We start from the raw sequence: 72,089 nt of genomic DNA on the forward strand, positions 1-72,089 counted from the left end.
AAAGGTGCTCGAGAAAGTGCATTGACTAACAAGGAGATTACACCGAAATAAATGCATTTCTTACGCAAAAGTACATTCCTTCAACGACGTGGTGTAGATTTCTCAATTCGCAGTCAAACTTCGTCATATATATATATATATATATATATATATATATATATATATAGAGAGAGAGAGAGAGAGAGAGAGAGAGAGAGAGAGAGAGAAATAACGAGTCAACGAGCGGACGCAGGACAAGAGACTAGACGCCACGAAATAGACTATATGCATTTTATTTTGCTTCTTTCTTTTGGTTCTGAGGTTTGGGCCGGCACTAGTGCAGTTAGAACTACGTATTTCTGTTGATCGTTCTGGTTTAACGTACTGTAACTTATTGCGTATTATTGTTTATCGTGTAGAATAGAGAATTAACTTTACATTAAAAAGTCAAGTACATGTTGCTACATCTCTGTTCTTAAAAGGAACATCCACCCATATTCATCAGTAAAGAATGCTTTTTTAAGTTGTCTGATGGGTGACTCAGTCACTGTCTTTCGTGTGTTATTATTTATAATTTGTTTTATCTTATATATGTATTACATTATTTTACCATCGGTTATAGCTATAACTTCATTATTTCATTTTATGATCAATCGATAGTGAAGAAACACAATAAAAATTAACGGGAATAAGACCGGAATAGATCATTTTAATGAAGATGTATTTATGCACTAAGATGACAAAAGTCAAGGAGTAGCGAGATCCACATATACAGACAGTGGTAGTACCGGTACACGAGTTAAAAAATGGCAGTGCATTGTAGTAGTAGTAGTAGTAGTAGTAGAGGGGTTTTGGGGGCGCACGACAGCAAGGTCTTCAGCGCCCGATCAGTAACATAGTGAGACGGGTGTCAAGAAAAAAAACCTCAGAACATTGACATAAAACGGAACATAAAACACGGGGAACAATCATTGAAAAAATGTGCTCACCCACACCGAAGCGAGCGATGAAGCAGGGCGTCAGCAGTAAAACATGGACAACACAGGAAGAAAATGGTAGAGGGAGCTAAAACAATGTAACAGATGGAAGTGGCTGGCTGACCGCAAGGAAAAAAGGGAGGAGTCAGCCACTCTGCAACACACTAAAACCTCCAGCCTAAAAGTTTAGGCCAGAGTCCAGACACATCACAAAACTTAAAAACCCTAGACACACACGCCTCATCGTTAGCTAAAAGTGCATTGGCGGTGCTGCCATTTGTACTCAGGTGATTCGTGTGAAAAAGTTTCCGACGCGATAATCGCCGCACGACGGAAATTAACAGACTTTGAACGCAAATTGGTAGTTCGAGCTAGTGGCATGGGACATTCCATTTCGGAGATCCACAGTGTCAAGATTGTACCGAGGATACCAAATTTCAGGCATTACCTCTCACCACGGACAACGCAGTGGATGACGGCCTCAATTAACGATCGAAAAGGTGCAGCGTTTGCGTAGAATTGTCAGTGCTAACAGACAAGCAACACTGCGAAAATAAGCCCAGAAATCAATGTGGGATGTACGACGAAAGTATGCGTTAAGACAGCGCGGCGAAATGGTCTATGGCAGCAGATGACCGACAAGCGTGCCTTTGCTAACAGCACGACATCGCCTTCAGAGCCTCTCCTGGGCTCGCGACCATATCGCTTGGACCCTAGGCTACTGGAAAACCGCGGCCTGGCTAGGCGAGTTCCGGCTTCAGTTGGTAAGAGCTCATGGTAGGTTTCGAGTGTGGCACAGACCCCAAGAAGGCACAGACCCATATTGTCAAAAACGTACTGTGCAAGCTGGTAGTGGTGGCTTCATAATAGTGTGGGCTGTGGACATAGAATGGACTGAGTCCTCTGGTCCAACTGAACGGATCAAGGAAAGGAAATAATTATGTTCCGATACTTGGAGACTATTTGCAGCCATTCATGGATTTCATGTTCCCAAACAACGATGGAATTTTTCAGATGACAGCGCACTACGTCACCTGGCCACAAAACTGTTTGCGATTGGTTTGAAGAACATTTTGGACAATTCGAGTGAATGATCTGTCATCCACATTTCCCGACATGAATCCAATCGGATATTTATCTGACATGATCGAGAGGTCAGTTCGTATCCAGAGTTACGCAAAGGCAATATTTTCGCATTTATGGACGGCTATAAAGGTAGCATGACTCAATATTTGTGCGGGGGACCCCACCGACTTGTTGTGTCCGTGCCACGTCGAGTGGCTGCACCATGCTAGGCAAAAGGAGGTCCGTCGTGATGTTAGGAGGTATCGCACGACTTTTTTCACCTCAGAATATATTACTTCAGTGAAAACACTTAGTCAGAAACCGAATAAATAAAAGGTAGAAGGGATATAAACTGTTATTGGTTGAGTTAAATATCAACAGAAATCAGAAGCTATTGAAACTAGTTACAATTTACTTCCACTACACATTTCTGAGGAGTAAACTTCAATAATTGGTAAATGTTAGTTATTTATTAAGACATGAATGTATGGTATGTACGACTTTTCGATAAACTGTGGCACTGCCATTCAGTGTTCGCAAGCACATGTAACACATGTAACATCACCTACACTTAACGTACACAGCAAAGCTCAACATCGAGCAGGTGGCGCAGTGGTTAGCACGCTGGACTCCTCTTCGGGAGAACGATTGTTCAAACCCGCGTCAGGCCATCCTGATTTAGGTTTACTGTGATTACCCTAAATCGCTCCAGGCTAATGCCGAGATGGTTCCTTTGAAAGGGCACCGCCGACATCTTTCCCCATCCTTCCCTAATCAGACGGGACCGATGACCTCGCTATTTAGTTACCTCCCCCGGAATCAACCAACCAACCAACCAAAGTTCAACCCAAAATATTCACATATAAAGTTAACGAGCTAAACAGTTAAAGCTCCATCTGCTGGCCTAGCCGGTCCATTCAGTGCCGACCGGACGCCATGTCATCCTCTGCAAGTAGCGTTATTCGCATGCGACATAGAGGAGCATGACGTAAACACAGAACTCTACCGGCTATTGTCAGCTCCCGAGACCTCGGAACCGTTACTTCCAAGTCAAGACGCACTTCAGCTGGTCTCATGAGGCTCAGTGCAGCCCTCTACAGTCCCTTCACCAAGGAAAAATTCCTGGTAACGCCGAGAATCGAGCCCAGGTAACCTTAATGAGTCCAGTCAGACAGTCAAGGATGTTTTCGAATATAAAAACCTCTCGAGGTCACTGTATATAAAGAGTATGTGAACTAAAAGGGTCAGGAAAAGACACGTGTGGCCACTAAAAGAGTGTGACGCAGTTAACTGAAATGGCGAACACACAACGTGTACATGCCTCAAAACATTACGTAACTCCACCTGATGATGGTCGTCTAGCCCTCCAAAAAGAGAAGCTGAAATAAAAATAAACTGCGATATGTTTCAGCGACTTGTCGTTTAGATTGGTATTTCCTGCACGCAGTGAATTTAAGGTCACACACTTCGAACATATGCAGATTGTGCAAAACCTTTTTTTAATCGTACGTAACTGACAGTCGCACCTTAAAACGAACATTTTAATTCTGCAGTTTACTAAATGAAATCTGGTGTCATCCGGGAAGCCATAACGTATTAGTATTTGATACGAATAAACCTTCTGAATGCAGTCGAGTTGATATTGCTGTGAAGACACGTAAATTCCAGTGCTTTCAGTCCCTGCCCGTACCATCGTAATTTTGTAACCATCAGAATTCGCGAGCAGTCAAAATCAAGGTTCTCCAAATGGTTCAAATGGCTCTAAGCACTATGGGACTCAACATCTGATGTCATCAGTCCCTTAAACTTAGAATTACTTTAACTAACCTAAGGATAGCAGACACATCCATGCCCGAGACAGGATTCGAACCTGCGACCGCAGCAGCAGCGTGGTTCCGGACTGAAGCGCCTAGAAGCGCTCGGTCACAGAGGCCGACCCAAGGTTCTTCTCCACGGATGTACAACGGAACTCTCTCAATTGCTGCTACTTATAAAATAAACACGATCTGTTACAGAATTCCTCACTGACTCGTGAACTTTTAGCGCCGTAGTTACATAATTAATACATGACACGACTTTGTAGCTACTCTCTGAGTCTTTGTAGCCTCTGCAGATGTGAAACTTCCTGGCAGATTAAAACTGTGTGCCGGACTGAGACTCGAATTCGGGACCTTTGCCTTTCGCGGGGCAGTGCTCTACCAACTGAGCTACCCAAGCACGACTCAGGCCCCATCCCCACAGCTTTGATTCTGTCACCAGTACCTCGTCTCCTACCTTCCAAACTCTACAGAAGCTCTCCTGCGAACCTTGCAGAACTAGCACTCCTGAAAGAAAGGATATTGCGGAGACATGGTTTAGCCACAGCCTGGGGGATGTTTCCAGGATGAGATTTTCACTCTGCAGCGGAGTGTGCGCTGATATGAAACTTCCTGACATATTGGTAGAGCACTTGCCCACGAAAGACAAATGTCCCGAGTTCGAGTCTCGGTCCGGCACACAGTTTTAATCTCCCAGGAAGTTTCATATCAGCGCACACTCCGCTGCAGAGTGAAAATCTCATTCTCTGAAGATGTGTTTAGCATTACGAGACGAAACGTTAGGCAACGATACATGTTTCGGGCTGCGGCCTAAAGCACATGTAAGAAAAATCACTAAGGATGGCTTATTTGAGCAGTTGACGTCGCTTTTGGTGCAGCCCAAGTGGGTAGCGGTGTGAGTGTCGGGAGCGCAGAGACGGCGGCGGGCGTCTGTCACGGGAGAGGCCAGGATGCAGGCCGGCTGTAAGCGGAGCCGGCAGGCGCAGTCGCGTTGCGCCCCGCGAGCGCGCACGCAGCGTGTCGCCGACACCCGCGCGTTTCCTGCCGACTCTTGACTTGGCGCTACACTCAACCCCGCTGCCAGCCGTTGTGTCGGTAACCACAACAAGCACCAGCACGCGCCAAGTGAATGCGACTGATATAATGGCACTTCGTTTAAGAAACAATCTTAGTGGACGAAATACTAATTACCCTCTGAAAAGAGCACGGAGGTAGCTCTGGAGCCTCGTAGGTGGTATAAAACTAGTACCGTGCGGTTACGTAGCCTCTGAAATACACTGAAGCGCCAAAGAAGCTGGTATAGGCACGCGTATTCAAATACAGAGATACGTAAACACGCCGCTACGGTCGGTAACGCCTATACAGGGTGGTCCATTGACAGTGATTGGGCCAAATATCTCACGAAATAACGAAAGAACTACAAAGAACGAAACTCGTCTAGCTTGAAGGGGGAAACCAGATGGCGCAATGGTTGGCCCGCTAGATGACGCTGCCATAGGTCAAACGGATATCAACTGCGTTTTTTTATATAGGAACCCCCATTTTTTATTACATATTCGTGTAGTACGAATGTTTTAGTTGGACCACTTTTTTCGCTTCCTGATAGATGGCGCTGTAATAGTCACAAACGTATAAGTACGTGGTATTACGTAACATTCCGCCAGTGCGCACGGTATTTTCTTCGTGATACATTACCCGTGTTAAAATGGACCGTTTACCAATTGCGGAAAGGGTCGATATCGTGTTGACATATGGTTATTGTGATCAAAATGCCCAATGGGCGTGTGCCATGTATGCTGCTCTGTATCCTGGACGACATCAATCAAGTGTCCAGACCGTTCGCCGGATAGTTACGTTATTTAAGGAAACAGGAAGTGTTCAGCCACATGTGAAACGTCAGCCACGACCTGCAACAAATGATGGTGCCCAAGTAGGTGTTATAGCTGCTGTCGCGGCTAATCCGCACATCAGTAACAGACAAATTGCGCGAGAATCTGGAATCTCAAAAACATCGGTGCTGAGGATGCTACGTCAACATCGATTGCGCCCGTACCACATTTCTACGCACCAGGAATTGCATGGCGACGACTTTGAACGTCGTGTACAGTTCTGCCACTGGGCACAAGAGAAATTACGGGATGATGACAAATTTTTTGCACGCGTTCTATTTAGCTACGAAGCGCCATTCACCAACAGCGGTAACGTAAACCGTTATAATATGCACTATTGGGCAACGGAAAATCCACGATGGCTGCGACAAGTGGAACATCAGTGACCTTGGCTGGTTAATGTATGGTGCGGCATTATGGGAGGAAGGATAATTGGCCCCCATTTTATCGATAGCAGTCTAAATGGTGCAATCGATGCTGATTTCCTACGTAATGTTCTACCGATGTTACTACAAGATGTTTCACTGAATGACAGAATTGCGATGTACTTCCAACATGATGGATGTCCGGCACATAGCTCGCGTGCGGTTGAAGAGGTATTGAATAGCATATTTCTTTACGTACTACACGAACATGTAAAAAAAAATGAGGGTTCTTATTTTAAAAAATGTAGTTGATATCCGTGTGACCTATGGCAGCGCCATCTAGCGGGCCAACCATAGTGTCATCTGGCTTCCCCCTTCAAGCTAGGCAAGTTTCGTTCTTTGTAGTTTTTTCGTTCGACGTTTATTTCGAGAGATATTTGGCCCGGTCACGATCATTGTACCACCCTGTATAAGACAAGTGTCTTGAGCAGTTGTTAGATCGGTTACTGTTGCTACAATGACAGATTATCAAGATTAAAGTGAGTTTGAACGTGGTGTTATAGTCGGCACACGAGAGATGGGACACAGCAGCTCTGAGGTAATGATAAAGTGGGGATTTTCCCGTACGACCAATTCACGAGTGTACCGTGAATATCAGGAATCCGGTAAAACATTAAATCTCCGACGTCACTGCGACCGGAAAAAGATTCTGCAAGAACTGGACTAACGACGACTGAAGAGAATCGTTCAACGTGACAGAAGTGCAACCCTTCCGCAAATTGCTGCAGATTTGAATGCTGGGCCGTCAACAAGTGTTTGCGTGCTAATCGTTCAACGGAACATCATCGATATGGAATTTCGGAGCCGAAGGCCCACTCTTGAAGACTGCACGACACAAATCTTTACGCGTCAACACCGACACTGGACTGTTGATTTGAAACATATTGCCTGGTCGGATGAGTGTCGTTTAAAATTATATTCAGCGGATGAACGTGTACGGGTATGGAGACAACCTCGTGAACCCATGGTCCATGCATGTCAGCAGAGGACTGTTCAAGCTTGTAGAGGCTCTGTAACGGTATGGGGCGAGTGCAGGTGGAGTAACATGGGACCCCTGACACGTCTAGATACGACTCTGTCGGGTGACACGTTGTAAGCATTCTGTCTGATCACCTGCATCCATTTATGTCCAGTGTGCATTCCCACGCACTTGGGCAATTCCAGCAGGACTATTCGACACCTCACACGTCCAGAATAGTTACCGAGTGGCTCTAGGAATACTCTCCTGAATTTAAACACTTCCGCTCGCCACCAAACATCTCAGACACGAACATTATTGAGCATATCTAGGATGCTTTGCAACGTGCTGTTCAGAAGAGATCTCCAGCCCCTCGTACTCTTACAGATTTATGGACAGCCCTGCAAGATTCATGGCATTAATTGCGTCCAGCATTACTTCAGACATTACTCGAGTCCATGCTACATCGTGTTGGTGCACTTCTGTGTGCACGCGGGAGCCCTACACGATAATAGGCAAGTCTATCAGTTTCTTCGACTCCTCGGTGTGAGTCGTGGCAGTAAAGTGGTGTGCATGGGCCAGTCGGTTGCATAGATTCAGCTCAATAAGATTTGAAGACTTGACATAAAGGCAGAAATGAGAAACCGTGATTGGACGTGGTCGTGACCACGCTGCGAATGAAGTCTCTCTATTTGTGATGTATCAGAGCCGACTATATGCCTAAAACGAATGCTGTACCACTCGCAGCCACATAAGACCGCCTAAAATCAATGGTCGTATGAAGATCCGTTAACATCGCTAAGGGAACTGCATGCAATTTCGATTGTGGAAAATCGAAAAAGGCCACTGCTCACAACAGCACATAAAGCAAACAGTTACTCCTACATGTTAACGATGTGTATGTTACAAAGACTTCCAACATCTCAACTGCCTTGTTCTAAGGACAGCACGAACACACGCCTGGTTTGACGAACAATAAGGCATTTTATCGTAGAGCAAACGTCCCGCTAAATCAGTCTATCTTAATTCCCCGCAAAATGTCTGAGACTATTTGGAACAGCGGGTGAGTCGTGGCAAACGACACCCGTGCAAATCGGAAGCCTCCGCCCGAGTAACATCGCAGTAACCTTCTTAACAAGACAACTTCATGGCCTTATAGCAGATACAGTTTTATTAACGAACTACGTCTGCTACCATATGCATCTACACAAAACACTGAAGAGTATCCGTACATATTATAAAAATGCATGTACATGTACATGTATGTACAGTGTGTCTGTATGTTCGGCATGTTCACCAAAACCACTGGATCGGTTTCAACTTAGATTGGTACACATATATTTTTGCTGTCTGGGAAGAATCGCTGTGTCTGTAAGAACCAGCTACGTATAAAAGGAGTTGGGGTGGGGATGAAAAAGCAGTTTACTTTCTTCAAATGGTTCAAATGGCTCTGAGCACTATGGGACTTAACATCTGAGGTCGTCAGTCCCCTAGACTTAGAACTACTTAAACCTAACTAACAGAAGGACATTACACACATCCATGCCCTAGGCAGGATTCGAACCTGCGACCGTAGCAACAGCGCGGTTCCAGACTGAAGCGCCTAGAACCGCTCGGCCACAACGGCCGGCCTACTTTCTTCATCCAGTATTTCAGAATGAGAGCACTTGGTGACTTGTAAAAAATTTGACTCATACATTGACGTGTCAGAGATCATGGGATAGCGATATACTGATATACAGATGGCGATAGTATTGTGTACACAAGGTATAAAAGTGCAGCCCATAGGCAGAGCTGTTATTTGTACTCAGATGAAATGGTTCAAGTGGCTCTGAGCACTATTGGGCTTAACATCTGAGGTCATCAGTCCCCTAGAACTTAGAACTACTTAAATCTAACTAACCTAAGGACATCACACACATTCATGCCCGCGGCAGGATTCGAACCTGCGACCGTAGTGGTCGCGCGGTTCCGGGCTCAAGCACCTAGAACCTCTTGGCCACACCGGCCGGCTTACTCAGATGATTCATGTAAAAAGGTTATCGGCGTGATTATGACCAGACACAGTTTGAACGCGGAATGGTAGTTGGAGATAGGCGCTTGGGACATTCCATTTCCGAAATCGTTAGGGAAATCAATATTCCTCGATCCACAGTGTGAAGAGTGTGCCGAGCATACCAAATTTCATTCATTACCTCTCACCACGGACAACGAAGTGGATAACGGCCTTCACGTAATGACCGAGAGCTGTGTCATTTGCGTAAAATTGTCAGGGTTAAGAGACCAGCAACAATGCGTGAAATAACAACGTAGATCAATGCGGGACGTACGGATAACGTATCCCTTAGGACAATGTGATGAAGTTTGGCGTTAATGGGCTATGGCACCAGACGATCGACGTGAGTGCCATAGCCTGCAGTGCCTCTCTTGGGCTCGTGACGATATCGGTTGGACCCTAGACGACTGGAAAACCGTGTCCTCGTCAGATGAGACCCGCTTTTAGTTGGTAAGAGCTGATGGTCGGGTTCGAGTATGCCGCAGATCCGAGGAAACCATAGACCCAACTGTCAACAAGGCACTGTGCAAGCTCGTGATGGCTCCATAATGGTGTGGGCTGTGTTTACACGGTATGGATGGGGTCCTGTGGTCCAACAGTTCATTTCATTGACTGGAAATGATTATGTTCAGCTAATTGGAGACCATTTACAGCCATTCACGGACTTCATGTTCCCGAACAACGATGTCACCAGGCCACAACTGTTCGCGATTAGTATGAAGAACACTCTTGACAATTAGAGCCCATGATTTGGCCACCCAGATCGCCCAACACGAATTCCATCGAACACTTATGGGACATAATCGACAGGACATATCATGCACAAAATAATGTACCGGAAACACTTTCACAGTTATGGCCGGCTATGAAGGCACCATTTCCCAATATTTCTCCAGGGGACTTCCAACGACTTGCGTCAGTGCCACGTCGAGTTGCTGTACGCTGCTGGGCGAAAGAAGGTTCGTCACGATATTAGGAAATATCGCATGACTTTTGTTACCTCAGTGTAATTTGGAACCTGTGATACGTGAAAAACTACCTCAGCGTGAATGTGTGTGTGAAATCTTATAGGACTTAACTGCTAAGGTCATCAGTCCCTAACCTTACACATTACTTAACCTAAATTATCCCAAGGACAAACACACACACCCACGCTCGAGGGAGGATTCGAACCTCCGCCGGAATCAGCCGTCAGCGTGAATGACATTTCCATTTATTTCTCTTTTAATGCTAAGTCTAGTCACAACACATTTGCCAAAACAGCAGTTACATGTGCCACTGCGTTTATCTACAAGGTTATATCGTTGCACAGCTGATAGCGCAGGAGATAACGACGTCATTAACATCGAGCTCCGTGAAAATGAAAGTGCAGGTCGAAGATCGCTAGAGGCGCAGTTTAAATATGTGTACAAATACGTCTGACATATGTTAAGGGTATGTGGGATATACAGGGTGATTCAAAAAGAATACCACAACTTTAAAAATGTGTATTTAATGAAAGAAACATAATATAACCTTCTGTTGTACATCATTACAAAGAGTATTTAAAAAGGTTTTTTTTCACTCAAAAACAAGTTCAGAGATGTTCAATATGGCCCCCTCCAACACACGAGCAATATCAACCCGATGCTCCAACTCGTTCCACACTCTCTGTAGCATATCAGGTGTAACAGTTTGGATAGCTGCTGTTATTTCTCGTTTCAAATCATCAATGGTGGCTGGGAGAGGTGGCCGAAACACCATATCCTTGACATAGCCCCATAAGAAAAAATCGCAGGGGGTAAGATCAGGGCTTCTTGGAGGCCAGTGATGAAGTGCTCTGTCACGGGCTGCCTGGCGGCCGATCCATCGCCTCGGGTAGTTGACGGTTGACTTTCCCGTTAGTGTGGAAAGTTGCTTCATCACTAAACACAATCTTTGAAACGAAAGATTCATCTGTTTCGATTTGAGCAAGGATAAAATCACAGAACTCGATTCTTTTAATCTTATTAGCTGCAGACAGTGCTTGAACCAATTTCAGACGATAAGGTTTCATAACTAACCTTTTTCGTAGGACTCTCCATACAGTTGATTGTGGAATTTGCAGCTCTCTGCTAGCTCTGCGAGTCGGTTTTCCTGGGCTGCGAACAAATGCTTGCTGGATGCGTGCTACATTTTCATCACTCGTTCTCGGCCGTCCAGAACTTTTCCCTTTGCACAAACACCCATTCTCTGTAAACTGTTTATACCAACGTTTAATACACCACCTGTCAGGAGGTTTAACACCATACTTCGTTCGAAATGCACGCTGAACAACTGTCGTCGATTCACTTCTGCCGTACTCAATAACACAAAAAGCTTTCTGTTGAGCGGTCGCCATCTCAGCATCAACTGACGCTGACGCCTAGTCAACAGCGCCTCAAGCGAACAAATGTACAACTAAATGAAACTTTATAGCTCCCTTAATTCGCCGACAGATAGTGCTTAGCTCTGCCTTTTGTCGTTGCAGAGTTTTAAATCCCTAAAGTTGTGGTATTCTTTTTGAATCACCCTGTATTATACATTTGCGTACGCGATCAAAGCCGCAGGTAAAGCGTTTGTCCTAAATTCCTTGGACGATTTCAACCAAATTTGGTACACGTATTATTTACGATCATCACTTCTAGTGAGTAGAAATCTGTGAATAGTCTGCCATGTGACTACCCACTATAGTTTTGATAACAGGTCTATGATACTCTAGGACCCTAACAATTCAGAATAATAATGTCGCCGATCTTGTGAGTGGGCTGCTTCTGTGTTGGCAGCGCTGTGCTTTGCATAGGATCTCTGACTGCACTTTGTAAGAGACTCTGTGGCTGGTTGGACTCGTTGTTGGAAGTTAATCGCCAGTACTGTTGGGCAGTTGGAGGTGAACAGCCGGCAGTGATGGACGTTAAATGTAAGAAGTTAGCACAGATGGAGGTTAGAGGTCTGAAGTGTTAGAGCAGGCTAACAATCTGTACATGTTCGACTGAATATTATTCATAGTTATATAACTTTGTACTAGATGTCAATGACAATTTATATTCGTGTCTGAACTGGATGTCACATTATTAAGGTAAAAAAATACATTATTTAGTTTGCAACAAAATCTTTCCTTTGTTAACCACATGCCTATTAGTAGTTCGTGGCTTTAGTAGTTCGAATCTTTTATTTAGCTGGCAGTATTGACGCTCGCTGCATTGCAGTAGTTCGCGTAATGAAGATTTTTCTGAGGTAAGTGCTTAATGAAATGTAAAGGTTATTGTTAGGATTTCTTTTTAGTCAGGACCATTCTTTTGAATTAATTATTTGAAGTCAGGTTATCCTTTTTTGAGCAGTCAGATTGCGTTGCGCTAGGATATTGGGGGTCTCAGTCATTCAGCAATTTAAGTACAGACGCACTTATTTAAATAAAGAAGTTTCAATCTTACGACGGCGGTAGAGAGACAATGCGTGTGTCACTCGCACCTCAACGTGCCGGTCTTCCTTGTACACTTTCAAATTTCCTTATTAGTATTACGTAGTAAGAGTCGAACACGCATGAGAGGTATTCCGGGATGGGTTGCACGAATCTTTTGTAAGCACTCTCGTTTCTAGACTGAAACCATTTACCGAGTAGCTAGCAATGAACCGAAGTCTGTCACCCGCCTTACCTACGACTGAGCCCATGTGATTATTCCATTTCATATCCCTGCAAGCTGTTTCACCCAGGTATATGTCTTAGTTGACCCAGTTGTGTCTCATTGATTATTTAGTCATAGGATATTCCTTTTTTTCGTTTTCTGAAGCGCACAATTGTACATTACTGAGCGCTCTTAACAAGTTGCCAGTATTTGCAGCACATTGAAATCTTATCAAGTTCAGACTGAATATTTGTGCATCTTTTTCTCAAATACAACTTCTTTATGGATATATGTATCATTTCCATAAAGCCTGCAGTTACTATTCATATCGTATGCCAGGTCATTAGTTAACATGAAGAGGACGGGTCTTAACACGCTTCTCTGGGGCTCACTTGAAGTTACTTGCCACATCTATCGGTTACTCTCCATTCAAGACATCAGTTGAGTCCTCCTTACCAAGAAATGCTCAATCCGATCAAAAATTTCTTTTCTTATTCCGTATGATCGTATTTTCCAAACAAGCTGAAGATGATAAGATTTAATAACGAAAATACTCGAAAAAATTTGTCTTTGTTTATGTAGTGCGTACCTCATTTTAAGTTGCAAACTGCCAGGGCACACAGAGAGCTTCGGATACGCAATGAACTGAGTAAGAAACTAAGATGCATGCTGAAAAGTAAGTTTTTCATGTGAAAACTGAAAGATTTTTAAATAAAACGTATGTTATTACCATTCTACATCTTTATTCTTCGTGACTACATATTTGCAGCCCTCTACCGCTAGAGGGCTCCGAATTGTAGCTTGTAACATGGCTGTGTGTAATGTAACTTTGTCGATACCTGAGAAATAGCGTGGTGTAATCAAGTTCCGAATTCGAAGAGTTCATTCACACGTGGAGCGCCCTCTCCTTCAGCATAACAATGGTAGACCACTTACGAGCGCTGCGTCATTTGAAACAATTCGACGCTTTGGATTAGCTGTTTTCGAACATATCCCGACTTGGCCCAATCGTATTTTCATCTGTCATCAAAACTTCAAAGAAGAGGTGTTAGCAAAGGTAAGGCTGTGGCTCCCAAAATGGTTAAACATTCTACAGTGACAGTATCGACAAACTGGCCTCTAGCTGGGTGAAATGTGTTCGTCGGCAGGGTGATTACGTTGAGAAATAAATACGTAGACATGAAGAATAAAGATGTAGAATGTTAATGACGAATGTCTCATTTAAGAAACTTTAAGAGTTCTCCATAGGAAATTCGCTTTTCAGCAAGCCCCGCATTTTCGAAGATGAACAGTTTCAGTGTTACACAATTAAACGTACAAAAACGTGAATTTCAATAACCACTTCAATACCGAGCGAGGTGGCTCAGTGGTTAACACTTTGGTCCCGCATTCGGCAGGACGACGATTCGAACCCGCGTCCGGCCATCCTGATTTCGGTTTTCCGTGATTTCCCTAAGACACTTCAGGTAAATACCGGGATGCTTCCTGCGAAAGGGCACGGCCGACTTCCTTCCCATCCTTCCGTCATAAGATGGGACCGATGATCTAGCTGTTTGGTCCCCTCCCCCAAATCAGCCAACCAACTTATCCACGTCTACTGGCTGAAAGAGCGATAGTAATTTTCTGTGCCTGCTTTGGCAAACTACTAACTATTATAATAATGGCCATCGGCAACGTAAGTACGGTATTCACGCGTCACGTTACACATATTGTGCATTTTCTTCCGCTGGTGGGCGGCAGACGCGTTTACTATGTTAACAACAATGTATTAATTACCAAAGTAACAATAAATTACTGTTACTCTTTGACTAATTGACTCGCAAGATTGGAACACGTTGTTGTGAAAGTTCTTTTTTGAAACGAGGAAACGGTATGTTTCATGTCATGGGTTCATGTTCAAATAATTTACTATCTAGTGCCGTATAGTTTCTTTACACATTTCAAGAGTTTATAAAGGGAATTTATAAATATATCCTAACGATAAATTATTTTTAATCCGACATACTGTTTCTGTTAAAGAAAGGAAAATGATATGATATTGTTGGCTGAGAGAATCCATAGGGGTAGGTTCAGCCGTCTGATCGATAAGATTTTCTTCCTCTGCACCCAATGGTCCCTTTCATCGTGATGACAGAGAGCTGTAACTGAAGTGTATCTGTTGAGTGTAGTTGACTATGATGGATGTCACTATAGCATAGTGTCATGTTTGTGTTGTATGGTGATGATCAAGGGAGAGAGTGACACCCGGTGGAAGCACATAGTCGACTCCCTCCAAAGGAGCCGTCGAGGTTAACGTCCTCATTCTAAGGACGGATCAGCATCAACAAGTCACATTTCATCACTCCAAAAGCCACAGTGGGAATGTTTGAAATTTGAACCGGAATATTTACCCAAAGCCTGACGATGAGACTTTTACAAAGAGGATTCGAACTGGCTATCCGCGAGCTGGGCGCCAAGACACAGGCATTGGCAACTACTGCTACTAAATCTGGTTTATGCAGCTCGTAATTCATAATGTTCAAATTCTTCGTTGATGTCACAGTAAGACTGATAACGTTGATATGGTAACTACGCGCTGGAGAATTCTTTGCAAAGTAAAATCACTGAGTCATTATATTCGCAATAAAAAATAAATAAAAAACGTTAATAAATTAGGAATTTCATTATTTTGTTATACGTCATGATATACTGAGCAAACTGTTCTCATATATTCAATAACTTGTCTTTGCGTTATCACACGGGGAAGCAGGTTCCTAATGAGCACAGAACGCATTTAAGTAAAAACAACCTCGTTAGAAAGATTTAAAAATAATTTCTTGCAGAGGGTCGTTAGACTGAAGGACGAAGCCGCTGTAAGAGTAACGAAAATGCGCAACGATTCATTTGAGATCGACGCAGGGATGCTGACTCGCCCTCACTGTGACAGCTGAACGCAGTTCAAGGCCACTCAGCAAGTACGAAACGCAGAAAACGAGCGTCCCGCTGTTCAGATTTAGGTCATACCGCTCGCGGCTTCCTATTGATGTTTGTTAGGATTTCAAGTGAAACATATTCGTACTTGCACTGATAAGGGAACTGATAGGTAAGAAAAATTTATTCCTATTCATTTAAGGAAAAGTTAATTGGTGCTACAGGAGCCTCCAAATTTTTCACGATCCTACCGATAGATTAAAGCTGTGGTTGCACTGAGACTCGAACCCGAAACCCTTAACTTTCCTGGTCAGGCAGATTTAATCTTACAAGAAATTCAAAATAAGCGCACACACTGCTGCAGAGTGAAAATTCATTCTGGAAACAATCTCCTAGGCTGTGGATACGGCCCTTCCATGCAACAACGTTTCTTCCGGGAGTGCTAGTGCCTCAAGGTATGTAGGAGAACGTCTGTAAGTTTGAAAGGCAGGAGAGAGATACTGACGGAAATTAAGCTGTGAATACTGGTCGTAAGTCTAGCTACGATAACCCACTGTGTTGAAAACTTGCCCACGAAAGGCAAATGTTCCACCTTCTAGACCCAGTCTAGCGCATTGTTTTGATCTACTAGGAAGTTTCGATGAAGACACTGACTTCTGAGCAGGAAGGAAAGCGTTCCAGAGCTGGGGCAACTAGTACGTTCTTCTGCACTCCTGTTACGAGCTGTGTGCAGCTTCATTAAGTATTTTTTTCTTTTTAATCGTAGTAGATGTGGTGTCCGGCCCACTCGTCTAATATAGGGTTCCTAGGAAGCTATGTTCTCGGATACCTAGACAACGTTCAAGGAAATCTTATTAATGGAGTTTATTACAGTAGATTGAATTGACAATACTTAAATTTGCGTTTTTCACTAACAGGTGTCGCAAACAACTGGGACATGCAAATAATCAATGTCCTTCGACGTATACAATTTCTATGCAAGGAATTAGATCACTCGTCTTCTAGCGCGGTTCTTCTAGTTCGGCTAGCTGGAGCGGCGCTTATATTCTCTTAGTATATGTGCCACTCCTGTCGTTGTGTCGTCTAAGTCAGCGTTCTATTGGTTGACGTCGTCTCAGAGCTTTCTCTGATGTTACGTTCCAGGCCGACGTGCCGGCGCTTGATGTTACTCCGGAACAGTAGATATCACTGCTGAGTACAAGAAGAAGAGTGGCTGAATGTTGCACTCCCCACACTTCTACCATAAGTGTAAGAATATGTACGAAATGTGTAAAAAAAAGTTTGTAATATACTGCAGGAGCAGACGACATGCTGCTGACGAAAACAACGACGTAACTAGAAACGTTAGCCACCTAAAGATGTGCATGACAGCTCGAAACCAGCTGCGGCATTGAAATAAAGGTTTTTAAAAGTATTTGTGGCTAGCTGCGTTCATCACCTTTGTGTCTGTTGTCACATAAAATTGTTTTACATTCTGATGGTGTATTTACTTTCAGTAAGTGATTGCGAGATAACGTCCTCAAGGATTTATTTTCTGTATCAGTGGCTTTTGGTCGTGCCTTCTTGCTATTTTGAATCTGACCAGAAATTTACTATATTCCTTCTATGACAATGATATGGAGGAGCTTGAACCACGGTAACAGTCAGCCCCATCCGAAAGCGCTCTCGTGATCTGTGAAAATTTTGTGAAACACCCAAGCCTGTCTGAACAGAAATCCCACGCTGGATTAAAAGCTGTTGACCTGTTAGACGGGAAGAGCTTGATGTAATTTCTAGGTGTTTTGCATATCAGTTTAGCCAGATTTGAAGACAATTTCCCGTTTCTTCGTCTGATATATTCTTTTTATATTGGTAGATGGACGCTTTCGTAGTGATGAGGCGCACATAATGGAATGATGACGAGGTTTTAGAGAAGCGTTGCAGTATAACGGCCCTTGGTCTGGAAAGAGACGGAAGGAAATTTCTATTGTAGCATTTATATGAAGGTTTCTTCCGTACAATACGCGGATGAAGTCACGGGAGCACGACTGCTTTCACGCCTCTGCCACAGCTGTTATTTGCTTAATTCTATCACCATCATATGTATGGGGGATGAAGAATATTCAGTTTCCGCGTTGAAAGACAGTTCTTGAAGTTTTATAAATAGATTCTCGCAGGATGTGCGGCTTCTATCTTTGAGCGCCTCAGAGTTAAGGTTCTTCAACATTTCTGTTACACTCCATGTCCAGTCAGACAACCATTTGACTATTGGCTCCTCTCTTCTTTCTATATGTTCAATGACCTCAGTTAGTAGGACCTAATTTGGATTCAATATAGCTGTGTAGTGTTCAGGTAAGTGATGCAAAGGAGTTTTGTGTATAGTCTGTTTTGTAGGATAAGGTGCAGTTTCCAGTATCCTGACAACGTTCGCTTACTGCCATTTATTTTACACATGTGAGTTAGTCTTAAGGTTTTATTTGTTGTTGTCTTCACTCGTAGGATTGGTTTGATGTAGCTTTCCACACTAGTTTGCCTGTGGAAGAATCTTCATCTACTACCGCAACTTATATACATCAGAGAGTACTTAGTATAGTCAATCCTTTCTCTTCCCACCCACACAATTCTTACCTCCTACGCTTCCCTCCATTACCAAAGTTTCCATTTATTGATGCATCACGATGTACCCTATCAATCGATCCCTTCTTTTGCTCAGGTTGTGCCATAAATTTCTTTTCTTCTCAGTTTGACTGAGTATTTCCTCACTAGTTATTCGATTTACCCATGTAATCCTCAGAAATATTCAGTAGCGCCACATTTCAATATCTTCTATTCTCTTCTTTATTGAACTTTTTATCGTTCGCCTTTCGTTCCCCTACAAGACTGCACTCCAGAAAAATACCTTCAGAAAAGACTTCCTAACATTTCAGTTCATATTCGACGTCAACAAATTTCTCTTTTTCAGATACTCATTCCTTGCCATTGCAGTTCTACATATTATAACATCTCTATTTCGGCAATCATTAGTGTGGTGTCAGAATAGCAAAATTCATCTACCGGTTTTAGTGTCTCATTTCCTGATATAATTCCTTCAGCATCGCGTCATTTAAGTTGACTATATTCCATTACTCCAGTTTTACTTTTGATGATATTCATATAATAAACTTTTCTAAAGACGTTATCCATTCAGTTCAACTACTCTTTTAAGCAGTTTGCTGTCCCTGACCGTAAAACCTCAAATGTTTTATTTCTTCTCCCCGAACTTTAATTCCGGTTCGAAATTTCTCCTTCGTTTGCCTCGCAGCTTGAGCAATATAGAGGCTCAGTCACATCAACGATACATGTATTAACAGTTACGGTGATTATTTTCGAAGTAATGAACAGTTTACTGACCTTTTTTTTCCATCTGCCTCGTTTTCATTTGACAGTCTCTTATAACTGCAGTCCGGTTTCTGTTGAAGTTGCAAATAACCATTCGATTCTTGGATTTTAATCCACTACCGTACAGTTACGCTGTTGATGACAGACAGCTGGAGATAACGTCTCCCGTAAAATATCTTTTCGTAACTATCCAGAGCGACATTAAGTGGAATGATCATATAAAAGACATAGTGAGAAAAGCAAACACCAGACTCAGATTCATCGGAAGAATCTTAAGAAACGTAACTCATCCACGACAGAAGTGGCTTATAAGGCGCTTGTTCGCCCGATTCTTGAGTATTGTTCATCTATCTGGGATTCCTATCAGGTACAACTGATAGAAGAGATAGAGACGAACCAACGAAGAGCCAACGAAGAGCGGCGCATTTCGTCACGGGATCGTTTAGCTGGCGAGAGAGCGTTAAGGAGATGCTAAACAAACTCCACCGGCAGACGTTACAAGAGAGGCGTTGTGGATCACGGAGAGGTTTACTATTGAAATTTCGGGACAGCACTTTTCAGGAGGAGTCAGGCAACATATTACTTCCCCCCACATACATCTCGCGTATTGACCACGAGGAGAAAATTCGAGAAATTAGAGCCAATACAGAGGCTTACCGACAATCGTTCTTCCCACGCACCATTCGCGAGTGGAACAGCGTTGAAGGAATCAGATAGTGGTACCTAAAGTACACTCCGCCACATACCGTTAGGTGGCCTGCAGTGTACGAAGTAGATGATGTAGATATTTATTCTTGTTACCTTGAGAATCTCAAAGAGTGTAGTCTAGTCACATTGTCAAGAGCTTTCTCCAAATCTACAGATTCTGAAAACATATGTCTACTTCCCTGTAACCAGAGGGCCAGCACTGCCTTGCGTGCTCTTACATTTCTCTTGAATCTAAACTGATCTTTCCCGACGTCGGCCTCTACCAGTTTTTCGGTTCTTCTGTAAATATTTCATGTCATTATTTTGCATTTGCCGTCTTCGGAATAGGAATTATTGCGTAATTCTTGGGTTCTGATGGCATTTCCCCCGTCTCATATATCTTTCACACTAGGTGGAATAGTTTCTTCATGGCTGACTCTTCCAAGGATCCCAATACCTATGAGGACGTGATTTTGTCTTAGGTCATTCAGTACCCAATGAAAACTTTCTGAGCCGGCCGGTGTGGCCTTGCGGATCTAGCGCTTCAGTTTGGAACCGCGTGACCGCTACGGTCGCAGGTTCGAATCCTGCCTCGGGCATGGATGTGTGTGATGTCCTTAGGTTGGTTAGCTTTAATTAGTTCTAAGTTCCAGGCGACTGATGACCTCAGCAGTTAAGTCGCATAGTGCTCAGAGCCATTTGAACCATTTTTGAAAACTTTCTGACACTATCAAATCACTCATCTCATTTTTATTAACTGCCTTTACCAAGTTAGATATAGTGGGAATTAGTGAAGTTCGGTGGCAGGAGGAACAAGACTTCTGATTAGGTGACTACAGGGTTATAAACACAAAGTCAAATAGGGGTAATGCAGGAGCAGCTTTAATAATGAATAGGAAAATAGGAACGCGGGTAAGCTACTACAAACAGCTTAGTGAACGCATTATTGTGGCCAAGATAGATACGAAGCCCACACCTACTACAGTAGTACAAGTTTATATGCCAACTAGCTCTGCAGATGACGAAGAAATTGAAGAAATGTATGATGAAATAAAAGAAATTATTCAGATAGTGAAGGAAGACGAAAATTTAATAGTCATGGGTGACTGGAATTCGAGTGTAGGAAAAGGGAGAGAAGGAAATGTAGTAGGTGAATATGGATTGGGGCTAAGAAATGAAAGAGGAAGCCGCCTGGTAGAATTTTGCACAGAGCACAACTTAATCATACCTAACACTTGGTTTAAGAATCATGATAGAAGGTTGTATACATGGAAGAACCCTGGAGATACTAAAAGGTATCAGATAGATTATATAATGGTAAGACAGAGATTTAGGAACCAGGTTTTAAATTGTAAGACATTTCCAGGGGCAGATGCGGACTCTGACCACAATCTATTGCTTATGACCTGTAGATTAAAACTGAAGAAACTGCAAAAAGGTGAGAATTTAAGGAGATGGGACCTGGATAAACTGAAAGAACCAGCGGTTGTACAGAGTTTCAGGGAGAGCATAAGGAAACAATTGACAGGAATGGGGGAAAGAAATACAGTAGAAGAAGAATGGGTAGCTTTGAGGGATGAAGTAGTGAAGGCAGCAGAGGATCAAGTAGGTAAATAGACGAGGGGTAGTAGAAATCCTTGGGTAACAGAAGAAATATTGAATTTAATTGATGAAAGGAGAAAATATAAAAATGCAGTAAATGAAGCAGGCAAAAAGGAATACAAACGTCTCAAAAATGAGATCGACAGGAAGTGCAAAATGGCTAAGCAGGGATGGCTAGAGGACAAATGTAAGGATGTAGAGGCTTATCTCACTAGGGGTAAGATAGATACTGCCTACAGGAAAATTAAAGAGGCCTTTGGACACAAGAGAACCACTTGTACGAATATCAAGAGCTCAAATGGCAACCCAGTTCTAAGCAAAGAAGGGAAGGCAGAAAGGTGGAAGGAGTATATAGAGGGTTTATACAAGGGCGATGTACTTGAGGACAATATTATGGAAATGGAAGAGGATGTAGATGAAGATGAAATGGGAGATACGATACTGCGTGAAGAGTTTGACAGAGCACTGAAAGACCTGAGTCGAAACAAGGCCCCCGGAGTAGACAACATTCCATCGGAACTACTGATGGCCTTGGGAGAGCCAGTCCTGACAAAACTCTACCATCTGGTGAGCAAGATGTATGAAACAGGCGAAATACCCTCAGACTTCAAGAAGAATATAATAATTCCAATCCCAAAGAAAGCAGGTGTTGACAGATGTGAGAACTACCGAACAATCAGTTTAATAAGCCACAGCTGCAAAATACTAACACGAATTCTTTACAGACGAATGGAAAAGCTAGTAGAAGCCGACCTCGGGGAAGATCAGTTTGGATTCCGTAGAAATACTGGAACACGTGAGGCAATACTGACCTTACGACTTATCTTAGAAGAAAGATTAAGGATAGGCAAACCTACGTTTCTAACATTTGTAGACTTAGAGAAAGCTTTTGACAATGTTGACTGGAAAACTCTCTTTCAAATTCTAAAGGTGGCAGGGGTAAAATACAGGGAGCGAAAGGCTATTTACAATTTGTACAGAAACCAGATGGCAGTTATAAGAGTCGAGGGACATGAAATGGAAGCAGTGGTTGGGAAGGGAGTAAGACAGGGTTGTAGCCTCTCCCCGGTGTTATTCAATCTGTATATTGAGCAAGCAGTAAAGGAAACAAAAGAAAAATTCGGAGTAGGTATTAAAATCCATGGAGAAGAAATAAAAACTTTGAGGTTCGCCGATGACATTGTAATTCTGTCAGAGACAGCAAAGGACTTGGAAGAGCAGTTGAACGGAATGGATGGTGTCTTGAAGGGAGGATATAAGATGAACATCAACAAAGGCAAAACGAGGATAATGGAATGTAGTCGAATTAAGTCGGGTGATGTTGAGGGTATTAGATTAGGAAATGAGACACTTAAAGTAGTAAAGCAGTTTTGCTATTTGGGGAACAAAATAACTGATGATGGTCGAAGTAGAGAGGATATAAAATGTAGACTGTCAATGGCAAGGAAAGCGTTTCTGAAGAAGAGAAATTTGTTAACATCGAGTATAGATTTAAGTGTGAGGAAGTCATTTCTGAAAGTATTTGTATGGAGTGTAGCCATGTATGGAAGTGAAAGATGGACGGTAAATAGTTTGGACAAGAAGAGAATAGAAGCTTTCGAAATGTGGTGCTACAGAAGAATGCTGAAGATTAGATGGGTAGATCACATAACTAATGAGGAGGTACTGAATAGGATTGGGGAGAAGAGAAGTTTGTGGCACAACTTGACCAGAAGAAGGGATCGGTTGGTAGGACATGTTCTGAGGCATCAAGGGATCACTAATTTAGTATTGGAGGGCAGCGTGGAGGGTAAAAATCGTAGGGGGAGACCAAGAGATGAATACACTAAGCAGATTGAGAAGGATGTAGGTTGCAGTAGGTACTGGGAGATGAAGAAGCTTGCACAGGATAGAATAGCATGGAGAGCTGCATCAAACCAGTCTCAGGACTGAAGACCACAACAACAACACCTTTCTATATCAATGTATTCAATTTCATTTCTCTTGTATATAATTCTATACATTCCTTTCATCTTCCTGCTTTTCGGTCTTTGCTTTGCATTCGTTTGCCATCTGAGCTCTTGATATACGTACAGCAAGTATCTTTCGCCGTCTCTAATTCCTTTCAACAGCTCAATCGCATGCATTTATATTTACTTTTTTGTCAGTTAAATTCAGTTTTCTGGTGTTATCCAAATATTTCTGCTGGTCCTTATCTTTTTGCCTATTCATCCTCTGCTGCCTTGGATATTTCATCCGTCGAAGATACCCATTCGTCTTTTGCTGTATTGCTTTCCCCTTTTCAGGCAATCGCAACTTAATGTTCGCTTTGAAATTCTCAACAAATTTAGATTCCTTCAGTTTATACAGGTTCCCTCTCCTTAACTTTTTTCATCCCTACACTTTCTTCAGTTCTAACCCTCTAAGCGATAAATTAATTTTTTCCATCAGAACAATGAAGTTAGTGTTCGTCTGCATTCTTTAGGAGTAGTAACAAATAAAACTCCTGAATTTGTTATTTATTTCTAAGTCTACCCTGAGATATGGAGTGATGAACATTCATACCAATGAATCAGGAGGAAAAAATTTTACTTGATGGATACATACTAGTGCCAGTGGTATATGCAATAATGAAATTTAGAACAGTACTAAATTCTATCTGGCGTCGTCCTCTTTCGTTTCTTTCTGCCAGTCAATACTTCCATATTATTTTTCAATCTCTCTCCTTTTCCTGCTTCGACTTCCATTCCCACTTCACAATTAGTTTTGAGTCTCCTTTAATTATCTGAATAGTTCCCTTAATTCCTCTTTCATTCCTTTTCCTCAGACCATGTTCTCCCACTACGTTTCGTTTCTTCATTTTCCTACTATCGACCTCTCGTCTATGATCACAATTAAGTTTTCCTCTCCTTTAACTACCTGAATAATTTGTTTTGTTGCTCTTTCATTCTTTTCCCTCAGTCCACATTCTCCTACTATGTTTCATTCTCTTGCTTTTACTACTATCGACCTCTAGTCCCCAATCACAATGAAGTTTTCCTCTTACTTAACTACCTGGACAAATTCTTTTATCTCAACAGACACTGTTTCAATCTCTCCGTCATCTCCGGAACTAGTAGATATACATACACGTACCATTGTTGTTGTTGTTGGCTTCGTGCCTATCATGGCTACGATAATGCTTGTACTACGCTGCTCATACTAGCTTACCCACATTTCTATTTTATTATTTATTATTATTTATTAATTATAATTAGTAATTCTTGATTTTGTATTTATAACCATGTACTCCACTGTTCTTTCTACCGCTGCACTTCAGTAACCCCCACTATCTTTAACTTCAAACTGTCCATTTCCCTTTTCAAAATCTCTGACTTATTTACCAGATTAAGGTATCTAACGTCCCCCTCTTTGCCCAGTGAAAAGCTTGTTTCTGCTGGAGACAAGTATGGGGAACTATTTTATCTTCGAAATATTTTACCCAGAAAGATGCCATCATCATTAGGTCACACAACAGACCTGAAAATAACGGCTGCAGTTTTTCCTTGCTTTCGGCCGTTAGCAATTCGAAGATATCAAGATCATATCGGCTAGTGTAACAAGTCTAGGTCCGTCAATCATCCAGATCACTGCCCCTGCAGCTGCTGAAAAGGCTAGCCACCCTATCTCGGCGAGGTAGTAGTACATGGACCATATAACCTCGGAAAAAAATAAATTGGGTAATTCCTTGTATTTCGTTTGTGTGCATGTTTACAGATACTTGTCTTCAGTCCTGGTGGACACTGAAATCACCGCTTAACGATACCGTTGCAGAAGGAGCCAAAATAAAATGATTCAGCCCATTGATAAATTGGAGGATCGTGCGGTAATTCGTTTCGGCAATTCAGGAAATGTTGCAGCTGTGTCAAGATATTTCAGAAGGCTTGTTTAGTCAACTCTTTGCCCTTCCGAAGGAACTGTGGCTGCGAGGACTACTTGTGGAGCGCGGCTTGTTGCCTTGCGGCAGAACAGGAGGAAGAAAGCAGCGAGGGGGCGCGAGACGGATTGGTGTCCGGAGCGGCCGTCGGCCGTTGACGGGAGCGCAACCTACCTGCGGACACCCCGGAGGCCCCCTGGGGCGCGGGCCAGCGTGTCGCCACCTGCCCGCCCCCAAACCCACACCTTCCCACGCCCCTTTCACCGACGGGCTCGGCGCTCTTTCCGGTCTGCGAGTCCAGGTGGACAAAGAGCGCACACACGCAGTCCTCTTCACAATATAGATGCAAATAGACACATATTTCACGACTGTCGCATCATGGAGGGCAAACGGCGGGAGCCCGGGCGCACAACTTCAGTGCGTACAGCTTTCTAGGCACACTGGAAGTGGGTCTGCGTTGCAAATGCCCAAACATCTCTCCACCTACTACGGCACAAAATGTGTGACGCCCATAAATGAATTTATCTGTGGTTAGTGAGCTGTTTGGAGGGAGTAGATCATTACCAGCCGTTCCTTATGTGCTCCTACACTACACCGAGCGAGGCGGCGCAGTGGCTAGCACACTGGACTCTCATTTTGGACGACGGTTCAATCCCGCGTCCGGCCATCCTGATTTAGGTTTTCCGTGATTTCCCTTAATCACTCCAGGCAAATGCCGGGATGGTTCCTTTAAAAAAGGGCACGGCCGACTTCGTCCCCCATCCTTCCCTTATCCGATGAGACCGATGACCTCTCTGTTTGGTCTCTTCTGCCAAGCAACCCAACCCTACACTGCATACAGTGAACATCTACACTCCCTAGTATATCCGTCATCAATCCGAAGACTGGTTTGAACACCACAGTGCGTTACTAGGTACGGTACTGTTGGAGAGGTATGCCTTTGCCTTTCTCCTATCTTTGAACTGACTCATACAAACACTTATACGTGGACATACCTAGGTGAATCCGGAAACATGTTGTAGCTCGGTATAAGCTGCCTAATTTTGTGTGTCTAATTTTGTGTGACTCACACGAATTCTTCGACTTTTGCCTTTCTCGGCATCTAAAGTACTCAAGTAGTCGGATAATGTCCTTACAGCGAGAATACGAACTCCATAACTGGCAGCGATTTCTCTTGGACATTCCTTGCAACACGCCATTAAGCCATATCATATCAGTGTAACAATATTGAGCTAAAGACTAGTATTATGCTTTTATAATCATTTTTTTAAAAAAAGATTATGATCGTGAACACGTTAACTGATTGAAAGGTGTTTATATACGCATCAAAAAACGTTTTGCATCACCCCGGTTCCCAGAACTCCCGAAAATAGACGTTGACTGTGGATATTGTATCACAGACACAGTCCCTTTGACTATTCAGAGATGTCACTAAGCCTGCCCAAAGACGTAAACAACCATGCATGAGCAGCGCCTACTAGACGGAGGGGATCCGACAGCCGATCAGTTCCAGGCATTCCACCAGGAAGAAGGTATACGGTTCGTGTTGTATGTAGTTCAACCATGCCTAGACGGTAAATGCCGCAGTTCGATCACATCCGTATTATTACTTTGTGCCAGGAAGGGCTCTCAACAAGGGAAGTGTCCAGGCGTCTAGGAGTGAACCAAAGCGATGTTGTTCGGACGTGTAGGAGATACAGAGAGACAGGAACTGTCGATGATATGCCTTCCTCAGGCCGCCAAGGGCTACAACTGCAGTGGATGAGCGCTCCTTACGGATTATGGCTCGGAGGAACCCTGACAGCAACGCCACCACGTTGAATAATGCTCTTCGTGCAGCCACAGGACGTCGTGTTACGACTCAAACTGTGCGAAATAGGCTACATGATGCGCAACTTCACTCCCGACGTCCAAGGCGAGTTCCATCTTTGCAACCACGACAGTATGCATCGCGGTACAGATGGGAACAACAACATGTCGAACAGACCGCTCAGGATAGGCATCACGTTCTCTTCACAGATGATTGTCGCATATGCCTTCAAGCAGACAATCGTTGGAGAAGTGTTTGGAGGCAACTCGGTCCGGGTGAAAGCCTTAGACACATTGTCCAGCGAGTGCAGCAAAGTAGAGGTTCCCTGCCGTTTTGGGGTGGCATTATATGGGGCCGACGTACGCCGCTGGTGGTGATGGAAGGCTCCGTAATGGCAGTACGATACGTTAATGCCATTCTGCGACCAGTAGTGCAACCATACCGGCAGCATATTGGCGAGGCATTCGTCTGGATGGACGACAATTCGCGCCGCCATCTTGCAGATCTTGTCAGTGACTTCCTTCAGGATAACGACATCGCTCGACTATAGTGGCCAGCATGTTCTCCAGACATGAAGGCCGTCGCACATGCCTGGGACAGACTGAAAAGGGCTGTTTATGGACGACGTGACCCACCAACCACTCTGAGGCACCTACGCCGAATCGCTGTTGAGAAGAGGGACCAACAGTGCCTTGATGAACTTGTGGATAGTATGCTACGACGAATACAGGCATGCATCAATGCAAGAGGACGTGCTATACCGGTGTGTACAGCAATCTGGACCACCACCTTTGAAGGTCTCACTGTATGGTTGTACAACATGCAATGTGTGATTTTCATGAGCAATAAAAAGAGCGGAAATGATGTTTATGTTGATCTCTATTCCAATTTTCTGTACAGGTTCCGGAACTCTCGGAACTGAGGTGATGCAAAACTTTTTTTAATGTGTGTGGAAAAGGAAGCATATAATAATAACGATCCTCAGTTATAAGTACTTTTATTCGGGAGACATTTTTAAGCTTTCGATAACATTTAGAATCGGGGACAAAACACAGTTCGATAAGTGCAATATGTGGATTTCAACATTTTGCTCTTGCACAATTTTGTTCTCGTATCTCTCTGGTTTGCTTGTCAACCGACACTGTTTAAGCGAATGTAGAGGTCACACGTAAATTTTAAGGTGAGCGGATTCATAAAGGTTTCTCCAAACCCCAGAGGCTCTTATGCCGGAATATATACTATAGATACGAAGACAGTAACTTGTTCTCGAAAGAACAGTTACTGTTGATGACCGTGCAGCTTTTCCCTGGAATAAATGATGACTAACTGACAACCTCAGCTGCCGACAGGTGTTGTTGATATACCTCGATGTGGACAGCTGAATACGTGTGCCCCGACCGGGACTCGAACCCGGGATCACCTGCTTACATGGCAGACACTCTATCCATCTGAGCCACCGAGGATACAGATGAATAGCGCGACTGCAGGGACTTATCCCTTGCACGCTTCCCGTGAGACTCACATTCCCAACTGTCCACAATTCTACATATGTATTGTACCTTATAGACATTTGCCCACCCACTCATTACTCGCGCACGCTTTGGCGATTCCCGTAAGAGTTTGGGCAACCTGTGCGCATTCGCACAGACGAAGGTGAATGGCTGCTGTCTTCTCCGTGAAGGATAAGTTGCGGATTTCAGGTTGGGGATTAGTGGACTCTTCCTCCATCTTTTATGCGTTGCAGAGTTAGTGTTTGCCTCTCCCATCATATCCTTTCATCTCATCTCTGTTCAGCCTGCCAATGGCGCGAGGGAAGGATGATCGTCAATAAACCTCCGCATGACCTATAATTTCTTTGATTTGGTCATCATCGTCAGTTCGCGAGACGCGTGTGGGAGAAAGTAATATTTTGCCTAAATCCAGTCATGACGTACGTATAATTTCAACAGTAATCCTCTCCGTCATGCAGAACACTTGACTTGTAGTACCTGCTTGTGTTGAGAATCTACGTAAAACTCTAACAGTAGCTTCGAAACTGTGACAAACCGTGCCACCTTCGTAGGATCTTCTATATATCCGCTATTAAATATAATCCTCCTCGTCATGCAGAACGCCTGACTTGTAGTACCTGCTTTTGTTGAGAATCTACGTAAAACTCTTAACAGTAGCTTCGAAACTGTGACAAACCGTGCCACCTTCGTAGGATCTTCTATATATCCGCTGTTAAATATAACCTCGTAACAATCGCAGACTGATGAACAATATTCAAGAATCGATTGAGTAGTTGTTTTGTAAACCTCCAGACGGTTAGTCCTAGGTATTTCGCATTTGTTAATGTTTACAGTGTTTCATCGGCAGTAATGTAACCGGACAGTAATTTATATCTTCTCCTATTTGTGAGATACACGTTAGTGTTACTTACGTTTAAGGCCTACTGTCAGGCGTTGCATTGTCCTTTAATTAACTACTATCTCCGGGCGTTGCAAACTTCCTATAGACAGCAGCATCATGCGCGAATAGCCTTACAAAACTTCCATCGTTATCCACCGGATCATTATTATAGCTTGTTAACAGAAACTTTAGCATGTTATCTAAAATAAAACTTGATGAACGTATGCTTTGTGAAGAGGGAACAAGTACTCGTAGATGCCTAATACCATAACGTGAGACGACGATGACTACATCGACGACGTACTTTACTACTGGTTTCTCTAGAGATGTTATTAATCTTATTACACAGTCGTTGTCAACAACTAGGAGTATCTTGAATTCCGGCTTTCAGTCCTGTAATTCCAAATTGCGGTTCTTGAAATGTCAAATTACTCTTCCATATACTCATCAATGCTGCATTTCTGATAGCTCGTTTATGAAGCTGGCTTTTCAAGTCTACATATGGTCATCTTGATTTAAATTTTCTGTGGTTCCCTAAATCGCTTAAGAAAAATGACGGAATGGGTTCTCTGAAAGGACGCGGCTACTTGCTTTTCCATCCTTGAGAATTTTGGGCTTGTGTTTCGTCGGTCCTAATGACCTCACCCTCGATGGGACGATGATCTCTACTCTTTCTTCGTTTTCATCTTCACAAAAAATTGCGAGAGCTTCATGTTCCCAGTTCTGCAAGTGCGAGACTGTTGTTTAGCAGCTCAGTACTTTGTGTGTCACGCTGCCGGCGTTTCATGTTTTTAACACCTTCAACGACTTCCAGTATACAGTACTGCGAAAGCACTGTTCATTTCTATGTGTCATGGCTCACTTCCCTTTTTCTGTAATGGGTACTGAAAGATATTACACCAGGTTAGGCAAAAGTCTGGATACACCCCTATAAATGTTGAACGGTGTCATTATGGCGTCTGGTATGGGGTGTCCGTAGATGGGGGCGCAACTTAGAGAAACTATGACGACAGGGGCGACCATCTTGAAATCTTCCATCTTTGTTTTGTTTTATTTGTTTCAAATGGGAAGGTGGTCAGGTGGCAGATCATCTTGAACTGCCTCTTTCTCAGGAATACACATGCGAAATCTGTGTTAAGATATGTTTATTTGTGTAGGAGTTATGACCTGTTTAAGTCTGGGACACTTGTCAGATTCGGCGTTACAGCATATGCTTAATATGACCACTGCTCTAGACACACAATCGGAGTCTTTTCTGCCAGTCCTGCTGCACACGTCGCAGGATCTCTGGGTCAACAGTGGCACACGCCTTCTCAATACGCCAGCAAATATGGGCTATATTGTTGATTTTTACCTCAAACACAATTGATTTCAGATGTCCCCACAGATAAAAGAGTTGTAAGGCCAGGAGACCGTGGTGGCGATTCGATAGGACACCTCCTATCTATCCAGTGACTTGCAAACTGGTTGGCCGGCCGTGGTGAACGAGCGGTTCTAGGCGCTACAGTCCGGAACCGCGCGACCGCTACGGTCGCAGGTTCGAATCCTGCCTCGGGCATGGATGTGTGTGATGTCCTTAGGTTAGTTAGGTTTAAGTAGTTCTAAGTTCCAGGGGTCTGATGACCTTAGAAGTTAAGTCCCATAGTGCTCAGAGCCATTTGAACCATTTTTGAAACTGTCTGACTTCAGTAGCATCGTGTGGAGATGCATCGCCTTGTTGGAAGAAGGCTGCGAAATCATGCTGAGGATTCAACAGCACTGAAAGCACATAATCACAGAGCATGTTAAGATACCACCCCTTCAAGGTTCCGTCAATAAACATCGGCTCCACGATTCTTGTGCTCCAAATCCCTCACCAAACCATCACTTTTTCAACACCAGCACCTTTAAATGATCCACCCACGAGGAGTTTGCATCTGACCAGTAATGATGATTCTGTTTGTTGACTTCTCCTCGCACATAAAAATTAGCATTGTCACTTAACAACACCTGTCGTGTGAAGTTTGGATTCCTATTACACTGATTTAGAGCCCATTCTGCAAATTCCAGTCGTCAATCAGGGTCATCCTCCTAGAGATGGTGTTGCAACTGTGACTTGTACAGGTGCAATTGGTGTGTGTGCAAACACGCAGGATTGAACGCTGACTGATAACCTCCATGCAATTACAGACTTCAACAGGTCTAATTCCTACAAAAATTAAGATATCTTAAATAAGATTTCACATGCGTATTCCTGGGAAGGGGCAGTTAAAATGATGTTCAATATGAGCCACTTACCATTTGAAACGCGTAACCCAAATTCAAGATGGCGGACTTCAAGATGGCCGCCTCTGTCACTCCTGTAAGCTGCGCCACCACCTACAGACACCCCATTATGATTCTACATCTACATCTACATGGATACTCTGCAAATCACATTTAAGTGCCTGGCAGAGGGTTCATGGAATCACCTTCACAATTCTCTATTATTCCAATCTCGTATAGCGCGCGAAAAGAATGAACACCTGTATCTTTCCGAGCTAGCTCTTATTTCTCTTATTTTATCGTGGTGATCATTCCTCCCTGTGTAGGTCGGTGTCAACAAAATATTTTCGCATTCGGAGGAGAAAGTTGGTGATTGGAATTTCGTGAGAAGATTCCGTCGCAACGAAAAACGCCTTTCTTTTAATGATTTCCAGACCAAATCCTGTATCATTTCTGTGACACTCTCTCCCATATTTCGCGGTAATACAAAACGTGCTGCCTTTCTTTGAACTTTTTCGGTGTACTCCGTCAGTCCTATCTGGTAAGGATCCCGCACCGCGCAGCAGTATTCTAAAAGCGGACGGACAACCGTAGTGTTGGCGGTATGTTACATTTTCTAAGTGCCCTGCCAATAAAACGCAGTGTTTGGTTATCCTTCCCCACAACATTTTCTATGTGTTTCTTCCAATTTAAGTTGTTCGTAATTGTAATACCTAGGTATTTAAATGAATTTACGGCTTTTAGATGAGACTGATTTATCGTGTAACCGAATTTCAACGAGTTCTTTTTAGCGCTCATGTGGATGGCCTCACACTTTTCGTTATTTAGGGTCAACTGCCACTTTTCGCGCCATTCAGATATTTTTTCTAAATCATTTTGCAGTTTGTTTTGATCGTCTGGTGACTGTATTAGTCGATAAACGACAGCGTCAGCTGCAAACAATCGAAGACGGTTGCTCAGATTGTCTCCCAAATCGTTTATATAAATAAGGAACAGCAAAGGGCCTATAACACTACCTTGGGGAACGCCAGAAATTACTTCTGTTTTACTCGATGACTTCCCGTCAATTACTACGAACTGTGACCTCTCTGAGAGGAAATCGCAAATCCAGTCACATAACTGAGACGATATTCCATAAGCACGCAATTATACTACGAGCCGCTTGTGTGGTACAGTGTCAAAAGCCTGCCGGAAATCCAGGAATATGAAATCGATCTGAAATCCCTTGTCAATAGCACTCAGCACTTCATGTGAATAAAGAGCTAGTTGTGTTTCACAGGAACGATGTTTTCTAAACCCTTGTTGACTGTGTGTCGATAGACCGTTTCATACGAGGTAATTCATAATGTTCGAACACAATATATGTTCTAAAATCCTGCTGCATATAGACGTTAACGATATGGGCCTGTAATTTAGTGGATTACTCCTGCTACCTTTCTTGAATATTGTTGTGACCTGTGCAACATTCCAGTCTTTGGGTACGGATCTTTCATCGAGCGAACGGTTGTATATGATTGTTAAGTATGGAGCTAATGCATCAGCGTACTCGGAAAGGAACCTAATTGGTATACAGTTTGGCCCAGAAGGCTTGCTTGTAGTAAGTGATTTGAGTTGCTTCACTACTCCGACGATATTTACTTCTACGTTACTCATGTTGGCAGCTGTTCTCGATTCGAATTCTGGAATATTTCCTTCATCTTCTTTTGTGAAGGCATTACGGAAGGCTGTGTTTAGTAACTCTGCTTTGGCAACACTGACTTCGATAGTATCTCCGTTGTTATCTCGCAGACAAGGCATTGATTTTTTTTTGCCGCTAACATACTTCACATACGACCAGAATCCCTTTGGATTTTCTGCCAGGTTTCGAGGCAAAGTTTCGTTGCGGAAACTATTATAGGCGTCTCGCATCGAACTCCACGCTAAATTTCCAGCTTTTGTAAAGGATCGCCAATCTCACACAGTCCGTCTTTTACAAGGATGTATCAAGACTTTTGCCTCACGCTGTACAACGCTGATTATTTGGTACTGTTGTTCTTAGTGATAGGAGTATTACTGGAAGAAATTTAGATTAAAAGCGATTAGTTATCAAAATGTTATTAAATTGAAAAGACTTGGCTGGCCAGGGTGGCCGATCGGCTCTAGGCGGTACAGTCTGGAATCACGCGACCCCTACGGTCGCAGGTTCGAATCATGCCTCGGGCATGGGTGTGTGTGATGTCTTTCGTTTAGTTAAGTTTAAGTAGTCCTAAGTTCTAGGGGACTGATGACCTTAGAAGTTACGTCCCATAGTGCTGAGAGTCATTTGAAAAGACTTCATACTAGTGTCGTTTCTAGTACTCTGCAAAAAGGGACACATGCTAATGTTAATGGTGAAAAACTCGTTGTAGCCATTCAAGAAGAGAGTTAGGAATACTGAGGTATGAGTACGTGTAATTAAACTGTGGTTTCAGTGTTCAAAGTACTTAAACAGATCGCTGAGTCACATTATTACTATCATTTGCTGGTTTCGATCTTGCAACCCACTGAAAATTGCACACAACCACAAATGTGTGAAATTTGCAACCAGTTCGCCAGGAAACTACCTGCTCACTTGGTCACAGCCTACCTGAACCCCAGTACTCGCTCGACAGCTCCCTCGGGTCGCAGTGGGGTGCTGCGTGGCCCTGACCTAGCCGCGTCGACGCCGCCATACAAATCACGAAAGTGAACAAAGTGTCCTACTGCCGGTTGAACAGCAAGAGCGAGACAAATTGTCTACATAACGCTCTGCGATATTCTCTGACACAGAAGAATATCACAATGGTTCTATTTGTTTTATAGTTTATATCCTTCTTTTCCTTATTTTATTATGCATACCTACATCTACATCGACATGTCTGCTCTGTAATTCACATTTAACTGTCTGGCAGAGAGTTTATCTAACCACCTTCACAGTATTTCTCTACCATCCCACTCTCGAAAAGAGCGCGGAGAAGACGAACATCTTAGTACTTCCGTACGAATGCTGATTTCTTTTATTTAATTACGATGATCATTCCTCCCTATGTAGGTGGGCTTCAACAAAAGATTTTCGCAGTTGTGGGAGGAAACTGGCGACTGATATTTTGTGAAAAGATCTCGCCGCAACGAAGAATGCTTTTGTTTCGATGACTGCCATCACAGCTCAGGTATCATATCCGTGACAATCTCTCCTCTAGTTCGCGATAAGACAAAACGAGCCTCCCTTCTTTGAGCTTTTTCAATGTCCTCCCTCAATCCTATCTGGTAAGGAACCCATACCAAATAGCAGTACTCTTTCGCAGAACTGACAACCGTAATGTAGGCAGTCTCTTAAATAGACCTGTTGCATTTTCTGTTCTGAAAATAAAACGCAGTCTATGGTTTGTCTTCCCTATAACGTTATCTATGTGTTCATTCCAATTCAAGTCATTCGTAACTATTACTCCTAGATACTTAGTTGAACTGACAGCCTTTCGATTTGTGCGATTTCTCGTCTAACCGAAATTTAACTGATTGCTTTTAGCGCTCGTGTATATGACATCACACTTCACTTAATTTATGGCAACGTTTTTCACTTTTCGCACCATGCCAATATTTCATCTAAATCATGTATCTTGTGTTTCACAAGAACAGTTGTACTGAATCCGTGCTGACTACGTGTCAGATAATTCATAATGTTCGAACACAGTATAATTGTGTTCCAAAATCCGTAGCATGGGTTTGTAACTAAGCGGACTACTCCCATTTCTTTTCTTGAGTGTTGGTGTAACCTCTGCAAGTTTTCCGTTTTTTGGTACGGATCTTAAGTCGAGCGATCGGGTGTATATGATCGCCAGATATGGAGCTATACATCAGCATATTGTGAGAGGAACCCAACTGGTATGCATTCTGGACCAGAAGACCTTCGTTTATTAAGTGGTTTGAGTTGTTTCACTACACTGATGATGTATACTTCTATGTTGCTCATGTGGGCAGCAGTTCTTGATTCGAAGGCTGGACTATTTACTTCATTTTCTTTGGTAAAGAGATTTTGGAAAACCGGATGTAGTAATTCCCCTTTAGTGGCACTGTCGTCGGTAGCACTACAATGCATTATCTGTCCTAATATGAGAAATCGTTTTTTCGCCTTAAAATGTTTTTGTTCTTTTGTTACGTAAGTTGTGATGTATACTCTGTTTCACTAGTGTATCGTACATAGTATACAATTTTATAATTATCATATATGTTCCATTTAGCATAACGGCAGTGATGCAGAATTACCGAGGAGTATTGCTCCTTCATAACTCTTGCACTACTGCAAGGAGAAGTGATACAGATATTAGTGACATTGGTACTGAGAAACAGCTGAAACCGCTAAAATTTAACAAAGTTTCAGCACCCGATGAAATCCATATCATATTCTATACCTGATATCCGTCTCTGTTAGTACCAATTTAATCATAAGCTGTCATAGATCCCTTGAGCAAAAAACGGTGCCCAATGGTTGGAAGAAAGCGCAGGTCACACCCATATACAAGAAGCGTATCAGAAGTGAACCAACTACGTCCAAAATCCTTTAAATCCATTTGTCTTAGAATCTTAGAATATATGTCCTAAAAAAAAAAATTACGACGCACCATGAAGAAATGATCCGAATTGGACGGAAGCCGGTAGACGTGACGTACATGTACAGATATACCGTGACGTCCGTTGTGTTGTTGTATTGTAAGGCGCCACGTATTCCGTTTGTATATGTATACGTGTATGTCGTCTCTTCTTTCCCTCGTCGTTATCAGAGCATGAGAAATGTTTATGTTAGTGTTGACCTGTCTGCTGTCGACAACACATTATTACACGGCCACGGTATCACCTGATTCTGGAATAGCATGTATAAAGTACTGGAATAATAAGAGGAAGCAAACCAAGACAACCGTCTAAAGACAATTAGTACTCTATGTTTAAGTGGGAAATGCAATTGACCACGACAACGAAAAAAAAAAAAAACTAATGAGAATAAATGAACTTTTTTCGTTATATTATCAGAAGACAAAGTAAAAATACCTGTTAATAAATACCTATTTGAACTAATCTGAAAACCAAGAAACAATGAAATATGTAACAATGTAAATACTGAAACTTGGCAAGAGAACCTATAGTAGGGTATTAAAAAGTATTTTTACTGTACGTTTATCTTGGTTAACGACCAGAAATAATTGAAGAATGACGTGAAATAAAGACGCAAAGAAATATTGAAAGAAATCGCTATCTTCACGTGAGAAATTACGGACCTCGCCGAATGAGATAAATTAAAGAGTGTTAATTGTGCTTTTATGGACGGTCAGTGTCGAGATCAAAGATTACGATTCCAGAAATAATTGATTGGACGAAGTTCAATTGCACAAAATCGTGTAGGGCGAATTATGACCTTGAAATTGGCTGTAGATGTATGCAGGTCAATTTCGTGACAGGCTAGTAAGTGTCGCGAGTGTGTCACGGTACCAAGACTGCTTTCGCGCCGTCGATAGTTTGCTTTTTTCATGAGCCATTGTGGAGGACGTAAATTTGGATAGAAAGATCATTTTCAAAATCAAATATAAATCCTGTTGATCGAAGTAGCCTAGCAACCCAAAAGCTCATACGTGGTTATCAGCAGAAGCAGTGCACTATTTTTCATGCACACGTTTCATGATTTGTGGGCGTGAAATAAACATTTTAAAGCATTTGATTAAATAAAAAGGAAAAATATAAAGAAGTTTTCGTATATTTTGTTATTTCATGAACAGTGATTTTTCTTATAGTGGTGTAGAGCCTTACGTATTATTAATATTGTGACAGAGTGATCGCAAGTACTCTCGCTACAAGTCGAGTTTTGGGCCTGATTAACAGTAGCTGGTTCTTAAAGTCTTAAAGGTTAAGTGAAGAATAATATCACACTTAAATAACGCAGCATCGAAACCCACTATCTTTATACTATATTAAGCTAGCTACTCCGGAATCAGGTGATACCGTGGCCGTGTAGCTGTGTGTTGTCGACAGCAAATAGGTAAACACTCACATGAACATTTCTCATGCTCTGATATCGACGAGGGAAAGACGAGTCGACAATGACGACATACACGTATACATATACAAACGGTATAAGTGGCGCCTTACAATACAGCAACACAACGGACGTCACGGTATACAGACAAAAAAAATGATTACAGTTTCAGAAAAACTGGATGATTTATTCAAAAACGTAGCAAGCGAATAACGCGTTCGTCTTCTTTTGGGCCTTATGCAAGCAGTTATTCGACTTGGCATTGACACACAGAGTTGTTGGATGTCTCCTGAGTGATATCATACCAAATTCTGTCCCACTGGTGCGTTAGATGGTCAAAATGCCGAGCTGGTTACAGGGCCCTGCCCATATTTCTACAAACGTTCTCAAATGAGAAGAGACCCGACAACTTTACTGACTAAGGTAGAGTCTGGCAAGCATGAAGACAAGCAGTAGAAACTCTCGCGGGTAACATCTTGCTGAACTGTAAGCCCAGGATGGCTTCCCATGGAGGACAACAACATACGGCATAGAATATCGTCGACGTTCCGCTATGCTGTAAGGCTGCTGCGGACGACAACCAAAGGACTCCTGCTGTTAAAAGAAATGACACCCCAGATCATCACTCCTGGTTGTCGGGCTGTATGGTGGGCGACAGTCAAGTTGGTATCGCACCGCTGCGTGGGGCGTCTCCAGACACGTCTTTGCTGGTCATCGGAGCTCAGTTCGAAGCAGGACTCATCAGTAAAGACAACTCTACTCGAGTCAATTAGATTCCCGGCCACCATCTTGGAGTTACATTTCAGCAACATAATGTCCGCGTGCACACGGCGAGAGTTTCTTCTGCTTATTTTCGTGCTTGCCAAATCCCACATTGGCCAGCAAGATCGCCGGATGTCTCCCAGATGAGAACGTTTGCAGCATTATGGGCAGGACGCTCCAACCAGTACGGGTTTCTGACGATCTAACTTGCCAATTGGACAGAATTTGGCACGATATCCCTCAGGAGGACACGCAGCTACTCTTTCAATCAATGCCAAGCCGAATAACTGCTTGCATAAGGGCCAGAGGTGGACCAACGTGCTATTGACTTGTACAAGTTGTAAAGCTCTTTCTCTTGAATAAATCATCCAATTTTTCTGAAACTATCATCATTTGTTTCTCTGTACATCTACGTCACATCAACTGATTTCCATCCCGTTCGGATAATTTCTTTGTGATGTGTCGTTACTTTTTCCTCACTTAGAGTGTATTCTGCCTTCAAACATAATGTGGATCTCCTCCATGCCAAACAGCATGGATTCCGAAAACATCGAAATCGTGACACCGAACACATAGCTTTTCCATATGTCCTTCTGAAAACCATGTATCAAGGTTGTCGGGTACATGGATTATTTCGCCACTTCTGAAAAACATTTGACTCCGTACCACATCTACGGTTACTATCAAGAGTACGATCGTATAGCTTATCAAGTGAAATTTGTGACGGGGATGAGTTTTGAGATTTTTTTTAAGATGGAGCGAATTATCTTGGATGAAGAGTGGAGAGTCACCTACAGACGTAGAAATAATTTCGAATATGCTCCATGCAAATGTGCTGGGGCCCCTATTGTTAATTTGTTACAGTAATGATCTTTCGGACAAAATTTTAGTACCTGAGACTTTTCACAGATGATGTTGTTATCTATACTGAGATACTATCTGAAAAGAAACTGCACAAAGATTCGGTTGGGTCTTGATAAGACTTAAAACTGGTGAAAGTATTGACAACTTGCTTTAAATGTTCAGAACTGTAAAATTGTTCACTTCACAGAGCTAAAACAACGTGTCGTCCTATGGCTACTATATGAACGAATCACAATTAGAATCGGTCAGCTCATAAGAATAGCTGGATGAAACGCTTCGGAGGAATATGAAATGGAACGATCGCATAGACTCCGACGTCGGTAAAACAGGGACAGACTTCGATACAATGGTAGGATACTATGGAAATGCGATCAGTATGCAAATGAGATTGCATACAAAGCATTCATGTGACGCGTCCTAGAATTCTGCTCAAGCGTCTGGGGCTGGTACCAAATAGGACAACCAAGGCATATTCAACGAGAGGCAGTTTATCCTGAGAAAGCTTAGTTAATAAGTTTCAAGAACAAGTTGTAAGTGATGGATCTAGGAATACTACAGCCCCCGACGTATCAGTCCCGTATGGATATCGAGGACGGTTGAGACTTATTACAGAGCACACTGAGGCGTTTCAGCAACCGTTCTTTCCATGCGCCATACGAGAATGGGACGATAAGAAACCTTAATAAGTGCCGGCCGCTGGGGCTGAGCGGTTCTAGGCGCTTCAGTCTACGGTCGCTGGTTCGAATCCTGCCTCCGGCATGGATGTGCGTGATGTCCTTAGGTTGGTTAGGTTTAAGTAGTTGTACGTCTAGGGGACTGATGACCTCAATTGTTAAGTCCCATAGTGCTTTGAACCATTTGAACCTTAATAAGTGGTACGATGGGAAGTCCCCTATGCCATGGGCTTTTAGTTGTTTGCACAGTGTGGACGTAGTTGTACAGTTATTATTATTGTTTCCATGTCTTTAAGTTACATTTAGAGGTCGGACACTCCTAGCGCTATGAATGGGAGAAGAGGCACGTTCAACTCGTATCACCTGTATAGGTTGAACCAGGACTTCACCGACAACATTTCAATTTTTGTTCAGGGATGTTTTCTGAGTATTTTGTTAGAACCACCGATGGTTCGTTACAAAGTAATAATGTAATTATGACTTAATTGACATTGCTACCAAAATTATGTCTGTTTCTGTTAAAATAGTTTCACAATAATGAAAAGAACCTGTAATATGCAATCACCAAAACTTAATAACATCAAAAGATGCGGCTATTAGTGGGCGTTGGTTCAAAAAATCAAATGACTCTGAGCACTATGGGACTTAATTTCTGAGGTCATCAGTCCCCTAGAACTTAGAACTACTTGAACCTAACTAACCTAAGAACATCACACACATCCATGCCCGAGGCAGGATTCGAATCTGCGACCAAGCGGTGGCGCGGTTCCAGACTGTAGCGCCTAGAACCGCTCGGCCACTCCGACCGACTATTAGTGGGCGTCTACGTATAGATACAAACCTACTGTTATGGGGTTGCCGTAGCTGCGGGAAGAGGTCATTATACCTTGTTCGTGTTGTTTTTCTATTGCATTCAGTGAACCCATAGACGAAATGCATATTACCCATTTTTTATCAGTAAATCTTACCATACTGTTCTGTAGCAGTGTTAACATATAACTAACACTTCTGGAAAACACAGGAGACCACGGGTCCCTTATACCAAAATACTCGGAAAATATCCTTGGACAACCTTCGAAACTTTGTTGGCCTTTCCGTTAGAGTGACAACGCATCTTACACACGGCACATATGCCGTATGTTGGCCCACGAGTAAATACCATATTGTATTTTAAAGTATGCTTTGTCGAGTAGAAGAGACACGATTTTTAAAATCCGTATTTGTATTTCGGTTTTAATGTTTTCAATTGTGTTTTCTCAAAATCTTGCCACAAGTAAAAAAAAGAATTTCTATTCGATCAGATTGAAAGTAATAATAAAAAAATAATCACTTCCGATTGTAAAAAGTTTGAAATCACAGTTCTTGTTCGAGCATCTCCGATGCTCTTCATCAGCACACCACGTAAGGGCGTCCATTCAGAGCCCGACTGGCCCGGCGACACGTCGAGTGTGTGATATGTGGTCGCCGGCGCCTTACCGGGGCCCCTACCTGCTCCACTGACGGATTAGTGCGGGCGGGGGCGGGCCCTCGGCTCCTCTACCTGCCAGGGAAGTCGCGGAGTTGGGACCGGGGGATTAATGGACCCTTCCTCGAACTTTTCTGCGAGCATATTTCACTGGGTGCAAATTTCACTGGGTGCAATTTACCGGACACCGTCTGCCACACGAACATCGCCCAGGCTCGACAGAAGTGACTGACTCAGGTGCTCAGAAATCTTCACAGATATCTCACACTATGTCGTCTCTATTACTTCATGCAACTGTTGAAGCAGAACTCATATAGCGGAGACGTAACGAGAAGTCAAAATACGGATGCTCTTTTGGGTTATCAACATGAGAATTTTGAGGTCCATCGTCGTACACTTCCTGGCAAAAAACTGAACACCCAGAAAGACAGGAGGAAATTACGATGGTGAGTCAAACGAAAATCTTAAATTTGTAATAACAAATTAAAATTTCGCGCCGTTATCCTGTAAGCTGGTAAGCGTGCTACAAACAGCGTGCAGAATGGCCTGTAGGTGGCAGCATAGTGCAGATGCACACATACCGTCGCAGTATCAGTATAAAGATGGCCGCCTCACTTGCGACTTGCACCAGGGAAGAACAGCGTTCTGTTATTCGGTTTTTACGTAGTGAAGGTGTGAAACCTATTTAAATTCATCGACGAATGAAGGTTCAGTACGGTGATCCATGTTTGTCACAGCAGCAAGTCTACGAATGGAGTAGGAAGTTTGCAAATGGTGTGACTTCAGTGGAAGATGCTCATCGTCCAGGTCAGGCACAACAAGTTGTGACACCACAGAACATTGCAGCAATTGAAGCCATAGTGAAGAAAAACCGCCGAGTGACACTGAATGACATTGCAGCATGTTTACAGATTAGTCATGGGTCAGCACACCATATTGTGGGCCGGCCGGAGTGGCCGAGCGGTTCTAGGCGCTTCAGTCTGGAACCGCAAGACCACTATGGTTGCAGGTTCGAATCCTGCCTCGGGCATGGATGTGTGTGATGTCCTTAGGTTAGTTAGGTTTAAGTAGTTCTAAATTCTAGGGGACTGATGACCTCAGCTGTTAAGTCCCATAGTGCTCAGAGCCATTTGTATCACATTGTGCATGATGTGCTCCTGTTTCATAAAGTGTCTGCAAGACAGGTGCCACGGCAGCTGTCTCCTGAAATGAGAGAATGACGTGTTGACGCTTGTGAAGAACTTCTTCGGCGCTTTGAACGAGAAGGTGATGGCTTCCTTGCAAGAATAGTTACTGGGTACGAAACCTGGGTTCGCCGCCACCAACCGGAAACGAAGAGAGCGAGCAAGGAATGGCCCCATTCCTCATCACAAAACCAAAGAAGTTTCGAAGAGAACCATCAACAGGGAAAGTTATGCTGACACTCTTTTGGGACGAAAAAGGAGTCATTTTGGAGCATTACATGCCTAGAGGGACACTGTCACCAGTGCATCATACACAGATCTAAAAAATCATCTGCTGCCTGCAAATCAAATCAAAGCGACGTGAACTGCTGTCAGCAGGTGTACTTTTGCAACATGACAATGCAAGACCCACACTGCCCGTACAACAGTTTCAACAATCACACACCTGCATTTTGAGTGTCTTCCGCATTCACCATACTCGCCAGACCTTGCCCCAAGTGATTACCGTATGTTTGGACCACTCAGAGACGCAATAGGAGGAAAGAAGTTCCATTCTGATGAGGAGGTACGCCACGCGGTGCATGAGCGGTTGCGCAGACTACCAAAAGAATTCTTTTCTACAGGACTTTATGCACTTTATAAGCGCTAGACGACTTGCATTGAGCGTGGGGAGATTATGTTGAAAAGTGATACAGCTTTGTACCACTTCTGCACAATAAATAATATTTAAAAAATATTTAACGTTTTCATTTCACTCACCCTCGTAAATGAAATTTCACGGATTGAGAGGGTATATAACGGGATTTCAGTGATTACAAAACAGAGGCACATTTACGAAGAACTTGACATTATGACCCCACTTGTCACTATGACGTTGCACCCTGTCATTAAACTGTTTTATCCTCTTCTGAGGCAAGTTGGCCCACTAGTGTAGTAATTGGTACTTAATATCCAGGATACTGGCACTGGAATGAAGTTGACGTCGAAGCTGGTCCCACACATGTTGTATTGGGGACAGAAGATCTTGCTGGCCACAGCAGTACCTCAACATCATCCAGACAGGTCATAAAAACAGGTGTCACGTAAGGACGAGCGTTTTGTTATTGACGCTGTGCTGTCGCATGGGAGGACGCAGGATGTCCGTGACGTACCATTGTACCGTCAGACATCCCTCAATTACTACCAGCTTTGAGCTGAAGTCATATCCGTTGGCTCGCAACACCATGGCCACTGTTGTGCCTCTCCAGCTCGTCGCCATACTCGCAGAGGACAGTTATCCGTAGTAGCACAGAACTACGGCTCATCGCTGAAAACAAGGTGACGACATTCATCAACAGTCCATTCTTCCCGGACACTGTATCATCCGAACACTGCCGTTAGTGTTTTTGTGTTAACAGCTACTGCGCACGGGACAGTAATTCGTACCGAGCGAGGTGGCGCAATGGTTAGCACACTGGACCTGCATTCGGGAGGACGACGGTTCAATCCCGCGTCGGGCCATCCTGATTTAGGTTTCCGTGATTTCCCTAAATCGCTCCAGGCAAATGCCTGGATTGTTCCTTTGAAAGGGCACGGCCGCCTTCCTTCCCCGTCCTTCCCTAATCCGATGAGACCGATGACCTCGCCATTTGGTCTCTTCCCCCAAACAACCCAACCCAACAGTAATTCGCTAGTCTTGCTGCTGCTAATCTCAGAACATTGGTTCGCGATGACAGAATGTTGCAGGGAGTCCATTATTCGTTCTCGGATGAGAGGCGCGGATGTGGAAGGGTTATGATGTGCTTGGTGCACAATACGACAATCCTACCGTATGGTGATCAGACGTTGTCGATCGGAATCTTGACGCAGAGTGGGCCTGACTTCATGTTTCCTTGCTCTTCAACATCAGGCCACTGTGACATACGTATGCCAGAGATGTGTATATTGCACGGTTCGACCAGGCGGCGAAATAGAGACTCACAATCACGCCCATTTCCAACTTTGCTGATAACGCTGTCTCATAAGTGTACGGGACGCCTCCGTGTCCTTCACAGTGATCAGTCACAATTTGACGTTATTCACCCTCCTTATACACCCTACCACATTTGGTAACAACCCTAGACACGAACCACACTAACGTAGTTTGGTGGTCGTTCTACGTGTCATAGAGTACAACCCCTCTACTCAGTTACTTACACGCCTATGTCGTGGCGTGTACGAAATTATACTGTCATCCGACCATGTCCTCTGGATGCCTCATTTTTTTATCACATAGTGTTGTTCAAGTCGTGATCGTATAGTATCACTCGTTTGCTGCACCTTCCAATCATGTTTCAACGCACATTATCATGTTGAAAGGTCAATACTCCAAAGAGAATATAATCATCATAAAAGGATGAACACTATCTTCACGAATGCATTCGTTAATAAATCGGTCAAGTGTGTCTTCTATTTGAATTAATGAACGTAATGAATGTCTTGACTTTAGACATACAGGAGGAGTTCACGCAATTTTCATCGCGTCAGAAATACGGAAATCTTGGACTGATAGACGATAATCATTCTGCTTTGTAAGACCGATAGATTGCCATATTTGCCTGAGTTATAGTTGAGCAGCAATTTTGTCATCGTTGGATCGAAAGTAATGACTACTGTCACGCTATGTCGAGCATTTCAGAGGTATGCTCGTGGATTTTGGCGTAGCGAATATTTATTTGCTGTTGGCTTAAGGCAGAATGTGACTCATTGACTAAGGCTGGTTAAAACCGCGAACGTGTTAAGCCGTGTTACGTGAACCTGAACTGGATTTATCTGTTGTAATTAACCATACGGTAGTACTCCCTGATTTGTTGAGGTAAACCATTGGATTGTGTAATGAATATATGTATCTGTTGGGTTGTGTAATGCGATATAGAACCGAGAAATAAATATCAACAATACAAAAAATTAAGTGCAGTTTCCCCAACTTTACATGGAGATTCCCCGGTATTTCCCTGGTGCGATTGAGGGAAACTATTAGAAACCTAGGTGAAGAAGGACTGATTGGGTTTGAACCTCATTCCTCACAAATACGGACCTTGTACCTTCATGTCCACCATGTGGCCATCTGCCTTCTGCAGTCGTTTGAAGTTCTGTCCATACTACGTCGTCACATAAGTAAGAAGACTATTTACATCGTTAAGCAGCTACTTATCATAACATGACTGTTATCAGTCTCGAACAGTTTCCTTCGACTGAGAAATGTTTCAACAGAATCACAGTGATAATTGGACGAGCAGTTGACTACAGACATGTTGCTGTTGCTGTTCTGCTACACGGTACACCGGATGATAGGTATGACCTAAATTTGTGTACAAAGCAAAATGTTCAATTTTTAATGGTCATGAGGCTGCGCGTCAGCTCTATTTCGATGCTATAGCTGGGCGCAAGAAGACTGCTCGTCCGCTGCTACTGAAGTGTTCGTTTTCTGTTAAACATGTCACAACATCAGGGTACACTCCAAGGAGAAGAATGATCACTATATTTGACAAACCAAACTATATTGTGTGACGAAATAATAGATTCTGAAACGAAACGAATGATCTGTCGCAGTGATTTGGTGTACTTTGAAAATGGAACACTTACGCTTATAAAATTACGCGTTTGTGCAAGATGCGGTCCAAGGCAAACCGGAAATGTCGTAAGCCCTAATGTCAGCCACGAAACGTAACGGTGGAAAGAGACAGTCGTTGCAGCGGTATGCCAATGATGAACAGTACATTTTCATTTTGAGCGTTGTGTAATTGTTTGGAGGATTATCATCTTTAAAAACATTATCTGGTGATTAACTTTCGGACTACCAAGTTCCAGGATCAACAGCAACTACCAAGAGGTGTTAAATGAAATCTAACGAAATAATAGTATTTTCGAATAGAAATTAATGCAAAATGTATTAAAAAGCTTTATGTGGATTACAAATATACCTCAGTTTGTTACTATAACGCATTTAAACAATTTCAGCTACAATACTGCTGCTGTCAATTCTAGAAAACGTTACACTACTTAAAAAGAGGCGAAATGAAAATGAGTAAATGGGAACATAACTGAAAGAAGTGGAACACCTACGCTTATAAAATTACGCTTGTGTGCAAGATGCAGACCAAGCAATCCGGAAAAGTCGTAAGCCCTAATGTAAATCACGAAACGTAATGCTGGAAAGAGACAGCCGCTGCACGTACATTTTTTGCTCATCTCACAGTATACACTACGTTTACTGCCAAACGTTCTTGGACACGGCTGACACTGGATCAATTTTGATAGCTGGCATTTAGCACGAGGTTCACCATCTTCTCTTTCCATATCCCCCTCGCTGGAACAAGATTTTTCGTTGCAGTTATTATCATCTTCGTAAGACTTATGTGTCAAGTAGTCGCTGGAAGTGAGGTGTGATTAACTCCTTGCCAAGTTTCAGCATAAATTTCTCCTTAGATGCGAAGAATTTGATGGAAGATGCTGATTTTTTGTCACACAACCTATGTTGACAATGTTGAGGAATAAAACGCGAGGCCATTTTCTTATGGTCCTTTACATAGAATATTTATTCACTGACCGTCTTGTCCACTGTACCGACATACCCTTTGGTGGTGTTATAAAGCAAAATGACATGTGCCTTATAGCTTTCAGTATCACCTCCTACATTCGTATCATGAAGCTTGGCGCTAAGCAAACTCACGATTATTCTTCGCGAGATAGGACACCAACGTAACTTCATTATTAAAGATAAATACAGACGACATTACTTTATTTATAGAATTAGGCAACAAAAGCTTTAGGTACTTCTTGCTTATTCTGCCTTGTAATTTCACATAGACTCAAATTTCTCTTGTAAAGATCAATTGAAAGTGGAAGAGATGTAAAAAAAAGTAAAAAAAGTGATGATGCCATAACCTCGTCTAAGACAGGTAATTAGACCCTGACTACTCTTTGTCCTTGATTTGTTTCCTAGGGTATTCCTCTTCTTATTCAGTATACATTTGTAAGATCAGCGCATAATTTGATTCGGCATCAACCAGAGCCCATATTTTTACCGTGCTTGGTAGGTTCTGACTTCATATAAAAACAACAAACGGACAACGCCCTCGAAAAGAAACAAATTATTCGTCTATTGTAATATCTGAATGCAGATTGTAATTAGACATGCAGTGGTTGATAAACAATGTGAAGATATCTCCGACAGTAGCGAGTTTGCATTCTTTCTGCTTTCGTTTCTTGTAGTTATGTCGTCATATCTGATAAACGTAGATAACTGCTGAAATCGAGTTGAGGACACAGAAGCAAGGAAAGTATCTCTTTTATACATAGGATCTGTGTTCCACAACAACTCTGTAGACTCCTCTTTAGCTTTCAGGACACCCGTAGTTATCAGAACACCTAAAAATGCGCAGATTTCATCAACATTGATGGGAAACCACTGTTTCTGTTTTTCTGGATATCTTGCATTCCATTCCCCATAATATGCCTGTGCCTTTTTATTGGTACAGCCCACAAGAATTTTTTTTAAATACTGTCAAATGAAGAACAACCTGAAAGCATCACTTATTGATTCGGTTCTACTAGATGCTCCTGTAAGTATCTGTTACATTATGAACTTTTCGACGCGTAGCTTTTGGTGGATTTCTAGGCCAAGATATTCCATTTTTACTTACATAATTTTTATCAGTTGTTATATTAACAATATCTTCGTCGTCAACACTGCTTGCTGTTTTATATTTATTCCTTCTTCTACCTCTAATAAATTCTTATTTTCTGATGATTCTGATTCATTGTCACTATTTAGTTCTTCACTCTCACTGCCATTCTGTATCATAGAAGTTATGTCATTAAGATTCTCCGGGTTATTTAGATAATTTTGGTTAGTATACCATTTTTATTTCACTAACACAAATATCACTTGTAACTTCTCAGATCAATGTCGAATAATAAACTAAACGAAGTGAGACAAAACAACAAACACTGCAGACAACCTTGTAGGTAGGGCAACCACAGCTAATCATCTTGGGTATTAATAAATCGCTACAGCTGTCTTCAGTCCTTTATTTTTAGATATCTGCTAGTTTCGTGGCACTAAAAGCCACATTTTCACGTGAACACATGACTAAATCATTAGAGCTAACAAGATCAGAACTTTGTACACAATATTCGTTGTCCGTCAGAACAAAACATCTCTAAAAGGAGGTATATAATGAAATAAAACAGCCGAATTCAATTCAGTGTGGAAGACGGGTCTGTTTCTCTCGTCTATACTCAATCGTGAACAGGGAATGCTGTCTTCTCTGACGAACAACAAATGTTGAATACAAGGTTCCGAGCTTTTTGCCTCTAAAGTTTTAGTTATATGCCACCACATGATGTGGTTTTTAGCGCTACTAAAGCGATAGGGATCTAAAGGTAAAGGACTAAATACAGCTGAAGGGGTATGTTAATACCAAAGAGAACAATGAGTGTTAATGCTCGCAACAACGGACATACTGAAACGCTTATTATTTTCATCATTATTGCCAATTTACCGAAGTAAAATCATATCCTGAAGAAGAAACCTTTTTATAATGCCGGCTACCAACTGGGTTCAACAGAGACGCCACACAGTAAAAATAAATATTACTTTTCTCTTTTTCACTTAATTATGTAACCAGCACAAGAGACATGAGGTAACAAGCGTATCTGACAACAAGAAAAAGTGTCATTAAGTATAACCGTTGATTTTAAGTCAAAATATAGCTTTGGGTCTCAACTGACACCGTTTGCTAGTCTCAAGGTTATATCAGTCGAACAAATAAGACAACCAGAGTTTTTCACACTTCATTTGGCAAAACTTTTGTTGAATATTTCACTTATTTTCATTTGGTTGTAATTTCGTACTGACTGAAACTTGAATTCTGCAGCTATCCTGTGCGAAATGATGATTTAAGGCCCCGCGGGATTAGCCGAGCGGTCTAGGCGCTGCAGTCATGGACTGTGCTGCTGGTCCCGGCGGAGGTTCGAGTCCTCCCTCGGGCATGGGTGTGTGTGTTTGTCCCTAGGATAATTTAGGTTAAGTAGTGTGTAAGCTTAGGGACTGATGACTTTAGCAGTTAAGTCCCATAAGATTTCACACACATTTGAACATTTTTTGATGATTTAGGTTGCTACGTTGGTAATCGACTCCTATATTAATATCAGTATTGGAGTACTTATCAGATTCATTTCCTCGGTAGCGGATGGCATAACTTAAAGAAAATTCCCGTGAGTCTGAAACGATATGGTGTATAGACACTTGGACTGGGGCTGAGCTCCTGGGGGGCGGCTCGCGGCGCGTCTGCCAGCTTCAGACTGTCAGTAACACACACATTTCCCCGGTAGGATTACTGGCATAGGTCAGGGGTACTCAAGTCGCCGAAGTGCATCCGACTGAAAGACTTGCATCAGGCCCTTGGAACACGCTATCCTTTTCTATTTTCCGAAGCCTAACGAGGTTCTCCTAAATCTCTTGTTGGACTAGCGCTCCTAGGATAAAGGTAATTGCGGTTAATGGCTTAGACAACGTCCATGAGTTGTTTCTGGAATGAAAGAAAAAAGGGAATATTTAGTATCTGAAGCTGAGGATGGGAATGCGGTGAAAGACATCTTACAATAGCTCTCTCAGTTAGAGCATTGTCCCTGAAAGGAAAGGATACGAGTTTGAATGCGGATCCGATAAATAATTTTAAACATCAGCAAGTTCCATAACATCGTTCCATGACAGAGCGTAAACTTTACTGAGAGTATAAATTAACTGCTGTTTCTTGTTCGTACTGGAGTAGAAAGACGGTGTGACAAAATAAATTACTTCTCACAACGATAGCGGTTGTTTTTCGAAATACACACCCAAAAAATCAAGCAATATTGAATTGCTCTGAAGCTAGTGAAGATGGATGAAAGCCCGTAACTCATCTTGGTTAAAGAAAACACAAAAAAAGTAGGTGAACATGTACTCCTTTGTGCTGACAATGATGTGCGACATGTCCGTGGCCTGTTGAATAGTGTCAAATGTCTCATTTGAAATGACGACTACAATTTGGATCTTGGCCTTGTTTTCTCGCTTTGAGGCCTTCTGTGATATCTCTAAATCGCGTCAAATGGCACCGAAGTAATACCTTGAGCTATAACAGCGACAATCTTTAGATACGTAGACGATCTGCAGCAAACCCAACGACCTCATATCAGCATTTAGTTCCACTGAAACCGAAAAATTAGCAAAGATTTGGCACAGTGCATATGAGGTAACGATCAATACCCACAAGCATTTTCATATCACAATGAATCAAACAACAAATAAGAACTTAGCTACGTAAGTTAAGTAGTTGACCATCCTTTTACGGCGCATCGCCGGTCGGAAACGTTTGAGCAGAGAGGGCAGTGAAGACGTCTGTCAATAGTACGCTCACATCTCTAGGACGAAAACGCGACAGCATCGGCCTCTTGGCGAAGAGAACATAAGCGTCGATCCCAGCTGGTAGTGCCCAGTTCTGCAGAAGCGTCAAGACCAGCGACCTGGATAGAAGCATTCACTGTATTACTTTACTTGTATTGGAATCGTTATACTGAAGGACATTGATTATACTGCATGTCGCCCTTTGTTTGCGACACGTCTATGTATTTCTCAAAGTTAAGTATTGTCATTTATTTTCTATAATAAAATTCATGAATACGAATGGTTCAATGGTTCAAATGGCTCTGAGCACTATGGGACTTAACTACTGTGGTCATCAGTCCCCTAGAACTTAGAACTACTTAAACCTAACTAACCTAAGGACATCACACACATCCATGCCCGAGGCAGGATTCGAACCTGCGACCGTAGCAGTCGCGCGGTTGCGGACTGCGCGCCTAGAACCGCTAGACCACCGCGGCCGGCCATGAATACGACTTTCTTGAATTTTTGTCTAGCTATCCGAGAAAGCAGGTTCCCTAGGCACAACATATTTGACGAGTAGGCAGGATACAACACATCCGAAACAATAAAAAGATAAATTTTATATGCCTTCTCCTTGTGGATAATCTACACTATCTGAGCAAAAGAATATAGACACCTATTACTGGACTTTAAAATGTGGCATGTGTCCATCCTTCGGCTTTATGAGCGTTTGAACTGGCGACAAAGGAGGTAGTGACATTGAACACTGTAGTCTGGTGACAAGTAGACGTTCTGATTCATCCCATCGGTATTCCATTGGGTTCGGGTCAACTCACTTCCAGGAATACTATTGTCCACAAACAATTGCCTCACAAATGCTGCTTCACGACAGGGGGCTATTCTGATAAAGTCAGTCGCCGTCTCCGAATTGTTGCTCTACGGAACACAGAACACAATGCTGCAAAATCTGTTCCTAGCCTTCCGCATGTAGCGTTTTCTTAAGCTCAATAAAAGGGACACCCTAACCACGAAAAAATTTGCTCATTCCGTGACCTCCTCCTCCGTACTTCACTGTTAGGAACACATATTATAGCACGTAACGTCCTCCAGACATTCGACCAACCCAAACCCTCCCATCGGGTTCCACGTGGTAGAGCGTCATTCATCACTTCAAATCACTCGTTTCCAGACATCCACGGTTCGGTGACATTGTTCCTTACAACACCAGAAGCGTCGTTTAGCATTGACGACAGGTATTTCTGGACTATGACGAGCTGATCGACCATTGTACACTGTTATTTTTAAATCCATACAACAGTTGTTGTACTAGCTGAACTGGTGGTAGCAGTTTTAAACTCAAGAGTGATTCATTTCTCTGATTTCGTGCCATTTATTACAGCCATCCGACGCAATGCTGACCGTCCTTGTCCGTCAGTACACGACGTCCGTCTGGTTTTTATTTAGGAGCGGTTGTTCCTTCGCGTTTCCACTTCACAATTACATCACCAGTAGGTTACTTGGGCATCTTTAGAAGGATTGAAATGTCTCTGATTTATTTGATGCTCAAGTGACGGTAAACAGTCACTGACCTTACGGCCAGCAGGGGTGACCGAGCGGTTCTAGGCGCTTGAGTCTGAAACAGCGCGACCGCTACAGTCGCAGGTTCGAATCCTGCATCGGGCATGGATGTGTGTGATGTCCTTGGGTTAGTTAGGTTTAAGTAGTTCTAAGTTCTAGGGGACTGATGACCTCCTCAGTTAAGTCCCATAGTGCTCAGAGCCATTTGAACCATTTGAACCCGCTAAAAAGTGCGGCATGCGCACAGAAAAAGGAAACAAAGAAATTGTGCATTTCAGACTGTTCCTTTTAGAAATTTCTTACATCGAAGCATTATAGAGATCGTAATACGAATCCCGCACCGCATGAACCACGCTCGTTTTCGAAAGGAAGGTTCCCGTGAAGCATATTACATTCTTTGACGTCAATTGGCTCCTTTACTCTAGTCGCTGTAATAAAATATGAAAGAAGATGAAATATGAAATTGGAAATGACGAGAACTTACGTTCTGCTGCCATGACGATGTGCCTCAATGGCAACACCGATGCTGTTCGGTGAAAGAAGCATCAAAGTAGAAAAAATAAAACGAATGCTTGTATTGTGAGATGTTTTCATGACTTTTAAGGCTATCACAGTTTTCAGAATTCGCTTTCTGTTGCTCCTCTGCCCACCACAGCGGGCAGTGCCGTGCACGTTCTTTCCGAGTCCTGGGTGGTCGCCCGTATGTCTTTTTTTTCTGGGCAGCTCATTTCCGTTAACTCTTTGGTTATCGTGCTCCATCCATTCTCTCGGGTTGGTCGTATCTGAACATTCGTGTTAATTATCCTTTTGTCAACTCTCGTTATCTGTTTCATATCTGATTTCCTTTCATGGCGATCTTAAAAAAAACTCGTTACTTCTTTTCCACTATTTAATTATATTTTGGACTCTGTCTATACCCTTTTTACAGGACCTTCGAACTGAATGTGGCAACGTTTATTGTTCCTGGGCAGCGAACGATGTATAGAGCCTCTTATCTACTTTTGTTCCTCTTTGCGATTTTTCCTGCATCCTGCTGTATGTAATTGCATGTCTGTGTTCCCACAGTTTTTTCTGCTTTATGGTAAAGTACAGATAGTCTCTGTTTCCGCTGTTTTTTTCTGCTTTGTGGCAACGTATAGAAAATGTTACTCCTATGTATTCGGAAGTTTTATTCGAACCGATATTCACAAACTTTTGTTGTATGATATTGTCAGGAGTTATAACACTTTGACTACGAGCAAAAACTGATTTCTTGATCATCTGGCAGTTTTCACCAGTTAATATTGTCGTGTCTTAAAAATGAAAGGTATACCCACAAAATTAATGCAAACTTGCTTGAAAAACGTTCCATGCAATTAACTAGAATATGTTTTTGGCAGAAGTACTAAATCTGAGGACCGGTTTCCACACCATATGAAACTGTCATTCGAATAATAAAATCCACATCCACATCTACATCTACATTTCTACTCCGAAACAATGTACTTTGTATGGTACAGGGTGTATAATTTAGCACTACCATTCGACCCCTCCTATTGCAAATACGAGTGGCATATAGAATGAACGGTAGATAGCTGTACGCCGCTGTAAGTACTTGCACAGTTCTATTTTCTCCGCCTTCTTTATTATTCGGAATATAGATATCTGCTAGATGTGTATTTATTGAGCCAGCTGGAGTGGCCGTGCGGTTCTAGGCGCTACAGTCTGGAACCGAGCGACCGCTATGGTCGCAGGTTCGAATCCTGCCTCGGGCATGGATGTGTGTGCTGTCCTTAGGTTAGTTAGGTTTAATTAGTTCTAAGTTCTAGGCGACTGATGCCTCAGAAGTTAAGTCGCATAGTGCTCAGAGCCATTTGAACCATTATTCCAGCTCGCCCTAACATTCGCTGCTTATGGAGTTCCCTTAATGTTGTTTTGGTACTGGAAAGCTCGGACGTAAACAACAGCAGTGGCGTATCATTACGTTTTGTTTTGGGTACAGTGCAGTGCTCCCCATAATTTCAGGATTGTGCCTGTTTAATACCGTTATTATAAATTTCATGCTTTTTAGATTTTTCATTCATTTCATGTCTTCCGTGATTTAAAACCCGCGTTAAATGAAAATTGTTTGTGTGTTTAGAAGATAGTTTTAACATCTGCTCGCCGTATGATCGTTACGTGTTGTCTTGGATCCATTACAGTGCTTTAAATTATTTCCTGTTAGCGACGGTTTAAGAGCGTTGTTAGAAACAACGTTCTTTTCAAGTTTTCATTCACTTCGTGTCTGGTACTGTGTACGTTCAGCGCATTTCGATCGTGTTGTTCTACATCTTACTGATACCAGGAAGTTAGCTGCACAACTCACCGAAAGACAAGCTTTTACTGATTATTGATTTATTACAGTTTAAGTGTGTTGTTAGTTAACTGTAAGAGTAGCGTAATGTATGTAAAATGACGGTGTTGGTTTGGGAGAAATATGTCAGGACTCTGGGTTGGTATTGCACTAAAGACAATGAAAAAGGGAAGCTATATAAGCTTCAGACGAGGGTCTGTCATGGAGTTCTAGATTGTGTAGTCGAGACAAGAAAATCGTGCAACAGGGGAGAAAGATTTTTGTACTCTCTGTAGAATTAGAAATGGCATATTTTGAATTAAGTGAGCTGAAGGGAGAAAGAGACGATGGGAGATGCGAGAAGATTACAAGTAATGAGCAAAAGGAGAAAATCTCAGAAATCATATTTCAGATTCCGGTTTACAGTCAGTTTGACTTATCTTAAGTAGCGGAAGATTTTCAATCAGTTTTGAGCTTATAAGAGCGTAGCAGAGTCATATGAACGACTTTAAGGCTAGGTCGGTAGGAACGTCACGTAGAAAGAAAAGAGTCTTGCTACTAGGAAGCAGTCACGGGGGACGTGTAGGCCAATTGCTACAGGAAGAGCTAGGCGTAGAATATCAGGTCACATGCATCGTGAAACGTAACGCCAAGCTTAGTCAGGTGATCAAGAACATAGTGGCCCTGTGCAGATGGGGGTTGGGTTGTTTTGGGAAGGAGACCAGACAGCGAGGTCATCGGTCCCATCGGATAAGGGAAGGACTGGGAAGGAAGTCGGCCGTGCCCTTTCAAAGGAACCATCCCGGCATTTGCCCGGAGCGATTTAGGGAAATCACGCCCTGTGCAGAGATTTTGATGGAGAGGATAAGGTACCTGTTGAAGGAAGAGCAGAAAGCAGCCTCACTAGCTACGTAGAATATAGCACTAAATTAACAAACAGTTTCCGTGTTGATCAGAACACAGAAGCATGTGTTTGTGAGCTTTTAAAAAATTGGTTCAAATGGCTCTAAGCACTATGGGACTTAACATCTGAGGTCATCAGTCCCCCTAAAATTAGAACTAATTAAACCTGACTAACCCAATGACATCACACACATCCACGCCCGATGCGGTATTCGAACCTGCGACCGTAGCAGCAACGCGCTTCCGGACTGAAGCGCCTAAAACCGCTCAACCACCACTGCCGGCTGTGAGTTTTTACTGTAGAATACTTCACTGATTATTGTAACAGTTAACACATCCCCTCTAGGTAACTTTCAGCTATATAAGAGAAATCTAGATGCGTTATTGAGCTACCTGTCAGACAAGAAGAAGTAGTAGTTTGTGGAGATTTCAGTTGTAATACTAGAAGTATTATTTGGGTGTTTCAGTATGTTTTCAGAAGCCAGTTTTCCGACTCGTGTGTAGGAAAATAGTACGAAACTGTTTGATAACATTTTTATAGGCAGTGCTCAGGCTGAAAAAATTAATGTGTACCCAATTGTTAATGGACTATCTGATCATGATACACAATTAATGGAAATAAACAGTATGCCACCTTACAACCCAGTGGCATGTTCATAAAAAGCAGTGAGGCTTATTAATAACAACAGAATCCAGTGTTTCAAAAAATTGTTAAAATATTTCTGAGCACTATGGGACTTAATTTCTGAGTTCATCAGTCCCCTAGGACTCAGAACTACTTAAACCTAACTAACCTAAGGACGTCACACACATCCATGCCCGAGGCAGGATTCGAACCTGCGACCGTAGCGGTCGCGCGGTTCCGAACTGTGACGCCTAGAACAGCTCGGCCACTCCGGCCGGATCAAGTGTTTCAAAACTAAGTTAAAAATGGTAGTATGGGATAAGTTATATGTAAAAAATGATGCTAATTCAAATTCGGTTTATTCCATTGTAAATTTGTGTCAGTATTTGAAAAGCGCTTTCCTAAAAAAATTTACAGAATATCCTTTAATAACTAAGTAAGCTGTGGTCAACTAAGTCTCATATAAGAGGAAGAGGCAAATTTGTGTAGAGGCCAGAGTAAGTTGTTACGTTGAGTATAAAACCTTCATTGTAGCTCTGACCAATAGTATTAGAACATTTCACATCGAATTAAAAAATGTCGCTGAACTAACAGAAATAATTTTAATGTAACTTCATTAGGTTCGAGATTCCGAATTATTGGTTCTTCCAGCTGTAGATATATCTTAGTTTCGTACTGCCTGAACAAAGAAGAAACATGTTAGAAAGTTCTGATTCGGGTATTCCGCTCGTAACAGGTAGTTGTGACGTAAAGTAACCTACCTGGAATGTTGGCAGCATTAAACATACAAAAAAATGTTCAAATGTGTGTGAATTCCTAAGGGACCAAACTGTTGAGGTCATCGGTACCTAGACTTACACACTACTTAAACTAACTTATGCTAAGAACAACACACGCACCCATGTCCGAGGGAGGGCTCGAACCTCCAGCGGGAGGGGCCGCACGGTCCGTGACATGGCGCCTCAAACCACGCGGCCGCTCCGCGCGGCCATTTAACATACAATATTCAATAGTTCAACATCTATAGTCCGAGAAACCGCAGATTTTATCTACGGTCACATATCACCTTTAAGGAAAAGTTCAAAACGGCTCTGAGCACTATGGGACTTAACTTCTGTTGTCATCAGTCCCCTAGAACTTAGAACTACTTAAACCTAACTAACCTAAAGACATCACACACATCCATGCCCGAGGCAGGATTCGAACCTGCGACCGTAGCAGTCGCGCGGTTCCGGACTGAGCGCCTTAACCGCGAGACCACCGCGGCCGGCTAAGGAAAAGTACGGAAAGTTTAGATCGAGATGTCTGGATTGGCACTCGAAATGTTGTCATCCAGTTCGCCACCTATCTGTGCGATAATATAACGTAGCGCTGCGCTGGCCGCCTTCATGAGCTTCCTTACATATGGATAAAATATGAACGAAGAATTCGTTTCCTTTCCCTTCTCCAATCAATCTGTGACGCAAGGCTGGCTCGGGCAAGTTAGGACTCGCCTAACCTTGCGGCTTGTAGCGCCCGTGGCCTTCCCCGCAAGTCGCCACGTAATCACCAACACGTCTGCAACGAACCTCCAGACTCTGTTCAGACGAATGAGCAATATACTCTACGAATCTGGGGAAGTTGCCACCAGAACTACAGACTGACAACTGTTGCAGGTGGCGCACGTTGAGATGATACGAATGACAACCCCACTGTTCTCTTCTCCTATACGAGTAACGTCCACTTTATTATCGTTCAAAAATGGTTCAAATGGCTCCAACCACTATGGGACTTAACATCTGAGATCATCAGTCCCCTAGACTTAGAACTACTTAAACCTAAGCAGCCTAAGGACATCACACACATCCATGCCCGAGGCAGGATTCGAACCTGCGACTGTAGCAGCAACGCGCTTCCGGACTGAAGTGCCTAAATTTAACTTCCGGTCGATTCGGAAAGTAACCAAGCGAGGCAGAAAGATTCGGTTTTAACGTCCTGGCCACTACTAGGTGATTAGAGATGGAGTACATAATGGTATTCACAAGCACGGAGAAGAATCGTAATGGAAATATTAATTTACTCGTTACGATGTAGGAGGAACAGATCAGCTATGATCGTGAAATAACGCGACTCATATTTCGAAATATGTATAACGCGTCTGTAGAGAAACACACATTTGAGACGCTAGAGTGTCCTACGTTACAGTATTTGGAAAAAGGAGAGTCGCTCTTTTCGTAAAATGTCAGTATAAACCACACGAAAATGTCGAAGTGTTAAGTGAACTGAAATGAGAATCTTTGGAAAATGTGAGGCCAGAATCTTGATAAATCTTATTGAACAGGAATTCGATATGCACTGTGCAATAATTTATTGATTTCACCGTAAATCTCACATAGGGATTGCGAAACCAGGGTAAGAAAGATTAGGGGGTCTAAAGTGGTGTTTTATTTTTTGCCACCGATCTATACACCGCTGACTTGGGACAGAAGCTGCCTAATGTACTCATACACTGTTGGCTATTCAAACTGCACCCCAGAGAAGATAGCAGTAACTTAATTGTATTTATGGTATATCTGTCGTATACAATATGGTAGGAAGAATACGAGATTAAATTTTTAGGTGATTTGGGGCATGAAGATTGCGAATATTGTTGCTCAGAGAGGACAACTCTGCCAGCAGTAATGGCTCTAAATAGGCAGGACACGGAGTCGGGCTGACCTTTGATGGCTCGTTATATGCTGCTTTAGTTAGATGCGAGGGTTAAATCATAGTGGCTGGAAAGTAGCTGCTTGCCCATCTCTCGACAATCCACGTCCAGATACAAAACTGATGAGGTTTACGTGGCCACCTATGGACATATTGCCTGTTGACTTTTGTCTCGGGGTGACCGGCCGACGTTTATTTAGCGATTTATCTTAAGTTTAGCCATCACGGCTGCCCGACATTGTCAAAGATGAACACTCCATTGGTGGTGCTGGACTGGTGCCCAGATGTTTTCAGTGGGTGAGAGTTCTGGAGAACGTGCTGGCCCAGGAGGCAGTCTAACACCACAGAAATCGAGAAAGGTGTAAACATCACGGTCTTGCGATATGTTGTTGAAATATAACGTCACGAATATGGCACAACCGACGGCTTTAATACGTAATAAAAGAAACGCCTGCTGCCCAAATTACCCGCTACGTGAACAACAGCTAATCGTGTTGTGAACCCGATGGCACTCCATACCATCGCGTCATGTTATGGCCCTCTATGACACTGACGAAAGCCTTCTGGCTACGGTCGTTCTCGGAGCTTGCACAAGCGGATAAGTCCGCCGTGGTGCTGTGTGGAACACAGAGTTCGTCTGAGAAGACGACGTGGTGCCACTCGCGTGTGTGGTGTTGCCACTGCGCGCCCCACTGTCATGGCGTCTCGCACGGCTGTCCCGTCAAGCAATTCCACAACAATCGCCGCCTTGATGACAGTCGCTGGTCTTTCCGTAAGCTGTTCTCAGCAGTCGCCACGAATTTGAATGGGAATAACCGAACGAGAATTTGCACTGGGGGGTTTCTAATGAGCGTGTTGTCTTCGACATCTTAAGGATTAATTCTCATTTCTTCTTTTCTTGCATTGCAGTGATTCTATGGGAATTACAGCTGATGCAGAACACTAACAGGAAGTAGAAGAGAACTGGTGAAGACGATTGTTACTCTTCTTCCCATTATCATTTATTTTCATAAATGGGAAAGGAGGAAGATTATTATTTAACGTCCTATCGACGACATAGACGGAGCTGAAACTCGCTTTGGTAAAGGATGAGACAGAAAAGTATGCCAGAATTTACGAGGGTAATTTAAGGAAACGACGGAAAACGTAAATCAGGATTGCCAGTAGGAGACTTGAACTTGGCACATCCCGTATCTGCTGCGAGTTCTGTAACAATATCACCAGCTCGCTCGATGATGATAATAAACATAAATCTACGACTGATGCGTCTCCGTAACCTTGGCCCATGACTAACGCCTGTGCTTTGGCCCTCGAGTCTCAGGAACTCGGTGACGAAATTACTGGCGGAAGAAATTTTCACCGCTAGTATTTGGCTGGCAACGGAAGGAGAGGTTGAGGATAGTGGCACATATAGTCCTTCATTACCAGACTTTGTTCTGGATTAAATTCGAAAATTCACGCCAGTGTCTCTCGAAGTGAGTATATGTGACATTGTTGACGATGGGCCGATCGTCGACTGGAACGTTAACCTCTCCGGTCCCCTTGGTGCTCTTCGAGTGTAATAGGCTGTGTCGGTACTGGACTACATTCTCTCTCTTATCTCATCATCATACAGCACACACATAGCATCGCTCCACATACACACTCAACAGATACAGATAGATAGCTTCCATTATGCGCAGAGGAAGAAAATCTTTGCAGTTCGTCGGCAGAACAACCTCTCGGAATCTCCCAGGCAACAGTCCCATCCTGTTATAATTTTTTGTGGTAATGATAAACTCGATGACGGTCCAGAGATTCTAGAAATGGAGACGCAAGTTACCCTCTGAAATAACAAGTTGATACTTATCGCTTTGGATCCCTCTGATTTGAACAGTATAAAAAGAACTTTTCGTGCCTTTATTAGTTGGTGAAACACGTATGTCATTAAAATTTCTTTCTATTCCTTTACAATTAGTCGAATCTAGAGTGGTAATTATCGACATAAAATTGCGCCAATTGAGGACGACAAGACAACAGAAGTTAGATGTTATCTTCTGAATGATTGTAACTTGAAGCCGTCTCATCAAGAATGTAAATATCGGCGGATCAAGACCTACGCAGAGTGCAGTAGAGTGGTGGGATCCAAGTGGGTGCTCAAGCGAGGGGGAGTAGCATACTCTATGTGATCAAAAGTATCCGGACACCTGGCTGAAAATTAGTTACATGTTCGTGGCACCCTCCACCGGTAATGCTGGAATTCAGTATGGTGTTGGCTCACCCTTAGCCTTGATGATAGCTTCCACTCTCGCAGGCATACGTTCAGCCAGGTGCTGGAAGGTTTCGTAGAGAATGGCAGCACATTCTTCACGCAGTGCTGCACTGAGAAGAGGTATCGATGTCGGTCGGTGAGGTCTGGCACGAAGTCGGCGTTCCAAAACATTTCTAAGGTGTTCTGTACGATACAGGTCAGGACTCTGTCCAGGCCAGTCCATGACAGGGATGTTACTACCTTGTAACCACTCCGCCACAGAGCGTACATTATGAACAGGTGCTCGATCGTGTTGAAAGAAGCAATCGCCATCCCCGAATTGCCCTTCAACAGTGGGAAGCAAGAAGGTGCTTAAAACAACAGTGCAGGCCTGTGCTGTGATAGTGCCACGCAAAACAACAAGGGGTGGAAGACCCCGTCATGAAAAACAAGACCACACTACAACATCACCGCCTCCGAATTTTACTGTTGGTACTACACATGCTGGCAGATGACGTTCACCGGCATTCGCCATTCCCATACCCTGTCAGCGGGTCGCCACATTGTGTACCGTGATTCGTCACTCCACACAATGTTTTTCCACTGTTCATTCGTCCAGTATTTACGCTCCTTACACGAAGCGAGGCATCGTTTGGCATTTACCGGCGTGATGTGTGGCTTACGAGCAGCCGCTCGACCATGAAATCCAAGTTTTCTCACCTCCCGCCTCACTGTCATACTACTTGCAGTTTGGAATTCCTTTGTGATGGTCTGGATAGACGTCTGCTATTACACATTACGACCCCCCTCAACTGTTAGCGGTCTCTGTCAGTCAACAGACGAGGTCGGCCTGTACGATTTTGTGCTGTACGTGTCCCTTCACGTTTCCACTTCACTATCATATCGAAAACAGTGGATCTAAGGATGTTTAGGAGTGTGGTAATCTCGCGTACAGACGTGTAACACAAGTGGCACCTAATCACCTGACCGCGTTCGATGTCCATGAGTTCCGCGGAGTGCCCCATTCTGCTCTCTCAAGATGTCTAATGACTACTGAGGTCGCTTAAATGGAGTACCTGGCAGTAGGTGGCAGCACAGTGCACTTAATATGAAAATCGTATATTTTGGGGGGTGTCCGCATACTTTTGATCACATAGTGTATGATCTGCTTACCGAAATAGCTTACTAGTAAATTTTGACTGTAGTACTATTTTCCAAAGCCAAATTTTTAAGCAGTAACAATCTCGTGATAAAAAAATGTCGGGTTGCCAGACGGCAACAGTGCTGAGATACGACGGTGTTTCGACGAGTCTCATTCTCATCAACTGAATTCGCCAGAAAATGGTGCGTGTGACTCATTTCCATTCTCAATAATAAGGCTTCGCGTTTTATTTTGCAGAAGATAACTTTCTTTCCCTTCACATTGCGAAAAGATTAAATCACTCTGTTATTCCCATACATTACACACTACGATCGATAAGCGACTGGAAACCTAAAAGACTTCTTTGTAACAAACATCTAGTAACCCAGAGAAAGCGTAGTTCGTCCCTCTGAGAAGCATATTCACGAGAACAAATTCCAAGTATTTTCTTTTGTTCCCTGGAGCATTATTGAGTGCACGGTTTCGATAACATGCGGAGTTTTTCTCTTCATAGTGCGATAAGGTTAAATCGTTCTGTTTTTTTGATACTGTACATTGTGCATTACGCCCGATATGCAGCTGGAAACCAAAAAGGTTTTCTCGCGAACGTTTTGAAAACCAGCAAAACAGTAATTGGTCCCTCCGAGAAGCACGTTTTCGAAGAGCGCATTCGAGTATTTCTCTAGCCCCTATGGAGCGTTATCGAGTACACGGGCCCGCTAAGGCGCAGGCATTTTTTCTCGCCTAATTGGAAGTTACCGTCAATTTGAATTCTCCGAGAGCCAGCTGGCAGCGTTGATTATGCGGGGTATCGCGCCGGCAGATTTGCGCTACAAAAGGACGAGGCGAGACGCAGGTGAGCTGTGACACAGCAGCTTCGCCTCCGCATCTGTTGCGCAATGGAGCCGCCCATCCAGCATTCCTCCAGACCAGACGATGCCCGCCGGTGAAAGCTCGCGCGCTACAAATAAAATATTTTGTTTTATAGGACGATAAACGTGTCTCAATTCACTTACGGGTGCACCTGTTCTCCTGCCGCGCCAGGTGTTTGCGTGAAACACAATTTTCCGCCTGAAGGCTCGAAGCATTTCCTCGCCAGCACGCGAAATTGATTTCCGAAAGACGATATACATTTCGCTCTTCCAGTGCTGTAAAGTAGGACCCCGGATCGCCTTCGCATGTGATGTACGCACAAAGTTTTACACTAGTTACCGCTAAACTTTCACGAGTGAACTGAACGTGGCTCAGTTGTTTTACTTTTCTCCAGCGTAGTCAATAGCGAATGTAGTGACTAATATTTCATATTAACGAGATACGCTCGTACGTGCATAAGCTTTGTCGATCGGAGTCATTTGTAATAGCGGCCAGAACGATGGTTCGTTTTACACTACAGCGCAGTCTACACACAACAAGACTTTTACGGAAAATAATACGCTTGTATTTCTCACATCTTCACTGCAAGAAACGCATGTTTCCTTCCAGTACTGCAGCAGTTCTCGCATATTATATAGGCTAAGACCGAACTTTAAACGCAATTTAAACGCTCGTTTAAGGTTTGCATCAAAGCTGAAAACTGTATGCCTGAACAGCAGATCCGTCGCTGCGGAGGTCCGTAACCCGGCACAAAGTTGTAGGAGAAATGGTTAAAGCCATTTCGACGCAAAAATTTGTTACGCGCTCTTAAATTTTTTTTTTTTTTTTTTTTTTGTTTCTCGTGTCACAGGTGCAAACATAACTGTCTGGTGTAGAGCAAATTGCAAAATGGAATAATGCCTCTTCAACAACAGATGCTGCTCGTCGGTGTTTAGTGCAACTTACACACTACCGACATAATAGACGTGGCACATGGTCAGAATCAGACGGGAAAAGTTACTGAGCAGATATTGCTACAAAATTCGTAAAGGAAATCATTTTCTTGCGTATTTCATTACGTATCGATTTGCTAGTTCCTCCGAAACAGACATTATAAAGCTAAATCACAATGAATGATTATATACTTCCAGCATGTTATAATGCACATAGCAATGTGGGTAAAAAACAAGAGTTTTGCACCTTCATAGTACGTACAGTCACAACTATCTGAGATGTGAAGTCCGTAAATCTGCACCTCTTATGCGGGTTTTGCCTCCGTATCAATACATGACACATCGAAATATGTTAGCGTGATTACTGAAGTGGGATTAATACTGCACAGGGAATCTGCTTTTGCCGGTCGTTGTGGCCGAGCGGTTCTAGGCGCTTCAGTCCGGCACCGCGCGCCTGCTACGATCGCATGATCGAATCCTGCCCCGGGCATCGATGTGTGTGCTGTCCTTAGGTTAGTTCGGTTTAAGTAGTTCTTAGTCTAGGGGTCTGATGACCTCAGATGTTAAGTCCCATAGTCCTTAGAGCCATGTGAACCATTTGGAATCGGCTTTATTAAAGAAGTTCATATTTGCCGTGTAACTGGCATTGAACATCATTGAACATGTTATTGTAATCTACAAAGTTTATTTCAAAATGGCTCAAATGGCTCTGAGGACTATGGGACTTAACTGCTGTGGTCATCAATCCCCTAGAACTTAGAACTACTTAAATCTAACTAACCTAAGGACATCACATACATCCATGCCCGAAGCAGGATTGGAATCTGTGACCGTAGCGGTCACGCGATTTCAGACTGTAGCGCCTAGAACCGCTCGGCCATCCCGGCCGGGAAAGTTTATTTCAATCAATGCTGACAAAATTATTCAATGGCTGTATCGAGTTTAGCTAACAGATCAGCAATGACATATAATACCTGTTAGCCGATGCGATCGCTATGTCAAAGAATTGTAAGAGTAAGTAATTCCCTGAGATCCTACTACAGGATTCTAGTAAAGGCAACATGGTAATATATCAGTTTTACCTGTAAAGAATTTTTATCTGGAATTTCTGACAGGAACATTCATCTTGTAAGTGATATTGCTCGGCACTCCCAATCCTTTGCTCAGTTCTTCAATTTCCTGAAGCGATACCCTAGAATGAAAATCTCTATTTCTGAAGGCAATCTGCGAACCTCACACACTGTTACGCAGGAAAGCATCCTACAGCAGCAGTTTACACACTTCTTTTCGTGATCAGCATTTGGATCTTGGCCGTGAGATTTTAAGTCTGTTTAAATATTTAGATCTGTATTTCATGAAAATAACTTTTAACGTTAGAAGTGTGGTAGATATTTCGTTAAAATAGATATTATTGGACTTAACGGCAAGAAGATAACAAGGAGGGATTAATTACATAGCATTCTCGGAAGATGATCGAATACACTCAAGACCAGAAAGGAAATACGTACCATAAAGGACTTACCCAAACAGGACGGAAGCAGATAGATATGATCTCAATGTACAGACAAACAAATGATTACAATTTCAGAAAAGTCGGACGATTTACTCAAGAGAAAGAACTTCACAAAGTGAGCAGCTCAATAAGACATTGGTCCACCTCTGACCCTTAAGCAAGCAGCTATTCGGCTTGGGCTTGATTGATTGAGTTGTTGGATATCCATCTGAGGGATGCAGCGCCAGCTTCGGTCCAATTGGCGCTTTAAATCGTCAAAATCTCGACCTGGTTGGAGAGCCCTGCCTATAATGTTCCAAACGTTCTCAATTGGGGAGAGATCCGGCGACCCTACGGCTGAAGTAGGGTTTGACGAGTTCGAAGACAAGCAGTCTCCGTGTGCGGGAGGGATTATCTTGCTCAAATAAAAGCACCGGATGGATTGCTATGAAGAGCAACAAAACGTTGTCTACATCTACATCTACATCTACATCCATACTCCGCAAGCCACCTGACGGTGTGTGGTGGAGGGTACTTTTGAGTACCTCTATCGGTTCTCCCTTTCATTCCAATCTCGTATTGGACGTGGAAAGAAAGATTGTCGGTATGCTTCTGTGTGGGCTCTAATCTCTCTGATTTTATCCTCATGGTCTCTTCACGAGATATACGTAGGAGGGAGCAATATACTGCTTGACTCTTCGGTGAAGGTATGTTCTCGAAACTTTAACAAAAGCCCGTACCGATCTACTGAGCGTTTCTCCTGCAGTCTTCCACTGGAGTTTATCTATCATCTCCGTAACGCTTTTGCGATTACTAAATGATCCTGTAACAAAACGTGCTGCTCTCCGTTGGATCTTCTCTATCTCCTCTATCAACCCTATCTGGTACGGATTCCACACTGGTGAGCAATATTCAAGCAGTGGGCGAACAAGTGTACTGTAACATACTTCCTTTGTTTTCGGATTGTATTTCCTTAGGATTCTTCCAATGAATCTCAGTCTGGGATCTGCTTTACCGACGATCAACTTTATATAATCATTCCATTTTAAATCACTCCTAATGCGTAGTCCCAGATAATTTATGGTATTAACTGCTTCCAGTTGCTGAGCTGCTATATTGTAGATAAATGATTAGGGATCTTTCTTTCTATTTATTCGCAGCACATTACACTTGTCTACATTGAGATTCAACTGCCATTGCCTGCACCATGTGTCAATTCGTTGCAGATCCTCGTGCATTTCAGTACAATTTTCCACTGTTACAACTTCTCGATATACCACAGCACCATCCGCAAAAAACCTCAGTGAACTTCCGATGTTATCCACAAGGTCATGTATGTATATTGTGAATAGCCACGGTCCTACGACACTCCCCTGCGGCACACCTGAAATCACCCTTACTTCGGAAGACTTCTCTACATTGAGAATGACATGCTGCGTACTGTGTTCTAGAATATCGTCGGCGTATCGCTGTACTGTAAGGGCGCTGAGGATGGCAACCAAAGGGGTCCTACTACGAAAAGAAATGGCACCCCAGACCATCACTCCTGGCTGTCAGACCGTATGGCTGGAGACAATAAGGCTGGTATCCCAGCAGTGTCGGGGCCTCTCGAGGCACGTCTTCAGCCTGGAAACTCACTGACTAGAGCAGAGTTGCCTTCAATGATGAGTCCTGCTTCCAACAGAGCCCCGATGACCAGCGAAAAGGGGCACCGGACCACTGCTCTTTATATAAACCCAAACGTGTTTCAACACCTTTATATCATTGTCAGTGAACATTCTGTAGACAGTTGTGTAAAGTGTAAACAAGTTGTAAGTGATAATTATTCTAATGAAATTAGACCTAAAAAAGATTTTGTTTGTTGTTATCCTTACCTTATTTCTTCTACATTATTTACGTAGGACCCGCTGTACTGTATTGGGTGCTTGTGGCTCGTCATCTGCGATTGCATGATGTTATAATAAACTTCGTCGGTGAGTTTTCAGATTGCTTTATTTCTAAACATAATTTGATTGTACTGCTATATTTTGAGAGGACGTACAGTTAGTTTTGAAATATCCATTATCATCTACATTATCGTTTGTTGTTGTAATGCACACACAAACACCATCCATATTTTGGGTAAAATCTCTTGCAAATAACACTTTTTCACTTTACCAAACACTGTGTTACGTTGTTATTGCTGCTGTGTCCAGCTCTATTAAATCTTACTTGTTCTCATAACAGCTTGAGGCTAAATTTGAACTTCGTTTACTCTCTCTCTCTATCTATCTATCTTTCTGAGTGAGTGCGCATGTGGATGTGCGGGTGCGTGTGTTGTGGTTCAAATGGCTCTGAGCACTATTGGACTTAACTTCTGAGGTCATCAGTCACCTAGAACTTAGAACTACTTGAACTTAACTAACCCAAGGACATCGCACACATCCATGCCCGAGGCAGGATTCGAACCTGCGACCGGAGCGGTCGCGCGGATCCAGACCGTAGCGCCTAGAACCGCTCGGCCACTCCTGCCGGCCGTGTGTGGTGTTTCTGTACAACTACTTTAATGTACAAAGGGCGTTCAGTAACTAGTGGCACACATTTCTCTGAAATCAGGCTAGTTTTGTTCAGGAGCCCAGTACAACATATTATTCCCCACTCTTTTGCTGCAAAATCCTATTTTTCAGCATAAGCTTCGTTCACTTGCGCCACCTTACTAGGAGGGCACGTATGCTACAGCACATGATATCACTCTGCTGGTCGACGTCGGTTCCAACGTCTTGCTGTATCAATGATCTCCCTCGTAAGGCGAAAGCAATTCCGCACAGATGGTTCTTCGTTTCTCTTTATGGTCTTCTGTTAGATGGCGAGGAAGCCAGCGGGCAGACACCTTTGAGTACCCCAAGTGGTGGACGAGTGTGTCAGCACAACCAACAGAGAAGTCTAGTTCTTCAGAGAGGCGTTTGACTGTGATCCTCAGATTACCTCCAATGAGAGTGTCCGCACGTTCCAACATTGCAGGAGTCTTAGCTGAATGTGACCGGCTCGCACGAGGGTGATCGGAGAGATTTGCGTGACTTTATTGCAAAGATGACATACGGCTTGTCCAACGACTAACCATGCATTTGTTCACTACCAGGTCTCCGTAGGCGTTCTGCTAGCATCTCTGAATGTCTACGGTACTCTGGTTGTCCGCCAAAAGTGAATCAGTAACAGCTCTCTGCTTGGAACGCTCCTCCGTCACAGACGCCATTTTGAAGGCTACGTACAGAGTCGTCACCTATCGGAACTTCATGAAGCTATAGGGTCTGAAGCGTGAATATTGCACGATGTCCCACAACAAATTCCCCACTTTTCCAACCGAAATCGGCCGAGGATAGGATGTGTTGCATTACTTATTGAAAACTCCTCTTATTAGCCGATCTGTGTTCATACATAAAACAGAAACCTTTGCAAATTTCTTCTTTGTTGTTGCTGTTCGCCTCTGGAACCAACTGCCTCCCAGTCAGCGCTAGTTTCGATGCCATCTTGTTTCTAGGAAGGATCTGTGAACCTCATAACGTTTCCCCAAAAACTAAGGTATAAGACCAATTTTGCTGCGTGAGACAGTTCCTCTTCCACTGCTGCTAGCGCTCATAGCTTAAATCTTCGTTATTGTAATGTGCCTTTATTATTGCACTTATCATAAAAGTATGTTAACTGTGTTATCTTTACACCCCATAGTAATTTCTAAATGTTGAATTCTGTGTTATATGTAAATTACAACTTGCTTATCGTATTGAGTGTAATGTAAAAAGGTAGAATGTCTGGTTAGAGGTAAGATGCGTCCTGACAGTTCTAATCTTGCCACGTTAAATATGCAAATATTTACTGCATACTGAGATAACATGATATATCATTAACTGGTTGTATACCTGGAAGAATCCTGGAGGTACTAAAAGGTATCAGATAGATTATATAATGTTAAGACAGAGATTTAGGAACCAGGTTTCAAATTGTAAGACATTTCCAGGGACAGATATGGATTCTGACCACAATCTCTTGGTTATGAACTGCAGATTGAAACTGAAGAAACTGCAAGAAGGTGGGAATTTAAGGAGATGGGACCTGGATAAACTGAAAGAACCAGAGGTTGTACAGAGTTTCAGGGAGAGCATAAGGGAACAATTGCCAGGAATGGGGGAAAGAAATACAGTAGAAGAAGAATGGGTAGCTCTGAGGGATGAAGTAGTGAAAGCAGCAGACGATCAAGTAGGTAAAAAGACGAGGGCTAATAGAAATCCTTGGGTAACAGAAGAACTATTGAATTTAATTGATGAAAGGAGAAAATATAAAAATGCAGTAAATGAAGCAGGCAAAAAGGAATACAAACGTCTCAAAAATGAGATCGACAGGAAGTGCAAAATGGCTAAGCAGGGATGGCTAGAGGGCAAATGTAAGGATGTAGAGGCTTGTCTCACTAGGGGTAAGATAGATACCGCCTACAGGAAAATTAAAGAGACCTTTGGAGAGAAGAGAACCACTTGTACGAATATCGAGAGCTCAAATGGAAACCCAGTTCTAAGCAAAGAAGGGAAGGCAGAAAGGTGGAAGGAGTATATAGAGGGTTTATACAAGGGCGATGTACTTGAGGACAATATTATGGAAATGGAAGAGGATGTAGCTGAAGATGAAATGGGAGATACGATACTGCGTGAAGAGTTTGACAGAGCACTGAAAGACCTGAGTCGAAACAAGGCCCCGGGAGTAGACAACATTCCATTAGAACTACTGACGGCCTTGGGAGAGCCAGTCCTGACAAAACTCTACCACCTGGTGAGCAAGATGTATGAGAAAGGTGAAATACCCTCAGACTTCAAGAAGAATATAATTATTCCAATCCCAAAGAAAGAAGGTGTTGACAGATGTGAAAATTACCGAACTATCAGTTTAATAAGTCACAGCTGCAAAATACTAACGCGAATTCTTTACAGACGAATGGGAAAACTGGTAGAAGCGGACCTCGGGGAAGATCAGTTTGGATTCCGTAGAAATGTTGGAACACGTGAGGCAATACTAACCTTACGACTTATCTTAGAAGAAAGATTAAGAAAAGGCAAACCTACGTTTCTAGCGTTTGCAGACTTAGAGAAAGCTTTTGACAATGTTGACTGGAATATTCTCTTTCAAACTCTAAAGGTGGCAGAGGTAAAATACAGGGAGCGAAAGGCTATTTACAATTTGTACAGAAACCAGATGGCAGTTATAAGAGTCGGGGGGCATGAAAGGGAAGCAGTGGTTGGGAAGGGAGTGAGACAGGGTTGTAGCCTCTCCCCGATGTTATTCAATCTGTATATTGAGCAAGCAGTAAAGGAAACAAAAGAAAAATTCGGAGTAGGTATTAAAATTAATGGAGAAGAAGTAAAAACTTTGAAGTTCGCCGATGACATTGTAATTCTGTCAGAGACAGCAAAGGACTTGGAAGAGCAGTTGAACGGAATGGACAGTGTCTTGAAAGGAGGATATAAGATGAACATCAACAAAAGCAAAACGAGGATAATGGAATGTAGTCAAATTAAATCGGATGATGCTGAGGGAATTAGATTAGGAAATGAGACACTTAAAGTAGTAAAGGAGTTTTGCTATTTAGGGAGTAAAATAACTGATGATGGTCGTAGTAGAGAGGATATAAAATGTAGACTGGCAATGGCAAGGTAATCGTTTCTGAAGAAGAGAAATTTGTTAACATCGAGTATAGATTTAAGTGTCAGGCAGTCGTTTCTGAAAGTATTTGTATGGAGTGTAGCCATGTATGGAAGTGAAACATGGACGATAACTAGTATGGACAAGAAGAGAATAGAAGCTTTTGAAATGTGGTGCTACAGAAGAATGCTGAAGATAAGGTGGGTAGATCACGTAACTAATGAGGAGGTATTGAATAGGATTGGGGAGAAGAGAAGTTTGTGGCACAACTTGACTAGAAGAAGGGATAGGTTGGTAGGACATGTTTTGAGGTATCAAGGGATCACAAATTTAGCATTGGATGGCAGCGTGGAGGGTAAAAATCGTAGAGGGAGACCAAGAGATGAATACACTAAGCAGATTCAGAAGGATGTAGGTTGCAGTAGGTACTGGGAGATGAAGAAGCTTGCACAGGATAGAGTAGCATGGAGAGCTGCATAAAACCAGTCTCAGGACTGAAGACCACAACAACAACAACATCATTAACTGAATTTTCCATGATTCGTGGCAGGAACATGACAACAATATTAAATAGAAATTACTTTCTTGATGTTGTGCAAAATAATTTTTTTGTCAC

The 72,089-nt window shown here is 42.9% G+C and overlaps 1 non-coding gene across 1 annotated transcript; it reads right to left on the reverse strand.

Annotated features, from left to right (window-relative positions):
• Positions 1-28,439: 28,439 nt before the first annotated feature.
• Positions 28,440-28,513, reverse strand: Trnat-ugu. Its single transcript has one exon. It is a non-coding gene; the product is annotated as a tRNA-Thr (tRNA).
• Between the last annotated feature and the right edge of the window lie 43,576 nt (positions 28,514-72,089).

Source organism: Schistocerca piceifrons, chromosome X (genome assembly GCF_021461385.2).
Source record: "Schistocerca piceifrons isolate TAMUIC-IGC-003096 chromosome X, iqSchPice1.1, whole genome shotgun sequence".
Taxonomy (NCBI): Eukaryota; Metazoa; Arthropoda; class Insecta; order Orthoptera; family Acrididae; genus Schistocerca; species Schistocerca piceifrons.